This window comes from Anarhichas minor, unplaced genomic scaffold (genome assembly GCF_050575085.1).
Source record: "Anarhichas minor isolate MPS153535 unplaced genomic scaffold, ASM5057508v1 ptg000007l, whole genome shotgun sequence".
NCBI classification, from domain to species: Eukaryota; Metazoa; Chordata; class Actinopteri; order Perciformes; family Anarhichadidae; genus Anarhichas; species Anarhichas minor.
The window spans coordinates 8,890,948-8,960,256 of record NW_027466453.1 but is presented as its reverse complement, the minus strand read 5'-3'; the positions used below and the strand labels follow the sequence as shown (position 1 = coordinate 8,960,256).

Genomic DNA, 69,309 nt, shown 5'->3' with positions numbered 1-69,309 from the left:
AGAGGAGTTTCAAAAAGTGGAATATCTTGCTTTCACCTTTTGGATGTCAGACATGTCCGAACAGTGTGTTCAAAACCCTCCTCATCTAACAGCACTCTTTGGGCTCCCTTTTTATTTAAATTTAAATCATCACAAAGTCCAAAACACAGGATACAGGACGCATTACGCGTGCCACAGCGCGTCACCTTCTGCGCTTTTGCCCGGGATGGAATGCGGGATTGGAAATGTCCAATTAGCACGCTTCCCATTAACCCGAGAGCAAATCTAATATGATTACCAGCTTTACATAAGCGCATCAAGATAGTGTAGCACATTTCCAGCAGGCGCAGCAGCACGAGCAAAGTCAGCACGCGGATCAGCGTTTGGTCAATGACCGCTGGGAACAACAAACAACGCTCACCTGCCCAGTTCTCTGCCCACCAGCTCGTAATTGGCCGTGAACGGGTCCGCTCTTATCCTCGTGTGGATCTTTGTCACCATTCCGTTCTTGATCATCTTCGCTGAGTCTGGCATTGAAGTCGCAATTGAATTGAAATCGGTCTTTTTTTTTTTTTCTCCAACCAAATATAACACACAACAAAGACGGTTTTCTCAAGCAAACAGTTGCATGATAAAATAAAGTCGCTTATAGAGCCGACAGCAGCGGTGTCAAACCACCGGGAGATAATCCAGTATACGCGCGTTCCACCGAAAAACAAGAGGGTGATGCTCTGCGGGGACTGCGGCACAGTCGGTGCGGTAAATTAGTTTGAGTGCTACTACACATTCCTAACAATAAACTCCTCGTCGGCCCCCCCCGCCCCTGTGCTGACGCTCCGCAGTGGAAAGCCAATGAACGCGCTGTAGAGGCGGTGCAAGTCAGCTGGCAAGTGGTGCGTTCACTTGACAGGAGCTAATCGGTGCAGTTACACAAACACAAACAACGACTTTGTTTATGTTAAATCATTAGTTTCAGTTGAATAGTTCCCATGTTGACCGTAAGTAATACAACGATGGTAATTATTAAAAATGACACACACATTAATCATAAGAATGTCAACGTGAAGGAGGTCAAACTACTTCATCCCTTATCATTTACAGCAGTATAATAGTTATGATGTGTCACTTTAGAATTGTGAGCCATGAAGTTATTTTACTTAATAACGCAGGCAAATAGTTCAAACTTTATTGCAAGGTCTTATTAACAAGATGCTTAAATGGCAATTTAACTCATTGAATGTACTTGATTAATCCCTTTTCTGTCTTTACATCTAATCCCATGTTGTACACACTGACCACCCAAACGTACTCCTGAAAGAAACAAACACAGGAGCACACACATTTCAGGCGTGTTTGTCATCGTTGGCATGCGTTTTCGTGCCGCTTGTATCTGGGCTTGGCTGCGCTTCAGGTGAGGCTTTTTCTCACACTCGGTCAGTGTGAAGGAGTGGGAAACTGCCCTTGGGGTATGAGAGCTTTCTGCAAAAGTCTGTAGGAGGGTTGCTTATCAGCCCATTGAACCTGAAGAGAAGAATTCAAAAGATCTCATTAGACAGCTCATCAGCATGCGTGGCACATGGACGGTTTGGAAGGGAGATTACGGGAATTACCACAGGTGACTCAGGTTTTTTTTTCTTATTGTTTTATTACATTACATATTTCATTTGAATCCGAAATAGAAAAGTCCCATCACAAGTCACTCCAGGGCAGAGAACATAAAGACAAACCAGTGAGGCATAGGGATTGGTATTTATGGCCCGCGGAGTTGGCGGTGATCTGGCTTTCCATGAGAAATGTGTCACCTAAGCTCCAGAGGCTTGCTGATGCTGTAACTGTGAAGCTGTTAGAAAGAGGAGGCCCGGGCTGACCCTGAGCAAACAGAGCACCACACACACACACACACACACACACACACACACACACACACACACACACACACACACACACACACACACAGAGATGGTAAAGGAACTGCTGGTGGAAGCTGTGGGTTTCTGCCTCAGTTTGCGACTGGCGTAAAGGAGACCATATGTGTACCCCGTGGCAGTAGGCAAAGACTCACGCTGGACATCAGTCATTGCCATCTAGAGCTACAACTCTCAACTGTTTCCATTGCTGATTATGATTTAGATTAAAACACAATGAGATGACTTCCAATTGCTTGGTTTGTCTGACCAACTGCCTGAAACCTGAAGATCGGTCGTTTTCAAAGCTTTATAGAGGGTTGACTTATTGTTTCAGCACCGTGTCACATGGCCACATGATTTTCCTGAAGAAGGGTGAGACGCATACCAGCCTGTATTCTTCATGGTTCTAAACGAGGACATGAGTGTTTGTGCTGCCTCGAGGGAAGGGAAGGAGTGAAGAACAAGAAGGGATGTCAGGTCCCTCTGTACATGCTTTTCTGGCTCATGCGGATCACATTGCTAGTAGTTTGTCACATGCCCTACATAGCTGTTATCTAGCACACAGAGCAGGATTTGTCCAATCTTACCATACCAAAGCTAATTTTGTTGCCACAACCAGCGACTGATGTAAAAGAGACCTATTGAGAGGGGGCATTCCTCAGGCCCTATACCGGGTCATTAGCGTCCAGCGACAAGGTTACATAACCTGTTTCGCCTCCTCAAATTGTTACCTTAAGTCTAAGCGAGCCCACTTCGAGGCCTTGACCCCTCTTTCTCTGCCAGCCTTCCCATTAAAGCACGGGGTCAGAGTTCACAGGAGCCACGTTAGCGAGGGAGCTCTACCCGGCCCCAGGGACCTAATGAAAACACATACCAGCGAATTAGCCTGCCAGCCGGCAGTTAGGCTAACATAAATATGAGAAGTTCAGCCGTGACCTGGGGAACGCAAACACTCCGAGCCACTGGAACAAATAGGACTTGTCATGACTCGGCCAGAGGACGCAGCGTTCGTAAGCTCTCGGTGATAAAGAAGAGACCGGGGTGAATGTACACTATTAAGCTCTCTTACGACTCCCTTAGGTAAACGTGTGGGAGAGACAGACAGTCTTTTGTCCACATTTTCAAAGATGCCCTTTCTCTCCTCTCGTTCTTGTCGCCATTGGGGGTGTAAAGAGAGAGAGAGAGAGAGAGAGAGAGAGAAAGGGGGTGGGGGTCTCATTATGTAAGTGGTCTTTTTCCCTTGACTTTTTGCGACACTGTGCTGTTAAATGAGCTGCCGGTCCTTTATGAGTCCGCTTGGAGGCCCGTGCAGTTATGTTAAGATCTCATACTCTGATAACATCCCAGACTGTTCCTTTCTGCTTGAAGGAGCACAATGACCCGTTTGCAGCCCTCACTTAGAGCATGGAGGAGGTATGATTGAGCAGGCATGCCATCATCCGGCACCAGCGAACGCCTGACAAGATGAGCCGTGTGTCCTTCTTAAGTTAGGCGATGTTTTGAGGTGAAACAGCTCTCACTGGTGAAATGTTTTTGAGTCCCTTTGGTTGCCTCCTCTCCCAGGTTTCCCTCGTTTTGAGATCACCTGTTGACGGTAGCGTACGACAGACAGAGCAACATTTCGTGAGAATGAAAAAAAAAAAAGCCATCAACCTGTCTTAGGAAATTTGCCTTGTTAACAAGACTATACATCTGCTCCATTGCAAAATGCTGAAACCCTTACAGCGCGTGATTGCAAACCGTCTAAATTCTCTGTTTATGGTTCTTAGTTGTAAACGATTGTTTACGCAGAAAGAGGATTCCATGTAATGAGCGGGTTCAGACTCAAGAGGGCTACTTGGTAATCTCACCTCAGTTGATAAGTGTTCCCTGCCTTCTTCGGTTGGGCAATTTGTAATTAACAAGCAACTGATGCTCTGGCAAAAAAAACAAAAAAGCTCCATGTCTCTGCGCTGGCAGACCCTAAATTTGCTTGCGCAGATAGCGTGCATGTCACCACTTACAGGGTTAGGGAAGGCTAACAGTCAGCCGATGTAATACATGATGTCACGCTTTCATCAACGCCATAAATCATTCGCGCAGTGGCTTAACGGTGGCGGGCCTATAGGTCACACACTGGTGCGATCTTTAATCTGTTTGCGGTGACCTCAGTGTAAAGGAGTCTGAATGGAGCGCCAAAGGTCTGGCACCTCATAAAACTAAACAGCCCAATAGCTCCGGTCGATTTGAATGCTTAACCCTTTCTCTCGCCTCTATACTGCTGCTGGTGTTTCTGCCACATCGACTGCTGTGGTTGAGACAAAAAAAAAGAAGGACAAACATCTCCTCTGTGGCCTGACGGAGGAGGATCAGTGGGCTCCCAAACGCCGGGGCTGGAAGTCATTCACTTCGGGAGAGCAGGGTGACGTGCAGGGCTGACGCTCGAGCAGTATTTAAAGATAAGTTCCTAATCCTTTTGGCAACAGAGGGAAAAGAAACCCTGTAGGGAGGGATACAAATAAGACATCAGAATAGGCTGGAGATCTCGTTGCCTTGTTTGTAATCTAAAGACAACACTTGGCAAACAGGCCGAGGGGGGAAGCGATGTGTGGCCTTGTTGGGAATCCTCCATCTGGATTTCAGCTATCACAGTATTCTTTCATGTGAAGTTAGCTTTAGAGTCAGAGCTTCTGATAGAACAGCCCCCCCCGCCCACCCCATGATGTTTAGTCAATGGTTATTTATAGTGTTTGAATAAAGATAAGATCAAACAGGTGCTGTTAGTCTTTTTTCAATCCTAACGTCATCTTGAGTAACTCAACTGTGGGTAAACTTAAAAAAAAGAAGCTGAAGGAATGAGAAACCAGATGACAAGAAGGTAGCCAATCGGCAACAACGCAAACTGACCAAAGACTAAATACTCAAGGAAAGGAGAGTGATAGCGAGGGACAGGTGACAGCAGGGTCTGATGAGCAACAGGTGAGTCTCATCAGGACAATCACACAGGTGGGGAAACACACAGGGGCAGGAAGCAAAGTGGGATGAAATGGAAGAAGGATGAGTATTTTAAAATTGACAAAACAAAACAAAAACAAAGAACACACAACCTCATGACAAATTGAGCGATTTTGCTTTTCTCTCGATCTCATTTGTCTTCGAGCCTCATTTGTCAAACGTCTCCCTCCGGGCTAACACACACATGCTGTGTTACAAATCAGCTAAAAACAACAGCCACGTTTTACACCACGGGTGCAAAAATCTGCAGTTGGAGCGAGGTCAGCCAGCCCGGGTGTTAATCAAATTTGAGCAGCTGGTTTTGGTTCATTTCTCCTGACCAGAAAACCCAATGGGGGGAAAAAAAGTGACATGACGTGTCAAGATAAATGCGTGGGAAAGACAGGAGTTGGGCGATGGGAGGACTTGTGTTTGCAAACCAGCTGATTGCAGTGGAAATATTGAGTGTGAACTGCACATCTTTCTTTTGCCCACAACTATGAAATAGACTTTTTTTATTTTTGAAACAGATTTTTTTTTTTTTTCCTCTGGTTGTAGCAACTGATTTGTTTTCTTCAATCTCACACTGTGTGTGCCGTTGCAGAGCAGCGGCACAGGAAGAGAAGGATGAAAGCTGCAGCTCTCAGGTGGAGGTAGCAGAGGAGACGCGTTGCCACATCCTGCCTCGCTTTCTGGCAACGTGACCTCTCAGACCGGAGGAATTCACAACTGTAGCTGAGCACATGTCTGCTAGACACCGTGCATGTGAGGGCAGAGCGATTGTGGTAAAAAAGTGCTTATTTTTCTTCAGGCAAAAAACAAACAAACAACAGAACTAACATGTTCAACACAGCCGGATGATTTAGTAACACTTGTGCAAGCTATACTACAGCCATGCAGCACTGTGTGTTCACAAAGCATAAAAAGTGTTCGGTCATCTTTTCATCTTGTCTCAACACAGTAGAGAATAGAGGCAGCGAGTTGTTGAGCTCTGTCTCGATGACTCCGCATGCAAGAACTCTCCGAGTAGCTCATCAAAGCGTGTCTAGATTGGCCAAAATAGCTGCATGCAGATTTAGATACTGCACCACCCTAAATGCCATTGGGGTGTGGGCATTAACAGATGCAGCCAGGCTGAACCACAGACAGACAGACCAACTTTAGAAACTGAAAGGGCTTTCTCAGCTGTTGCCTCCGTCTCCGGTCTCCATCCCCCCCCCCCCCTCCCCTCACAGCCACATCATTGTCTCATTAATCCAACAACAGGCGACGCAAAGCCTTCCACAGCTCAATTTACTGTACGTGCTCCGTGCCTACACAATACCAGCACGATTCAGATGATATCAGACGGGATTAAACACAATTTTTGGGGGAATTTTAAAAGCTGCCACTTTCTCCTTGGACCAGATGAAATGCTATACTGGCCGACACAGTCCTGCACTCGTGGCCATCCATCAAAAGCTTATCTGTGTGGGTCGGTTGCCAAAACAAATCACTTGTCTCAGTTGCCGGTAAATGACATGGGAAAATACAGTTGTAAAAAAATAAATAGCAATTGCGGTCTGATGGTAATAAACATGATTTTCCAGTAATCCCAGATAAAAATTATGATGGGGGGCTTTTCACTCCTTTCTGAGATGGTCAGATAAACCTAAACTAGCACGGGATGGAAGAATATGCTGTTGATGGCACAAATGTGAAGGAGGGTAACGGGAGAAGACGTGCCAGTGGGTAGAAAAGGAGGATGAGAGAATGAAACGGAGGAAATGGGGAAGCAGAGAAATCCATTTGGAATGTCTGACTCAGGAGAGAAATGGAACAAAAAATAAAGTATTTTAATTGGCAGCTGAGCCTGGGAGGTAGCAGGAGGTGGAATGGTAAGCATTAAGAAACGGGGTATAGTGTTAGTCGAGCAGACAGATGCACCGGGGAGAAAAGAACGTGTCAAGAAACAAAGAGAAATTGAAAAGGGGAATGAAGACAACTGGAAAAACAAGCACACACAAGACGAATGCCTGGCTCTCAGGCACGGTATTTGTTGTGGCAGGCTCTTGCCAAGGGAATTTCCTGATTATCTTTTAGAAGTGGGTTTGTTTGATGCAAGAAAGTATTCACCCACACAGCTACTGGAGAAGGCAGACAGACACACGATACCTCTGAGGAACAACATGTTGATAGATTATAAGTAAGCTGTACTCCTGCTACTTGAAAAACAATGTTTTGCGCTTAGAACCTGCACCTTCTGTTAATGCGCAGTCTACAAACAGGCAGCTCAATGCATCTGCATCACACTGGGTAACACAGCCCAGTGACTCCAGCAACAGCAGGTAGACTCGACCATATCTCATCTGAGGCATGGCAGGGGTCAAGGGTCGGCTCGCTGCTAATGATTACCTGCTGAAGCGTGCAGCCTGTGTTTTGTGTTTGCGTAGCCGTGGTGACAGTGCAACAAGCTGCACTCGCACATCCCATCTGCATCCCCGTGCCAGTTTCATCGTCAACTGGCCATGAGCTCAGAAATAAGTACAATATTTAATATGAAACAAAATAAAATTCATGATCAAATAAAACACACAACTGGCGAAAGAGTTTTAGGGCTTCAATTCCTATGAAGATTTTTCTTTCCTTGAGAATAAATGCGTGTGTGTGGGATGAGGAGTTTGCTTTAGACCGTAGCCAAGAAGATCTTTAAAGAGGCTAGCCTCGGCCTTTTATCTGTCCCACCACAAGGCCATCGGGGAGAGCTTTGTGGTTTTGGGTTTATGGGAAGGTCTCAACTTAAAATGAGGTGAAAAAATCCGAACAAGCCTCATAAAGAAACACAGAAACGGTCAAGATTTTGTGAGGTAAACACCGCACAAGGTGCAGTCGGTCTCATGAGCTGAAAGGTCACGCAGGTTCGCATGAGATACCCCTCTGTGTATTAATCAATGCTCATTTTTACCAGCTCACTCTGGAGCCGGAGTTTTGTCTGTGAGAGTGCTTTTGCATATGTGTGTGATTTGTGTATGTTTGCGTTTTGTGCTTGTAATCAGCGGGCAGCTTGCTCTGTCACCGTTTGGCTCTTTGTGACTCGCATGAGGAATGAGATGAGGGGAGGTGTGGGTCAAAGGTCAGACAAAGGCGATAACCTTCTCTTTTTTGCTGCAACTGTCACACTTCACGACCACTCTTTTATTGAGCAGGTGCACCACGTAATGCTCTTTGTCTTTGTGCATCAAAGAATTGTTTTGACACTTTGGGAAGTATACGCTTATCCGTTGTCTGGCAGATAAGAAGATTGTGACGCTCTCACATCATGTCCACTACAGCCAGTAGCCGCTTAGCTTAGCTTAGCACAGATACCTGTCAACTGCTCAGAGCCAATATGTAGAGGAGATAAAACTGCTAATTGTCATTATTAGGTAGAAGGTGAATTTCTTAACCATTTGACATCCGGCTGTTTCCAGACTGCCAGATGCTGCTCTGGCTCAATAGCATTCCGTTTTTTTTAAAATATACAGTGCATCCGGAAAGTATTCACAGCGCTTCACTTTTTCCACATTTTGTTATGTTACAGCCTTATTCCAAAATGGATTAAATTCATTATTTTCCTCAACATTCTACACACAACAACCCATAATGACAAAGTGAAAACTGTTTTTTGTAAATTTTTGCAAATCTATTAAAAATAAAGAACGAAAACATAACATGTACATAAGTATTCACAGCCTTTGCCATGACACTCAAAATTTAGCTCAGGTGCATCCTGTTTCCACTGATCATCCTTGAGATGTTTCTACAACTTGATTGGAGTCCACTTGTGCTAAATTCATTTGATTGGACATGATTTAGAAAGGCACACACCTGTCTATATAAGGTACCACAGTAGACAGTGCATATCAGAGCATAAACCAAGCCATGAAGTCCAAGGAATTATCTGTAGACCTCCGAGACAGAATTGTATCGAGGCACAGATCTGGCGAAGGGTACAGAAACATTTCTGCAGCATTGAAAGTCCCAATGAGCACAGTGGCCTCCATCATCCGGAAATGGAAGAAGTTTGGAACCACCAGGACTCTTCCTAGAGTTGGCCGCCCAGCCAGACTGAGCGATCGGGGGAGAAGGGCCTTAGTCAGGGAGGTGACCAGGAACCCGATGGTCACTCTGACAGAGCTCCAGTGTTGTTCTATGAAGAGAGGAGAACCTTCCAGAAGGACAACCAACTCTGCAGCACTCCACAAATCAGGCCTGTTTGGTAGAGTGGCCAGACGGAAGCCACTCCTCAGTAAAAAGCACATGACAGCCCGCCTAGAGTTTGCAAAAAGGCACCTGAAGGACTCTCAGACCATGAGAAACAAAATTCTCTGGTCTGATGAAACAAAGATTGAACTCTTTGGCCTGAATGCCAAGCGTCATGTCTGGAGGAAACCAGGCACTGCTCATCACCTGGCCAATACCATCCCTACAGTGAAGCATGGTGGTGGCAGCATCATGCTATGGGGATGTTTTTCAGCGGGAGGAACTAGGAGACTAGTCAGGATTGAGGGAAAGATGAATGCAGCAATGTACAGAGACATCCTTGATGAAAACATGCTCCAGAGCGCTCTGGACCTCAGACTGGGGCGACGGTTCATCTTCCAACAGGACAACGACCCGAAGCACACAGCCAAGATAACAAAGGAGTGGCTTCGGGACAACTCTGTGAATGTCCTTGAGTGGCCCAGCCAGAGCCCTGACTTGAACCCGATTGAACATCTCTGGAGAGATCTGAAAATGGCTGTGCACCGACGCTCCCCATCCAACCTGATGGAACTTGAGAGGTTCTGCAAAGAAGAATGGGAGAAACTGCCCAGAAATAGGTGTGCCAAGCTTGTGGAATCATACCCAAGAAGACTTGAGGCTGTAATTGCTGCCAAAGGTGCTTCAACAAAGTATTGAGCAAAGGCTGTGAATACTTATGTACATGTTATGTTTTCGTTCTTTATTTTTAATAGATTTGCAAAAATTTGCAAAAAACAGTTTTCACTTTGTCATTGTGGGTTGTTGTGTGTAGAATGTTGAGGAAAATAATGAATTTAATCCATTTTGGAATAAGGCTGTAACATAACAAAATGTGGAAAAAGTGAAGCGCTGTGAATACTTTCCGGATGCACTGTATGTAAAAAGTGTTGCAACTGTCCCAAATTTGCATAGCTGTTTCTATGAATAGTTTTGATGTGAGTTATTCGCAGCCCAGTATTTTGCATTTTCGTGTCGTTTATTCTAGCCGCTGGTGTGTAAAGGCCTTTATTCAGAATCGTATATGTTTAGAGAGCCAAAGCTGGTAATGAGAAAAACTAATTGAGGAAAACTTAAAGGTGGTTTACCAAAATTAGATACAAGTACAACAAATAATGGCTGCAATATAAGATTGTACAATACAAGAGAGTTGGACTGAAAGAACAGCACACCAACAATGAATTTGTTGAGTACATTTCACAGCCCATTTAATAATGAAATCAATTGTGTTCCAGTAGTGAATTCTACTTCACGGTGGCATTAGAGGAAATGTGAGCTGGTCACCAAAATCACTGGGAATTACCCTCTGAACAAAGAATAAGTACAGCAAATGTCTTGAAAATCAAGGCCATAAAGTTTTGATGTACCTGGAGACTTGGACCAAAGTGTTTGTCAGGTGGTCCGGGGGTCCGCAAAACATAGGAATCATCCTCTGGGGACCATGCAGAGCCAAAAATGTCTTTGCCCAAAATATATCTGCCAAGAGTACAACCAACTTAAACACAGAAAGCACACAAAAAATATGGACTCGAGTTATACAAACAATAATAACTGCATTTCCTTTCGTGAACTGAAGCTGATCCACAGCTCAGAAATCTATTTTCTATTATTTATTTTCTACTTCCTTCAAAGCCTCAGAGAGGTGAAATAGTGATGAGGGGGATTTGGACCATCGTCTTTCTTTTCCACGGAGTCATTTACGAGCCCGCTACTGTTACCCTGTGTTTTGTTCCCATTCGCACAAACAAAATACTTCTTTGGCCTCAGTAAATCAAGAGGCCACCTTGAGCACCCCCCCTATGAACTTAAACGAGAATCCGGCAGCTCATTCGCTCCCATCATTCTAGTTCATTTGCTTTTGCCCTTACAAGACCTCCCACGGAGACACCTATAGACCTAAGTGTGCACTCATATGTGTGTGTTTCCACTGGATTGGCACTCGAGGACCCGACGGCTATGACTTACAGCTCACGTCGACAGCCGATTATTCATACGTCCCTCCAGGCCTCTCTGTTCAAACTGCCCTCTTTATCACAACCCTCAGCTTTTCAGCCGATAACATCACAAATCAGACAAGCTGCCAATGAATCAAACGTTACTTTACTCCGACAGTCTAATTTTCCACAGGAAGGAATCTGTTTAGCTGCCTTTAAACAGAAGTGAGAGCTCCTGTTTACTCTTGCAATGTTGAACTGGCGATAACAGAATGTGTCAAAGTACAATGAATTTATCTTTAAAGGATAAAGAGCTGGAGGGTGTCCAGCTTCCAGTGGTCTGCAGCTCTTTCCTCAGGCTGAATGGGAACATAAAACACCCTCCATAGCCGCCCTCCAGCCCAACGTCTGTGGCCACGCTGAGGGCGTGGCCCCCTGCTTTGATGGGACACCCGCCCTAGATGGGCCTTCCTCTAATTCGAAACCCTGAAACCCCACTAATAAAATCAAGGGTTAGCACCATCTGGTTTTAACTACTCCCTGATCAATTCCAACTGTTTGTCTGGGATACTGATTTTGGTGAGACGTGTTGGGTTTATGATCTTTGAATTTCCATGTATTGGGTCACAAAGCCTATACACATCTTTATCTTCATTCATAGTATTTATTGTAGACAGGGCTTCTTGTGTTAACAGACACTGAATAACTCCTTTGTCTCTCTTTCCTGGTCTATTGAGTCCGTAGAAGAGCGGACCATCGTCACTGTGGGACGGGGTTATGTGCTTCTCTGCTGCCATTCGCCTCTCTGGCCACGACCCTGAGCTCATGCGATCATGTTTCTCACACCCCTCACTCCAGCTGGGGCACAGGAAGCGGCTCTTGTCTGCGACTGCGACCGTCGAGCTGTTTGTGTCTCGTGAGCAAAGTGTAGGGACGACAAGAATGCAGCACCCAGTTGCTGGATCTCGAGGAATCCCCCTTGCTGACGCAAAGCCAGACCGGAGGAATCTGCTGCCACATCAATGCTAAACCAGAGACAAGACTCAGACTCCAGCGATGAAGACGGATGAATCATAATGAGACTACAGATCTCTTCATTGTTTAAATAAAGACCAGCCTCAGGGCCTTTTTTTTTTCCACATGAAGAAACTGTGGTGTGAACAGAAGCCTTACAGTCATGTGACATGCTCTCATTATTAAGAATTAGCTGTCTAAATAAGGTTCTTCTTCAAAGATCATCATTTTACTGAATTATTGGATACGATGGTCATTTTCTCAGCAATGGTATGGTCGTGTAAAGATGGTTTCATAATCACACAAAGGACACGAGAAAAACTCCCACGCTAAGGAGAATACCCCAAATCTAGTCTGACATCTCTCTCATGTTCGAGTTTTCCAGCACCTTTGATGTCATTTCACCTTTGTCTGGACGTTCAACGTTAATGAGGAGAGCAGCACATGTCCACTGCAGTGTGTGATCCAAGGCACTGATCAAAGAGCCCAGAGACGGACCAGTCATGTGATCTGGCTGAGTCGACTGTGAGACTCAGACAGCCAAGACAATTCGTGAATTAAAACAATTCAAAGCGCTCAATGATGAGGTCCAGAAGTGTGTTTCCTTTACTGCTATTATGCGCTTACATTTCCAGAAAAATACATTTACCACATGTATTCAAAATTAAGTATATCTCTTTGTCATCTTTAAAAGGATTTTCTGACAGAAAGAAACAGTGTTTGTCAGTGCAAGTGTAACATGAACGCTGTGATAATCTCTGAGCAACAGTGTTAAAGATTAAACCAGTGATTTCCAACCTTTTTGGCTTGCGACCCCTTACAAAAAATATCTGTCTTGTTGGGCTCTCTTGTTTTGTTTCAGATGTCTTTGAGTTTTTTGAGCAGTTCTGCCAGTTTTTCATCTTTCCTTTTCCATTAATCGTCACCTGACCTCAAATGTGTCTTGTGACCTGTTAGAGGGGCCAGACCCCTTCATGTTGGGAACCACTGGATTAAACGACTCAACTGTATAGAAAGTAGGTCAAACCATCTCCACCTGGAGCAGCTACTGCATTAAAAGTACTTAGGTACATTCAGCGGACAATACTTCTGTACTTTTACCGTAGTAAGATTTTGAATGCAGAACTTTTACTTGTAATTGAGTATTTTTACATCATCTGTCTTCTTCTTCCATCAGTGGAGGCTCTGCAGCACGTACCCAGAAGTTAAGTGGTCGAACTGTCGAGCCTTTGCGATGGATTACTCATCTAAAAAAAGCATTAAGATGATTTGTTAACGCTACTAAAGCCATTCGTTATAACTTATAATCACTGTGTACAGTATAGCCTCCCTTAAAGTGACAAATGACACTTACGAACCTCACAAGTCAAGAAACAAAAGTGTTATTTGACTGTCTCAGTTTACTGTAAGTGGAAGGGCGTGGAGGACGTGAACGCCTAATGTGTTCAGACACACTAATCCTGTTACCTTCCTGAAAATGAGCCGTAAACAAGGCAGGAATGTGACGGTGAGTTCACAACAGCTTGATGAGCAGAAACTAAAAGCAGCTGGAATGCTATTGAGAGTGAAACTGGCCCATCTGCTCAGTATGGTGTCCATAATAGGCCGTAACGCCATGGCATTCCCCTCATTGCCACACTTGTCACTCCCAGAAGTCAACTTGAGTTCTTGGTTATGAAAAGTCACGGAAAAAAACAACACATTTTACATAACCAGCAAGCTAATAATCGTGCGTTTGGGCTTCTCTCCTCCTCTAACGCTATCTGCTGCCACCACAGAAACGTCTGCTTGAACCCAAATTATAGGCCGAAAAAAAGTTCTTATATAATAATTACTAAGCTGCCGGAGGACTTCTACCCGGAGGATCATGCAGCACAGCACGTTTCCCAGAGCTTTCTATTGACCTTTGCTCTGTCGTCTCATAAATGCAGGACAGATTCAAGGGCTGTCTTAAAGGTGCCTGGGAAATTCACCAGCATGTCACCGTGACCCCTTCTATCTCTGTCGACAGATGATTGGGTACAAGAGGAGGAAGACGGATCTACATTAGCAATAAAATGAAGGGCCACTGACACGGCAAAACAGGGAGTGATGTGTGATTAGCACGTAGCACCGTTTTACAGTAAGCACAAGCACACTTTAAGGACTTGGCTCCTGGTCTCGGTCATTTTATGTGAAGGAAATGATGTTGAGAGGTGATAAGACCCAGATGGAATGTTGTCTATCTGCATCTGCGGCTCGTTTCGGGAGGTTGTGTAACAAAAATGCATTTTTACACAATCCACTGTTTATTTGGAATAAAAACTCCTGATAATAAATAACTCTCTCTGGTGAGAAGGGAGGCAAAAAGTGTTTTAGATTCCAAGAGGCATATTATTCTTCTCTTTAATTTGATATTTGTTATGAGAATTTATGGTATTTGACTCTAACGTGTGCTCACTCTTTCACGTGGCACAACATTATCAGCATGTTATTTCTGTTTCTGGAGCAAACACTAAATGGAAATTTGAGGCTGTATCAAAGTTACATAGCCAGGAGGTGACCTCAAAGAACCAGGTTCAAGTCAGGATGTCAACCATCCAGCTCCACACGAAAAAAGAAGAAAATATAGAATAACCTCCGATCAAGCATGATGTAGCACAAGTAGAGAGGAGGCACGAAGCCAGAGATCTGACCTATCGGCATGAGAATAAACTGAAATATTGTACACATTGAACTACGTAAACAATGTCATTTTTTGCCACATGAAGTTTCGCTACAAAAATGTCCTTTAGCCATGAAATGTCGTTTTCTTTCAATAGCAGTTCTAACCACAGACTAATTGAAATTGACAGGAATTACAGCAGAAATCAAGCAAACGTGTTACCCAGAGACTCTGAGCACTTATGTGATTTACGTGTAAGATTCGAGGTAGAGTTGTATCTCTGTTTTTATTGCAGTCCATGGCAATCTCCGTTTCACCGCAGCTTTTTCTAAATTCAGCATAAACAGAAACCATTGAGGAGTCAACCAATGAGAACGCCACAGTGTTGGAAAAAAACCAAAACAATGACAATCCGGGAACAGGTATGTGAGGAATGAAGACAGGTGACATTTCTTTCTATCCAGGCGTGTGAGAGAAGTGTTAACTGGGGAGAGAGACGGTGATAGGCGTTTAGCGGGTTTGCATACCGCAGGTGTAAAACGCTATGTGATTGTGTTCTTCGCTCCTGGGAACTGAAAGGCAAGGCAGCGTTAATGCAGCTAAAGCAGCTGTGGTATGGGCTATGTTCTGTTCTTGAGGTGACATCTATTTACAGGCTGCGTGCCAGAGTTTCACTGCAGCTTCCTTTTAAACCGCGAGCTTATGCAAGCTAATAAAATAGGTGTGGTATCCTCGAGCAGCAGGGAACAAAAGAAAACAGCAACATGCAGACGTTAGGAGAAATATCAAATATCAAATCAGGACTTTATTATTCAGGTCTGAGCAATGCATAACGCAACTACAGAGCACCTTAGTCTCCTTCTGTGTGTACTGAGCATGTGAGAGGCAGGGGAAGTGGGTTTGCTATGAGCACACAGAAAAGAGCTTCAGAAGAAGAGAGACAGTATGGACAGCAAAATGCAAAAACAAATGCTAATCTTTTTTTTAATTGTGTGATGTTTATGTTTGTGGGAAGGTCTTTTGAGGAAGTCTTGTCACTTACTGTCATGCATGCTCACACACAATGCCTCATGTTGTGTCTGCTCACTTAGTTACAGTGTGTCCAGAACCAGATGTAAACAGATGGTTTCCTGGTAACCAGGTGGTGGGCGGAGCGCGCCACTGATTTCAGTGTCTGTTAGAGGGCAAGATGGTGCACGGGAAAATATTATTTGGAAACAATTCAGGCAAACAAAGAGAGAGAGAGAGAGAGAGAGAGAGAGAGAGACACAGTGAAGACACAGAGAGAGGAGAAGGAGGCGTTTGGCGTGAGAACTGTGTGCGAGGGGTAGTGCGAAAACACGCCTGCATTGACTTCCAGAGAACCGTTTTGATGTGATAGCGGGTAAATACCAACATGACTGAGTCACTTGCCGTGCCCCAACACACCACCCATCACTTCATCCCACCCACCACATCACAGGTGAGGTACTGATGCATGGAGTGCCTGGCATTCTCCACCGGCTGCACCTGGAGCGACGAGACGGAGAGCCAAGAAAGAAGATATGAAAACAACTGGAATGTGTGTGATTGGACAATTTCACAGTGAAGAAATAATATATAATACAGCGACCTAATATTCATATTTGTTTTTAGATAGGATTCCCTGTCCATTCACATTCAACCATTGAGCCACTAAAGCTGCCCAGTGCAACCGTACTCGTCTGCCGTCTCCAACTCTATTTACTCAGCCGGAACGGGGATTTGATCCAGCAAATGCATGCACACTGGATCTGTCCCGCGCTGACCTCCGGCTGAAGCCGCGACTATACGACTTCAGCGCTCTGAGCTAAATACAGGTCAGGTCTAGTCTCTGGACAGAATCGAGCGCCCGGAGGGCCGAGAAAAGAGCAGGAACAGGATGTCCCAGAGGGAAAGAATGCCTCGAGCAGGTTGACTGAAGACGGAGGGGCCGTTTCCCATGACACAATCATCGCTACTTCCTGGAGCTCTGAGGCTTTTGTACACAAACTGGTGCTGTGGAATGCAAACCCGGCAGGTCAGGCGGTGGCCCTGAGGGTTACAGCTGACGTAAAGCTGCACGTCCAGCAGGCAACCATTAACCCTGCCTCCCATATATCAACAAACTCTGGGGAAATACACGTGTATAAAACATGACGGCCTAATCCTCTCTCAGGACACGACCTGAGTGACCTTTCACCTTGCTCTGGGGTGGAAGTTTGGCCAGACCCCTCCCTTTGGCCCACAGGAAGACTGTAATGTACTTGCACTTGAAATATTGATGACTAAACAGTATTTGTTTTTTCTCCGTCTTCGTGGAGCACTACCAATGATGGTCCTGCAGCTCTGTCATCAGTAACAGTTTCAGACAGATTGCATTTCTCTCTTTAAGAATATAACTTGCAAGTACAATTCTAAAAGGATCAGGAAGGAATAATAATAAAGTTCGAGCTTGTTCTATCAAAGTGGTTTTCAGGAAATTCTATTCTCTACATTGGACATTTAAAATGTGCTGATTCGGCCTCTGTGTCGGTGTGGTCATACTTTCCACACATCCTCTCCTGTTTCAGCCGTGATGATTTTACCGTCCCACTCCCTCTATGCTGCCTTGTGAAAAAACGCTCGGTGCATTTCTCAGGCTCTCTCTTTCCCCTTTATTGAAGTAAAGCTGCCATTCGCCGTCAGAAGGGTCGGAGCCACATCTCTCATCAGGCGGCGGTTTATAAGTACCTTAGGTTACAGCTCCTTGCTTTGCGTTTTTTATCATCCTGGATTAAATTGTCAGAGGAGGGAATTCTTCCGATCTCTCGCTCCAGTCCCGGCTATCCATATCCCTGCCATGCTACATCCAACTGCAACAGACACAAAGGAATATCTTCACTCAAACAGTTTACTTTGGACATTTGCCATACCAGTGAGCAAAGAGCTACATACATGCACACATACTAGAAGAAAGTCTAGAGACCCCAAAATAACATGTCTCCAGACAAAACGTTGGTAAAAAAAAAGCAAAAGAGTCGAGAGGCTGCAGAGTTTGATAAAATATTATAGCTAAAAAGATTAATATGAAATGTATCTATAGTGTGTGTTGAGAAGAGAGGCAAGAAGAGGTCACAGACAGTAACTCTACCTCATCAGATATATAATCATAAAATCCATCAAGTCCAGACCAAAGAACTCAAACGGAGGTTTTAACAAAGTGAAACAAAAGCCTCTCTGACAGATAGAGAGGAATACATTTGATCATGTGAACGCTGCGATATGAACTCAATGGCATGGAGACAACGCCAATCCAAACATTACATTTCTGTCACATTTCTGTCTTCTATGTCCTTATTTTAATATTTTAACTTTTAGACAACAATTTCAACCATTACTTTGAGCTATTTTCATCAATTTATCAATTGAATCTGCTGTTTATCTATTACTTTTAGCTAACTAGTTTAATTTGTTTGTACTTTTAGCTTACGGTTTCTATATGACTATTTTTCACACACTCCGTGAAAGTGCTCAGAATGCGGACATATTTGTTGAATCAATTTGTATTTTATCACACTTACCGCCTGGCAACTACAGAATTAAATCAGTGAGGTAGAGTTTACTGGAAATTGTGTCTCCTGTTTGTACTATCTTCAACAACACATGTGAAGTATATTACATGATGCCGTACCACACAGTAAATAGTTCTTGTTAAACATCGTGTTTTGCTCCAGAAACAATATAAAATATCTTATTCTAAAGTCAAAAGGAGGCTTTATTTTCTATTCAACGTCCTCATCAAAGATAGCCCTGTCTCCTCTCTCTTACCCGGCTGATGTAGATCCAACCTTGGCTGCTACTGTATTTGCTGATAACAAGAATGACTGACCTCTTTTTCAGTAAAGAACAAGTTTGATATTATCAGCTTCAAAAGGCCAATTAACTGTTTTATTTTGCACCTGAAAAGTGAGGCAGCATCTCTGAGAAAAGATTTGCATTAATTCAGCTTGGCCTTAAACGCTCTCAGTAAACAACGGCCTAATTTGACTTTGTTGCCAGGTATAGCGTGACATTTCAGCTTCGCCACAGCCACAGCCACCGCCACCGCCACACGTCTTCAACTGTTTCACTTCTGCTCGTCACTCTCACACGGGACATCCTGTCGAGCACATCTGCTTGGGCAGCCAGACCTCGTGTTGTGTCTGCACCGTGCACTCGTTACCTGCGTCTGTGCCTGGAATAGCACGGCCTAACGTGACCTGGTTCTGCACACCGGGGTGAGCACATGAACGAACTGACACTGGAGAGCTGTTATGAAGCAGTAGCAGATATCTTATTCGCTATTACAGTGCAGAATCCACAACTTCCAGCAAACACTTTACCTTTCTCCCAAAAATGACTCACAGCTGTGCATGTGTGGGATGTAAGGTCTTCAGAAGTCTGTTTACATTTGGGTCAATCTTGTCCAGCAGGTGTTTTAAAAGCCTCCCTTCGATCTTCTCTTGGTAATTACTGGGCCTCAGGGAGACGACGGCCCCATTTAGCAGCAAGCTCCCGATACTGCATTGACCATGTACCATAGACTGCAGCGTGCTGCCAGGATGGATACAGAGACAACTAATGGAGGAGGTGAAGCCCATACTTCTAAGTGTCTGCACGGTTGACAGAGAGGAAAGAGGATGAATTTCTTCTTTCGGGTACATGTTTCACGTTTTAGTGACAATAAACGAATGGCTGCACACAGGATACCATAAAACAGCTCAAACTCAGCAACGTCTGAGGTCAGGCGGTTCAATATTTTGAACGGTGCTTGGGAGTCGTAGATATTCGAGAGAGGTTCAAGGCCCTGCTGTTATCTGTCCCACAGACTCTGGGACAGCGGCCAAGCCGATGCCATCTCAAGAGAAGGAACGCAGCAAAATGGCAGGAAATTCCTACTTGGTTTGCCTCTCATCAGCGGGAGAAATTCTTTCAAATGAGGCTGCTGAAATGTTGCACGAATATGCGAGTTCTTTTGACCGGTCGGAAACACAGCTGTAGGAGTACGTGTGACGGAAAACCAGTTTAAATGCAGAAACATGGCAACGAGGCACAAAAGAGGAAGAAGATAGGAGAGGGACCGTGACAGAGAATAAAGTCAAATTTCACATTCATATTCTACACTCTATATTTTACATTTCCTGAGAATAAATCACACTTATTTTACCTAAGAATTCATCCAAACCCAGCACTATGTCCAGTGTTTCTTGACAGTTTGATCAGATGCAATGTTCTAGTCAGTCCATGGCTCTGCTAGACTTTACACAAGCTCTGATAGATGAACGGTCTGTACACGAGGATTTGGCGCCACCCAGCGAAAACTGCGTATAATGGCATCTTGTTGTCACAAACCTTATTTTCCAGTTACTGCGCAGAACTTGCATGATGGATTAATGTGGAATAACAGACACTTCTAGGAGCTTGGCGTTGGTCAGAATTTCTTGCTCTGAAATGGGCCAAGTTTCCTCTCAGCGCAACATTGAAAACACTGGAAAGCATCTTTAGTTGAGCACTAGGGTCTCCTGACGCAACACTGTCAGCTTTTGCAGTAAATTTACCACAGAATTACACAAAATGCCCAATAAACCTACCACAAACACATCTTGACAGGTAGTCACTGTAATTTGCATAGCATTGCCATTACATTATGATACTTCTTCTAGAATTCTAATCCTCCTAAAATGGGCAGAAAGACCAGTTTGCTTACCGACACTTGGCCCTGAGGTAACGTCAGTGGTAAGGTCTGCCTCACTACTACTTAAAGAATTAATAACTGTAAAATACGTCATGCTAGTTGCTACTAACCCCTTATCCTATTGCTCTAGATTAGATGAAATCTTGAAAGGGCAAGATGAACTTCAGACTAGCAAGTGCTGTGCCTATTGAAATAAAACGTCTAACAGTGACTGATTAGCAACACTCTAGGTCAACACCAGCATGGAAGTTATTTCCTAATCTTGGGAACCGTGTGTAAAAGGGAAATAATCTCAAATCAAAGCTCCATTTACTAGCTTTTTCAGAGCTTTCATCGTATGACGAAAACCACGCGATGTGGTCAAAATCTCAGAATGTGACTTTTGAATTGAAATCACTTCGTCACACATTTAAAGAAACGTCGGCAAACGACAACTCTCTGTGAGACATACCTAAAATAACAATTTACTCTCCCGAGCTTGGGAAAAAGGATGCAAGGTCTCCAAATCTGATTTAATGAGAACAGCGCTCGACGATTTCCCTCCTCGACCCCTTGAACTCAAACCCATTGTGCTCCTTGCTGGCTGTCCTCAGCTCATTGTTAGATGTGGTCAATGGAGCAGCCAGGAAAGAGGCCAGTGTGACCGATATCATGATGCTTTGCTGCCACCTGGTGCATATATGTCGTGCAATTTAAAGGAGTGCATGATCTGTAATTATTCCCAACAGCACCTCCAAAAATGGAATATACTCTTACACCACCGATCATTGATGTCAGTACACAAGCACCCCCACACAAGCACCCCCACAAAGCCACCAATGTTTCCCACGTGTCTCAATATAAAAACAAAATCAACTACACCAACAAGGACGTGTGAAAAGATGGGAGGACTCCAGGTGGCCGATAAGATGTTTAGGGTTGACTGGCCTTGTGATAGAGAAATGTGTGAAAACACTGAGAAGAAGAGCTTTCACATGCCTCCATCTTATCCTCTGCTGTCCAGCTGCTCTCTCCTGAAGCAGACAGTCGGCGGCTCCATGGACAAGAAGGTGGTGCTGATCACGGGCTGCTCCTCGGGAATCGGTCTCAGCCTGGCTGTCCGGTTAGCCTCCGACCCAAACAAGACATTCAAAGGTAACCAATGCTGTCTCTGTCTTTTATCGCATTCCTTGTGTCCGCACTGGGTCAGGAACTGTTGATATTGATCTGTATAAAAAGCAAAACATTTGAAAGGAATCTGTATCAAGACATGCCACTACATGCTTTCTGTTTAGTGTATGCCACGATGAGAAACCTGGCCAAGAAGGAGCGTCTTTTAGAGTGTGTGAAAAGCCTGCACAAGGACACCTTGGACATACTCCAAATGGACGTGACCGTCCGGCAGTCCATCCTGGGCGCGAGGGACAGGGTTGTGGAGAAGCGAGTGGACATTCTGGGTACGCTCCTGTGTCGTCGGCGTGTTCTCGTTAAGATTGTAATTTGTGTGTGTGTGTGCGTGCGTTGATGGGCTTACCCTCGCTACCCCGCAGTGTGTAATGCCGGAGTGGGTTTGACGGGGCCGCTGGAGGTGCAGTCCTTGGACTCGATGAGGCACATCCTGGAGGTCAACCTCTTCGGTACCATCCAGACCATCCAGGCTTTCCTGCCAGACATGAAGGCTCAGGGCCAAGGCCGCATTCTGGTCACCGGGAGCACGGGAGGGCTTCAAGGTGAGTGGAGCACATGGGTTGAGGAATCGCCGGACGTCAACAGTGTGTTCCGCACGTGCAGTTTTTCTAATGATTTTGGCAGTCGCTGCCGTGCATGAAATTGCCAAAACAAGCCATCTTCCTGCTTCATGCTCTCTTGCAGGTCTGCCCTTTAATGAGGTGTACTGTGCCAGTAAGTTCGCGATAGAGGGAGCATGTGAGAGCTTGGCTGTCCTCCTGCAACACTTCAATATCCAGTGAGTTTCAATGTTTGCTTATCTTCTTTCCCCTTACTTTAGAGGCTGTTAACTGTAAATGTTGATTGTGCTTTTCATCCCTGCAGCGTGAGTCTCATCGAGTGTGGTCCAGTCAACACTGACTTCCTGGTCAACCTGCAGAGGGCAGAGCTCGGGGACACGTCCCTCCAACAGGTGGACGCCCTCACCCTCAGCCTCTATGAAAAATACCTGCAGCACTGCGGCTCCGTTTTCCAAAACGCAGCGCAGGACACCGAGGACATCGTGAAGGTGCGTCAAAGATAAGGTCGAGCTCTATTTAGACAGAGGACACGTCTTTGTGCAGCAGTCGCGGTGCAAAGTAGGGAAAAGTGCAAATATAAAGAGTGCAAGATTCTATAAACAGATATCCAAGATGTACACATTCTTCCTTCATAGAGGATCAGAATACTGCGATAGTTTGAGTTTATCACAGCAAATTGACAAAAGTTAGTGTGCCAACGTCGGAGCGCTGCTACATTTAAGCCTGTGGTGTGTTTGTTTTTGTCTCCAAGGTGTTCCTGGAGGCCATCCAGTCCCACAGCCCTGCTTTCAGATACTACACCGGGGGAGGGGTGCCACCTCTCACCAAACTGAAGATCACAGCTCCAGATGGCTCGCAGTACATCAGGGCTTTGAGCAAAATCATGTTCTCGGCTGAGGAACAATAATTCTTTATGTGCGCAGGTCAACATTATTGCTCTTTCAATTTAGATTATCGGGAATAAAGTTGAGGCACTGTGTGACTCACTGGTTGCTCTAAGGGCTGTGAGTTCAGTTTTGTTAGTTCACATGACTTCATGCTTCTATTTTTGTATGTCACTTATCAAAAGTTGTATTCCTTATCACAAAGTAAAGTTATAAATATAAAATTAGATCATTTTTCTGGTTGGTGGAGAAACATTTGAAAAGGCTTGTGAGTGCATTCCTGTCTTTTGATTCTCGTCACACTGGTTGGCATATTTTCACAGGGATCAGCGAGCTTCTCGACAGGTTCTTGCCACCCTGTAAAATGTAAAACACTCTTTCATTTTTAAATTGGCTCGCCCCAAGCAACAAGAACAGCTTCCTCGCTCTAAAGCATGAAACGAAGAAATGTTTCATTTCTGTTCTTGTGTTCGCTGAATGGCATGTCTTAAAATGTCCCTCGAGGGGTAAACGAATAAAGCATTTGAACTGAACTGAAACGACGTTGTGCATTATGTGCCTTACTTACTTCATAATAGAGGTCAAGTGTCACAGGGAGTATGTTATAGGGAGCACAGGAAATACTGATCAAATTCTACATTCTTCCCCAGTAAATATGTATTCATGGCAATGTCCGATTGATAATCAGGAGATATGGTATTTTGTTGAAGTGGAAAAATCTCTTTTATTTTAAAAGAAAAAGAAAGAAGAAGAGTAGAAAAACACTGTTAACAGCTAGTTTAGTCTGGAAATATCCGTTCAGTATCTCTGTCCTCTTAACATATTGTCAGAATATAACAGATGGCGTCATATATTCTGTAGTTCACTTTCCTAATCATTGAAATCTAACAGGAAGGCTTTTTAGCGGAGAAGTTTGCACGCTTTAGACAAGCCGTCTTATATATTTTCTCCTGTGGGCGACATATAAGTAGACACACAGTTAAGTTCTTCGGCTGAAGGAATGACGGCCTGTCAATGATTGATACATGTGAACTGAAAATGCATGCGCAGTGATGTCTTTGTAAACCAGTGACATCACTGCAGCGACTCCTATGTAGTCGTGAGACAACAATCTGCATTAACAGAAGTTAGTTATTACTGAAAGTCCTCTATTACCTTTCTATTTCAGTACAAATGTAAAAGAGGGCACTTAAAAACAATGAAAAGTTAAGCAATGTCTTTCTGAGTTGTTGTAAGTGAATTGTAAAGAGGACGTTTAGCTGCCTCAGTTGGACTTTTGAATCACTGAACTGCATCAAACTGAAGGAGGGCCAGCTGGAACAGCAGCCACCACCTGTGTAGTCGTTGGAACAGCCTGTTAAGCCCACGAGTATGTTGTCTTATAACCTGAATGGTTGGCAATGGCATGTCTCTACGTCTACGCATGACATTTCTGGCCTTTGATGGCATGTCTGAGGTTCTTAAATCCCTCCCTGATCAAGTGAATTAATTCCAGTCTGAAGATCCTGAGATGGATCCTGCTGTACCTGTTCGGACTGTGTGTTAACACTGAATGCTGCATCACCCAGAGGTGCCAGCCTCTTAGAGCATACAGTATTATGCAGAATAAAGTCAGTTAAGAGCATGGTGCATTCAAATGAAATGTAGTTTCCTATCACACTGCTATCATAATGTAAACATTTTCATTTAGCCGAATGCTATATCTTCAGCGATTCAATCACAAATGTGTCATATGGAACAACTTTTCTTACAGTAAAAGGCAAGTTTATTAGTATAGCACATGTCAACAACAAGGCAATTCAAAGTGCTTCACATAAAACCATTAAAAGCATCAACACATAAGGCAAAACAACAACAAATGTGCATTTCCTTATGTACTTTTGGGTGACAAGAGTAAAAGTGTCAGTCTAAATTCAGTCTGTCTCAGAGTAAGAGATCCAACTAGTAGACTCATTGTGCATTCCGTAATAACAATACCACTTGTGACACCTTGTTTTATTAGAAATCATGGAAATAAGTTACAAAATATATGTGTCTATAAAAAAAAAAAAATGAAGTGATCAATTTATCGTTTAAACTGGATCCGGCTCTCTGATTGGCTAGAGCCTCCTGTTGCGTCACTCTTTTCTTGATCGGACAAGTGCAGCAGTCATCAGTCACTGAACGGCAGCCTGTGTGAGTCTCCAAACACACAAACTTCAGCATGACCAGAAGAACGAGCCCGCGTCTCCTCACGGCGCTGCGGGAGATGTCTGCAGCCCGCTCCGCTACAGCCGTGCGAGGAAACGGCAGAAGAGCAAATATCTTGTGAGTAATACAACGGGACCCCCCCCCCCCCGACGGAGACGAAAACGAAAGCCTAACGTTCGGTGAAATACTGAAGGCAGAAGTTTTGGTTGAATGTCACGCGCGTTTATCGAAATGTAGCGGTTGGTGTCATTTTAGACGTTAGACTGCCTTTTTTTTTTTCTTGAAATTTCCGGAGCTGGTTTGTCGTTACCGTATTCACGGGTACTGTGTGGGGGATGTGCGCGAGTGAACGGGTCAACTTACAGTCACGAGACTCGGTCCTCTCTCCCTCTTGTGGTAGTTATGCACCTAGGTTTCCTCACCGGAGAAGCACTGGAGGAGGAGATGGGGGGGGAGAGATGTTCATGAATGCTTAGCTCTCACTTGAATAGATGCTCATACGGCTCTATTGGGAATTTACAACCTAAAATACTGAGGGGTAAAGTCGGATGTCACAGGTCCCCCTCACTGTATTAACACACAAACTCATTAATGTCTCCCCCCCCCCCCCCCTTCAGAAGACACTCGTGGGGCTCCTGTGGGGCCCCGGCGGCGAGGAGGGCCGGCCTTCCTCTCTGCGTCCCCGCCAGCACACCCAGCCGCAGCTTCATCAACCTGGCTTTTCCCACCAGCACACGCAGGATAGAGTACACCGAGTGCCGGACATTAGGGTGAGTGCCCCGAAATGATGTGCAATGTGTTTAAGACCACTGAAATTAAATTAAATACGTGAAATGATGTTGAAGCGGTGACACGGTCTCATCGGATGTGCGTGTGTGTGTGTGTGTGTGTGTGTGTGTGTGTGTGTGTGTGTGTGTGTGTGTGTGTGTGTGTGTGTGTGTGTGTGTGTGTGTGTGCAGGTATTCTCCAGAGCAGATGTACAATGTGGTGGCCAGCGTGGACCAGTACCAGCACTTTGTTCCCTGGTGCAAGAAGTCTCGGGTCACCAAGGGACAGAGCGGTGACGTCCGGGCGGACCTCGAAATAGGTTTCCCCCCCATTGTGGAGCGCTACACCTCTGAGGTCACCGTCGTCCCAAACCACCAAGTCAGGGTAAGCCCCAGTCCTGGTAGCTCCAGAAAACAAACATTACAAATATTATTCTCTCAAAAACAATTCACCCAGCGTATTGCCTTAGTCAGTGATGATGAAGGAGTCCTTTCTTTTGTAACAGGCCGTGTGTACTGACGGATCCCTCTTCAGCCATCTTGAAACAATATGGAAGTTTGCCCCTGCAGACCAAGACCTACCAGCCTCCTGCAAAGTGGATTTCTATGTAAGTGTAAATCCGGTTTTTGCAGCAGCCACAGTCGTTGGAATTGGAAGTAGAACTCTGCAATGAAAATAGAATAATGTAAACAATTAAAATGAGTCAAATAGCAGCGACATTATTATTGTAAACAAACCCACTGATCAAAATACGGTAACTTTCCCATGGGACTTAAGGGATCGTCTTCGCTCCTGTACTGTTGTGAATGGATGACTGACTCAAAGGAAGTGTTGGGTAAAATCTCATTATGCTCTAAATTTGGTCTCCAGTAGCACGCTGGTGTCCCAGGAGGCCTGAAACAGCTCTCAGGGAACAGTGTAAAGGAGCTGCTGGGAGGCAGATTGACCAAAAATGCTGACTCAGATGACCTCAGGGTCAGCCAGGAAGCAGTTAGATTTCAGTAAAACATGTTGGATAAGATGGACATTTAAAGGAAGGGAAAGTCTGACAGTCAAAAGCGACTTTGAATTCAGCCAAAGACGTCTCTGGTTGTGATTTATACAATAAACTAACTTGTTTGTCCCCCTCCTGTGTCCTCTGTAGGTTTCGTTTGAATTCAAGTCTCTTTTGCACTCTCAGCTGGCCAGAATCTTCTTTGACGAAGTGGTTAAACAGATGGTCAATGCCTTCGATTCCCGAGCTGCGATGCTGTATAGCAGCCAGCAGGAGGCGCCATCGAGGAGGCGGTCGACATGAGGCCTCTGCTCTACCTCCTATCAACACTTGTCCTACACAGGAAGCTGGTTCTTCTTTTTGCACACGTCCGTATCTTACACTTGAGTTGACGATGCACATTAAACATACTTACTGTTTATTTATAGTCCACGAGCTAATTTATTGACTTCCTTGTACATATTTAGTCACTTTATAGGTCAGGAATACATACGTGGTTTCAAATGATGTTTCTTTGTACGATTGTGGGCTCAACACTAAAACATCTAAAAGGGTTACGAGCTATTTCTTGTTCATCATGTCTTTGTCTGTGGAATTAAAAAGCTTTTGTTTTAGTAAATCTATGTCGAAGCGTCATTTATTGCATTATTATTTTTTATGTGCTGCAAGCAAGGATTTCCAGTGTAGTGGATTGTATCAATATCTGTTTACTCGTTGTTGTGTTTGTGCCAGATTCATCATGTATGGACTCCTGGTGAGATTGGTTAAAAATGCTAAATGAAGGTAAAACAGGAGTCAAGTCCTGGTGTTGCAGAGACATACAGATGAGGTCATGTCACAGTGCACACACAGACAATAGAAGCTCAGAACTGTTCAAAGATACAATATGAGAAATAGATGACAGGCAACTTATGTGATGAGGAAAACATTTCTTTCAGGTCCAATTCTGTGTCTGGTTCAGATGAGATTCATTCCCTGTGCTGTGCTGTCACAGAGGTTTGTTTACTAATGTTGAACAGTTTCTGTCTGCACAGAGGTTACTGTTACAGACACAGCTGGCAGGAATACACACAGGCAGTATATAAGAATACAATTTGAAGATGTAACTTTTTCTACATTACAACATTATTTTTAGTAGCGTGGCATATGGTGTGTTTGAGGTGGAGCTACAGTAAGAATGATGGTTTTCATGTATCAAATCATTGAGTTCAAACGTAACATCTTTGAATAATACTCTCCTCCGGTAGTGAACATCCAGGGAATGGACATTGAGATTGTGAGATCTTATAGGTACCTGGGTGTTCACTTGAACAACAAACTGGACTGGACTGACCATACACACGCACTTTACAAAAAGTGTCAGAGCAGACTCTATCTGCTGAGGAGACTGAGGTCTTTTGGAGTGCAGGGAGCACTCCTGAGGACCTTCTTTGACACTTTGGTGGCATCAGCCATTTTTTATGGAGTGGTCTGCTGGGGCAGCAGCATCTCGACAGCCGACAGGAACAGACTCAACAAACGTACCAAGAAGGCCAGCAGTGTGCTGGGGTGTCCACTGGATACGGTGGAAGTGGTGGGAGACAGCTATCAAGCTATCATCCCTGATGGACAACACCTCCCACCCTATGCGGGACACCCTGGCAGCTCTGTGCAGCTCCTTCAGCCACCGGCTGATTCATCCCCGGTGTGTGAAGGAGAGGTACCGCAGGTCTTCCTTCCTGCCGCTGTCAGGCTGCACAACCAGCTGCTCCCAGTAGACCACACAACACTAAATCAGTGCAATATAAATACACGGTGCAATAAAAACATTATTCTGTCTGTATATATCATTTTTTTAGTTGTATTTAGTTATTGTGAATTTTTTACTTAGTTAATATTCTTTACTGTTTATTACTTATTTATAATACTTGTTTGGATCTTGTTTTTTACTGTCTCTTGTTTGCACTGTACTATATAGTGCTGTAATCCTGTAAATTTCCCCACTGCAGGACTAATAAAGGATTATCTTGTCTTAAACACAGCAGAAGAAGAATATTTGAATGACTGTTAATATTGATCAAGTTAGCCTTAAAAGCTTTGTTTCCTCTGTTTGTTTTCTGTAAATCTTTTAGTTTCCTGATAACCAGGGTGCAGTTTGACTTAAGAGGAAAGGCTAACAAATTGCACGCTGCCATGTTTGAACAGGTTCAATAAATCAATATCTTTTATAACCCCTCACATCTCTTTGAACTTGATACAAGCAATGTTTTATAACTTCATGTCTGTAAAGCACTTTGTAAACTTTACCTTACAGTAAATACTATAATTAAAAAAATTGTATCACTTGTTGGACTTTGGAGTTTCCCAGCTCTATCAATAAAGATGTTTAGTGATTTATAAATGGGTGTTTCTTGTTTTGCACAATGTCTTGTGAAGTATAAGAGGGAGACGTTTGACAGAGAAAGGCTGCACAGAGGCGCAGATCTCAAAACCACAAGGATGAAGAACATTGCAGTCCTGATTCTAGCGTTCGGCTGCTGCGTATGTCAAGTGGCAGCTGAGGAAAACAACGACACCTTATCCCTCACTTCCATAAGTCAAACCCTGGGAGTGGTGGGGGAGAAGGTTGCAAACATGGCCGAGAAGATAACACTACTGGAATCTAAGTTGCAAAACTCTGAGGGAGAAGTCCTGGAGCTGCAGAGTCTGACTGCAGGTATAGGCTAACAAAGACAGAACATGATTTTATGGGATGTAATATTCATGTGTTGTAATTCTTTCCTGCATAAATTCTTACTTTTGATGTGTTTGTGGTAACTTGGTGCTCTCAGGCAAACCTCAGGTGGCCTTTTCTGCAGCTCTCATGGATTCTGGCTCTGGAAACATTGGACCTTTCAACACTAATACTCCACTTAAGTATAAGAAGGTCTTCTCCAACACTGGCAATGGCTACAATCCTTCAACAGGTATGTGTGTGTTAGAGAGAGAGAGAGAGAGAGAGAGAGAGAGAGAGAGACACTATATGAGGGCTCGCAAAATTAAAACAAGTCTTTTTATTCTGGCAGGCATTTTCACAGCACTTGTCAGTGGGACGTACTTCTTTCGATTCTCAATGCACAACAGTCATGTTGCCAACTCTGTTGTGAGCCTCATGAAGAACACCGAGCGGCTGGTATCTGTCTGGGACACTTCAGGGAACGACAGCAATGACATGGGCAGCAACGCCGTAGTCATCGCCCTCCAGGTGGGAGACAGCGTGTTTGTGGAGCTCCAGGCAAACCGGGAGGTCTATGATGACATCATGCACTACAACACCTTCACTGGTTTTCTGCTCTTTGCTGCATAATCTGCACGGGTCTTCATGCTTTTTGCAGTAAAAGTAATATCTCACGTTATTCATACTGCTAACTGGTAGCTTGGGAAGTGTAATCTGTGCGAATGATTGACAGGACAATGTAATGATGTGCTGTGTCTGGAAACGTAACAGCAATTTGTTTGAGACGTTGTATCAATAATAAACATCAAGCTTTGTCGGCACAATGCCTGTGTCTCTATTTTCCTCTCATGATGTTTGGATTTCATCATTTGAAACAAGCTTACTTACAGTGTGGTTATTAGTTTTGAGGGTAAAAATGCTATAAAATATAAAATACAGAATAATGCCGTAGAGCCATCTTCAAACTCGGCAATTTGTTCCCCATTACACTCCTGTATATAGTTTCATGACAGCATCTTGCACAGTTGCGACGCTGTCGTGGTGATGAAATGTGTCCACAGACAGACATATAAATACAAACAGGCAAAGTGCTCCTGTGGTAGCTCCTGGTACAGGCGGGGTCTCCAGGATCACATTCTGTCACAATGACTCACACACAGACTCACAAGGTGAAGAAAAAAAAACAGCATCGCTGTCGCTGCTGCTAACAATAACACTGGTGCCATGAAGGTTATTGTTTGCCATGTATACAGATCAGACTAGTATTTACACCACTTTCTGTGTACACTACACACATGTACCTTTCAGGACACTGCAGCTATCCTGGTGTGAACGACTCCATATTAAACCATATAGTCTACATATAGCTATATGACCTTGTATACACTTGACATTACCCTTAGACAGAAGTTCCTGAATTCTTCCATTTGATAAAACCACAACACACACGTGGACATCCTGCACCGACTTTGGTTTTACGCCTGGCAATGCGACGATGAGCAAATACATTAATCACCTTGTCCTAGAATTGAGATAATTTTATTTTACATGTCAAATATCCACCACTTTGACAAAACACATGGTTAACTTTTTGAAAACACGACACGGCTATGACATGATGCTTGACCCTGAGGCCTGATTTCATTTTTTAACTTTAATTTTAAAGTCGAAACATCATGGTCAAAGTAAATGTCGTAAACGACATTCGTGTCTCATCAGAGGTGGAGTTCTCAATGTTAAACAGAGCATTCCCATGCACTTCTGTGCTTAAATGTTTCATGCTGTTCTCGTGTGTGTGAATAATTTAGCAATAGCTAACAGGTGTTTAACAAAACAAAATTTAAAGCTTTAACGGCACAATGTAACGTAAAGTTGTTTTTTGCATTCGTATGGATAACAGAATGGTTGATGACTGTAATTAACATATTTGTTTGCGAGGGAAGATTTATTCATCAATCAAAAACAAAAAATTAGGTTTCCCCCCCATTGTGGAGCGCTACACCTCTGAGGTCACCGTCGTCCCAAACCACCAAGTCAGGGTAAGCCCCAGTCCTGGTAGCTCCAGAAAACAAACATTACAAATATTATTCTCTCAAAAACAATTCACCCAGCGTATTGCCTTAGTCAGTGATGATGAAGGAGTCCTTTCTTTTGTAACAGGCCGTGTGTACTGACGGATCCCTCTTCAGCCATCTTGAAACAATATGGAAGTTTGCCCCTGCAGACCAAGACCTACCAGCCTCCTGCAAAGTGGATTTCTATGTAAGTCTTTTAATCTTGAACAGCTAGTCTCTGGTCCCACTCATGAACATGGTCATACATTGATTCTTGTTTTATCTTTTGGTATTTCTGCAAGCATCAGTGAAATTTGTGAAGCAACGTTCTCGGACCACAAGCCTGTCATCTTTGAAGCAGTTACTGCTGGCTCAGACACTCCCCCACCTGTCCCTGTTCGCTGCCCTCGTTTTATCACCTCCACACAAACCGCACAACGGTTTTTAAATGCTTTTAGAGAAACGCCACTGTTTTTAACTAATGATACTCCCCAATCGCACTTTCCTCCAAAGGATTTTTTAACAGAATTTAACTCCACCTGCACTGCAGTTCTTGACAGTGTCGCCCCCCTGAGGTCATACTGCCCCAAACTGAAGCCTCAACCCTGGTTAAATGAAGCCACTCGGGCGCTCAGGCAAAAGTGCAGGAGCTCTGAGAGAAAATGGAAGAAGGACAAGCTCCATGTGTCCTTTGACATCTTAAGGAACTCTCTCACTATCTACCAGAATGCAGTTAAGTCAGCTAGAAATAGCTACTTCTCTGACTTAATTGCAAATCACTGCCACGGGCCAAAAATTCTCTTCAACATATACCCCACCTCGCTCAAATTTGACAACCTGGGCCGACCGGTCCTTCTCTGTTGCTGCCCCTAATCTCTGGAACAACCTTCCCCTTCATATTAGGTTGTCATCCACCTTACCAATGTTTAAAAGCCGTTTAAAAACCTATTTATTTTCCCTGGCGTATCGCCTTTGATCGTATCATGGCACTTTTGTGTGATTTGTGTCGGTTTGTCTTGATTTTAATGTCCCTTACTGTTATTTGATTGTATCACTGCTTATGTACTGTACGTGCAGCACTTTGGGCAACCTTTGTTGTATTTTAAAATGTGCTATACAACTACATTTTGATTGATTGATTGATTAAGGTGTGACCTCTTACAGGTCTGGTCTGGGCTCTCTTCACACTACACCAGAAGGTTTCACTCACAAAGGTTTGTGAACTAATGTTAAACACTTTCTGTCTGCACAGAGGTTACTGTTACAGTCAGAACTGGCAGCAATACACACAGGCAATATAACATAATACAGTTCATATAATTTAAAGAGCGACAGTAAGAAGAGTGATAAGATAAGATAAGATAGACTTTATTGTCCCGAAGGAAATTTGTCTTGGAAACATACTTTGTCTGCTGTTAAAACAATACAAATAACATATTGCATACATACATTACATGCACAGACTGCCACCAGCCAACAAATACATTTCACACTGCCCATCGTACAACACACCTGTAGTGTAAAAATAAATAAAAATTGGTGTTACAGGTTTAGGCTCTGGCTAGCTTGCCATTTACCAGAATGCAGTTAAGTCAGCTAGAAATAGCTTCTTCTCTGACTTAATTGCAAATCACTGCCACAGTTCAACAATTCTCTTCAACACCATTAACTCTGTTATCAACCCCCCGATCCCGACGTGTTTAAGTATGTCTCCGACACAGTGCGACACCTTTCTTAGGTTCTTGCAGGACAAAATCTCAAATCTTGGGTCTGGTGTTATATCCCACTACATTGATCCAAGTAATTCTCTCACTTCTTCTGCTGTGTTGGACCATTTTAAGCCTGTTTCCCTCCCAGCTCTCACTAAAATTGTTGATCAACTAAAAACTACAATGTGCCACTCTGACATCATCCCCTCAGGTCTCTTTAAGCAGGTTTTTGTTGAAATTGGACCATATATACTGTCAATTATAAATCTGTTTTCTGGTTCAGTCCCAGTCTATTTCAAACATGCAACAGTAATTCCTCTCATCAAGAAACCTAATCTGGAACCCTCTGACCTATCAAATTACAGACCAATATCCACCTTGCCTTTTCTGTCAAACATCTTTGAGAAAGTTGTATTTCAACAGCTTCAATCTTTTATAACCTTGAATGGCATCTGTGATGTTTTTCAATCTGGTTTTAGAACATTTCACAGCACTGAATCTGCCCTTTTAAAAGTTTTTAACAACCTTTTACTCATTGCTGATGCTAGAGATCCCGCCATTTTGCTTTTACTTGAACACTCTGCTGCTTTTGACACTGTGGACCACGACATTTTAATCTCCCGCCTTGAGCACTCTGTCGGCATCCGAGGTACTGCCCTACAATGTGTGAAGTCCTACCCGACCGACAGATCATTCTCTGTCAACATGGGCAACTGCTCCTCTCAACCGGCACCCCTGACCTGTGGGGTACCCCAGGGGTCCATTTTGGGTCCACTCCTGTTCTCACTGTACATGCTGCCTCTTGGATCCATTTTCCAGAAACATAACATTTCTTATCACCTCTATGCCGACGATATTCAAATATACCTTCCCCTCAAACCCGGAACTGCCTCAATAAATTCTTTAATGTGCTGCCTAGCTGATGTCAAAAGCTGGCTCTCGCTAAATCTTCTATGCCTCAACGAAGGTAAAACAGAGATCATGCTTATCAATCCCTCTCGCATTTCAGCTGCTATACCGGACAGTCCCTCATTGTGTCTTGGCCCCATGGCAACCCACTACAAATGTATGTAAAAAATCTGGGTGTGATTTTGGACTCATCTTTTATATTGGACCTCCGAGTTGCGTCCGTGGTCAAAGTCAGCTTCTTTCAGCTAAGACTCTTGGCTAAGGTCAAATCCTTTCTCTCCTCGAAAGACCTGGAGAAAGTTATTCATGCTTTTATCACCTCTAGACTGGACTACTGTAATTCCTTGTGTGCTGGAATCGGCAAAAAACTTCTATCACGCCTTCAGTTGGTGCAGAACTCTGCAGCGAGACTTTTAACTGGTACACGCAGGCGTGAACACATTTCACCGATCTTAAAATCCCTTCATTGGCTACCAGTAGAGTACAGAATTACTTTAAGAATTTTGTTATTTGTTTTTAAGTGTTTAAATGGCACCGTCTCAGTCTATCTGTCTGACCTGCTGCAGGCATATACCCCACCTCGCTCAAAATTGACAACCCGGGCCGACCGGTCCTTCTCTGTTGCTGCCCCTAAGCTCTGGAACAACCTTCCCCTTCATATTAGGTTGTCATCCACCTCACCAATGTTTAAAAGCCGTTTAAAAACCTATTTCTTTTCCCTGGCGTATCGCCTTTGATCGTATCATGGCACTTTTGTGTGATTTGTGTCAGTTTGTCTTGATTTTAATGTCACTTACTGTTATTTGATTGTATCACTGCTTATGTACTGTACGTGCAGCACTTTGGGCAACCTTTGTTGTATTTTAAAATGTGCTATACAAATACATTTTGATTGATTGATTGATTAAGGTGTGACCTCTTACAGGTCTGGTCTGGGCTCTCTTCACACTACACCAGAAGGTTTCACTCACAGAGGTTTGTTAACCAATGTTAAACACTTTCTGTCTGCACAGAGGTTACTGTTACAGACAGAACTGGCAGGAATACACACAATTTAAAGAACTACAGTAAGAAGAGTGATAAGATAAGATAAGATAGACTTTATTGTCCCGAAGGAAATTTGTCTTGGAAACATACTTTGTCTGCTGTTAAAACATTACAAATAACATATTGCATACATACATTACATGCACAGACTGCCACCAGCCAACAAATACATTTCACACTGCCCATCGTACAACACACCTGTAGCGTATAGTTAAGATAATAAAAATAAATAAGAATCGGTGTTACAGGTTTAGGCTCTGGCTAGCTTGCCATTCAGGGCTTTGATGGACAAGGGGACAAAGGAGTTCTTAAAGTGGTTGAGCCTGCACTGTGGGACTCTGAAGGGTCTGCCTGAGGGAAGAAGCTGGTATTCAGGGTGGAGGACATGGGTGGGGTCTGAAATAATCTTCTGGGCCTGTCTGATGATAGTTTCATCAAAGATGGGTTTCATTTATCAAATCATTGAGTTCAGACGTAACGTCTTCGAATAATAAACACAGCAGAAGAATATTTGAATGACTGATAATATTGATCAAGTTAGCCTTAAAAACTTGTTTCCTATGTTTTTTTTTCTGTAAATCTTTTAGTGTCCTGATAACCAGGGTGGAGTTTGACTTAAGAGGAAAGGCTAACAAATTGCATGATGCCCCGTTTGAACAGGTTCAATAAATCAATATCTTTTATAACCCCTCACATCTCTTTGAACTTGATACAAGCAATGTTATATAACTTAATGTCCGTAAAGCACTTTGTAAACTTTACCTTACAGTAAATACTATAATTAGTTTTCTTCAGTCACTTGTTGGACTTCATTGATAGAGTTGAGAAGCTCCAAATTCCAAAGATGTTTAGTTTTTTATAAATGGGTGTTTCCTGAAACTGGTGTTTCTCGTTTTGCACAATGTCTTGTGAAGTATAAGAGGGGGACGTTTGACAGAGAAAGGCTGCACAGAGGCGCAGATTTCAAAACCACAAGGATGAAGAACATTGCAGTCCTGATTCTAGTGTTCGGCTGCTGCGTATGTCAAAGGCCACCTCATGGAAACGACGACACCTTATCCCTCACTTCCATAAATCAAAAGGTTGCAGACAATGCCGCGAAGATAACACTACTGGAGGCTAAGTTGCTAAACGCTGAGAGAGAAGTCCTGTAGCTGCGGAGTCTGACTGCAGGTATAGGCTAACAAAGACAGAACATGATTTTATGGGATGTAATATTCATGTGTTGTAATTCTTTCCTGCATAAATTCTTACTTTTGATGTGTTTGTGGTAACTTGGTGCTCTCAGGCAAACCTCAGGTGGCCTTTTCTGCAGCTCTCATGAAATCTGGCCGTGGAAACGTTGGACCTTTCAACACTGATACCGCACTTAAGTATAACAAGGTCTTCTCCAACACTGGCAATGGCTACAATCCTTCAACAGGTATGTGTGTGTGTGTGTGTGTGTGTGTGTGTGTGTGTTAGAGAGAGAGAGAGAGAGAGAGAGAGAGAGAGAGAGAGAGACACTATATGAGGGCTCGTGAAATTAAAACCAGTCTTTTTATTCTGGCAGGCATTTTCACAGCACATGTCAGTGGGACGTACTTCTTTCGATTCTCAATGTTCAACAACCTCAGTCCTACTCCCAACTCTGTTGTGAGCATCATGAAGAACAACGAGCGGCTGGTATCTGTCTGGGACACTTCAGGGACCGACAGCAATGACATGGGCAGCAACGCCGTAGTCATCCCCCTTGAGGAGGGAGACGGCGTGTATGTGCAACTCCTTGCAACCCGGGTGATCTATGATGATGAATGGAAGTACAACACCTTCACTGGTTTTCTGCTCTTTGCTGCATAATCTGCACGGGTCTTCATGCTTTTTGCAGTAAAAGTAATATCTCACGTTATTCATACTGCTAACTGGTAGCTATGGAAATGCAATCTGCAAAAATGATTGACAGGACAGTGTAATGATGTGCTGTGTCTGGAAACGTAACAGTAATTTGTTTGAGACGTTGTATCAATAATAAACATCAAGCTTTGTCGGCACAATGCCGGTGTCTCTATTTTCCTCTCATGATGTTTGGATTTCATCATTTGAAACAAGCTTACTTACAGTGTGGTTATTAGTTTTGAGGGTAAAAATGCTACAGAAAATAAAATACAGAATAATACCGTAGAGCCATCTTCAAACTCGGCAATTTGCTCCCCATTACACTCCTGTATATAGTTTCATGACAGCATCTTGCACAGCGGCGACGCTATCGTGGTGACGAAATGTGTCCACAGACAGACATATAAATACAAACAGGCAAAGTGCTCCTGTGGTAGCTCCTGGTACAGGCGGGGTCTCCAGGATCACATTGTGTCACAATGACTCACACACAGACTCACAAGGTGAAGAAAAAAAAACAGCATCGCTGTCGCTGCTGCTAACAATAACACTGGTGCCATGAAGGTTATTGTTTGCCATGTATAAAGATCAGACTAGTATTTACACCACTTTCTGTGTACACTACACTAGGGCTGCAACTAACGATTATTTGAAAAATCGATTAATCTGGCGATTATTTTTTCGATTAATCGATGAATTGGATATTAATGGGCCAAAAAAGGCGGGTGAATAAAAACGTGTCTTTAGTCTTGCAAACTATACCACCCCTACTTTACTACTGTTATTAACGAGCTAACGCTAACTTGTCATGCTTGTCAAGCTGTCTGTGTTCACCCAGAGCTCTACGATACCTCATATCAATAGAGACCGGACCAAACTATGTGTATAAATGTGTGTGTAAACCATATGGTACAAACAATGAATAGACGCTGCCGTATTTACGTCGAGATGATGTTATTCTGAGTGTTGGTGGAGCTGCTACAATGTTAGCATAGCCTAGCACCGATCCATCAGAGCTCCATTGAGAAGACAAGTAGCCTACAAATCGGCATCATTACGTAGTTATTTCGGAGTCCCTTTTTGTCGGTTTATTGCCGTTAAATCACAGCCAAATCAGTTTATTTAGTGTTCATACAGCGACGTGTGGCTTGCTAGACACAGTGAATACACTTCGATAAAATCCACAGAGTTCCTCTGGACAATGTTATGAACCAGACATGACGGCGTTTAGTTTCCCGGGATATCTGTGACTTCCACAACACGTACTAAGCAGAAATAGGTTATTTTTTCCATGGTTAATGGCGGACAGTTGAACGGCTTTTAGGGCGATAAGCCACGCCCCCTCTCCGGCACGTCCAGCGCGAATGAACACAAATAGTCCCGGCGAGACCGGCGGCGCGAATGGCTCTCAACTCAAATTTTATTTTTATACTCAAACACCTCCGCGACTTATTGAGTGGCGTAATAATCGCGCGACACAACGAATCAATAATGAAATTCGTTGCCAACTCTTTTAATAAACGATTTTTATCGATTTTATCGATTCGTTGTTGCAGCCCTACATTACACACATGTACCTTTCAGGACACTGCAGCTATCCTGGTGTGAACGACTCCATATTAAACCATATAGTCTACATATAGCTATATGACCATGTACACTTGACATTCCCCTTAGACAGACGTTCTTGAATTCTTCCATTTGATAAAACCACAACACACACGTGGACATCCTGCACCGACTTTGGTTTTACGCCTGGCAATGCGACGATGAGCAAATACATTAATCACCTTGTCCTAGAATTGAGATCATTTTATTTTACATGTCAAATATCCACCACTTTGACAAAACACATGGTTAACTTTTTGAATACACGACACGGCTATAACACCATGCTTGACCCTGAGGCCTGATTTCATCCAACTGGCTTTCACGCTTGCACAGTAGAGCAGCAGACGGACAATTGAGTGTTTTGCTTGTAGCAACTTTTAAGATTTCATTTGTTATTTATTTTTTTATTTCGAAACATCATGGTCAAAGTAAATGTCGTAAACGACATTCGTGTCTCATCAGAGGTGGAGTTCTCAATGTTAAACAGAGCATTCCCATGCACTTCTGTGCTTAATTGTTTCATGCTGTTCTCGTGTGTGTGAATAATTTAGCAATAGCTAACAGGTGTTTAACAAAACAAAATTCAAAGCTTTAACGGCACAATGTAACGTAAAGTTGTTTTTTGCGTTCGTATGGATAACAGAACGGTTGATGAGTGTAATTAACATATTTGTTTGCGAGGGAAGATTTATTCATCAATCAAAAAATAGGTTTCCCCCCATTGTGGAGCGCTACACCTCTGAGGTCACCGTCGTCCCAAACCACCAAGTTAGGGTAAGCCCCAGTCCTGGTAAATCCAGAAAACAAACATTTCAAATATTATTCTCTCAAAAACAATTCACCCAGCGTATTGCCTTAGTCAGTGATGATGAAGGAGTCCTTTCTTTTGTAACAGGCCGTGTGTACTGACGGATCCCTCTTCAGCCATCTTGAAACAATATGGAAGTTTGCCCCTGCAGACCAAGACCGACCAGCCTCCTGCAAAGTGGATTTCTATGTAAGTCTTTTAATCTTGAGCAGCTAGTCTCTGGTCCCACTCATGAACATGGTCATACATTGATTCTTGTTTTATCTTTTGGTATTTCTGCAAGCATCAGTGAAATTTGTGAAGCAACGTTCTCGGACCACAAGCCTGTCATCTTTGAAGCAGTTACTGCTGGCTCAGACACTCCCCCACCTGTCCCTGTTCGCTGCCCTCGTTTTATCACCTCCAGCACCGCACAACGGTTTTTAAATGCTTTTAGAGAAACGCCACTGTTTTTAACTAATGATACTCCCCAATCGCACTTTCCTCCAAAGGATTTTTTAACAGAATTTAACTCCACCTGCACTGCAGTTCTTGACAGTGTCGCCCCCCTGAGGTCATACTGCCCCAAACTGAAGCCTCAACCCTGGTTAAATGAAGCCACTCGGGCGCTCAGGCAAAAGTGCAGGAGCTCTGAGAGAAAATGGAAGAAGGACAAGCTCCATGTGTCCTTTGACATCTTAAGGAACTCTCTCACTATCTACCAGAATGCAGTTAAGTCAGCTAGAAATAGCTACTTCTCTGACTTAATTGCAAATCACTGCCACGGGCCAAAAATTCTCTTCAACATATACCCCACCTCGCTCAAAATTGACAACCCGGGCCGACCGGTCCTTCTCTGTTGCTGCCCCTAAGCTCTGGAACAACCTTCCCCTTCATATTAGGTTGTCATCCACCTCACCAATGTTTAAAAGCCGTTTAAAAACCTATTTCTTTTCCCTGGCGTATCGCCTTTGATCGTATCATGGCACTTTTGTGTGATTTGTGTCAGTTTGTCTTGATTTTAATGTCACTTACTGTTATTTGATTGTATCACTGCTTATGTACTGTACGTGCAGCACTTTGGGCAACCTTTGTTGTATTTTAAAATGTGCTATACAAATACATTTTGATTGATTGATTGATTAAGGTGTGACCTCTTACAGGTCTGGTCTGGGCTCTCTTCACACTACACCAGAAGGTTTCACTCACAGAGGTTTGTTAACCAATGTTAAACACTTTCTGTCTGCACAGAGCTTACTGTTACAGACAGAACTGGCAGGAATACACACAATTTAAAGAACTACAGTAAGAAGAGTGATAAGATAAGATAAGATAGACTTTATTGTCCCGAAGGAAATTTGTCTTGGAAACATACTTTGTCTGCTGTTAAAACAATACAGATAACATATTGCATACATACATTGTAGTGTATAGTTAAGATAATAAAAATAAATAAGAATCGGTGTTACAGGTTTAGGCTCTGGCTAGCTTGCCATTCAGGGCTTTGATGGACAAGGGGACAAAGGAGTTCTTAAAGTGGTTGAGCCTGCACTGTGGGACTCTGAAGGGTCTGCCTGAGGGAAGAAGCTGGTATTCAGGGTGGAGGACATGGGTGGGGTCTGAAATAATCTTCTGGGCCTGTCTGATGATAGTTTCATCAAAGATGGGTTTCATTTATCAAATCATTGAGTTCAGACGTAACGTCTTCGAATAATAAACACAGCAGAAGAATATTTGAATGACTGATAATATTGATCAAGTTAGCCTTAAAAACTTGTTTCCTATGTTTTTTTTCCTGTAAATCTTTTAGTGTCCTGATAACCAGGGTGGAGTTTGACTTAAGAGGAAAGGCTAACAAATTGCATGATGCCCCGTTTGAACAGGTTCAATAAATCAATATCTTTTATAACCCCTCACATCTCTTTGAACTTGATACAAGCAATGTTATATAACTTAATGTCCGTAAAGCACTTTGTAAACTTTACCTTACAGTAAATACTATAATTAGTTTTCTTCAGTCACTTGTTGGACTTCATTGATAGAGTTGAGAAGCTCCAAATTCCAAAGATGTTTAGTTTTTTATAAATGGGTGTTTCCTGAAACTGGTGTTTCTCGTTTTGCACAATGTCTTGTGAAGTATAAGAGGGGGACGTTTGACAGAGAAAGGCTGCACAGAGGCGCAGATTTCAAAACCACAAGGATGAAGAACATTGCAGTCCTGATTCTAGTGTTCGGCTGCTGCGTATGTCAAAGGCCACCTCATGGAAACGACGACACCTTATCCCTCACTTCCATAAATCAAAAGGTTGCAGACAATGCCGCGAAGATAACACTACTGGAGGCTAAGTTGCTAAACGCTGAGAGAGAAGTCCTGGAGCTGCGGAGTCTGACTGCAGGTATAGGCTAACAAAGACAGAACATGATTTTATGGGATGTAATATTCATGTGTTGTAATTCTTTCCTGCATAAATTCTTACTTTTGATGTGTTTGTGGTAACTTGGTGCTCTCAGGCAAACCTCAGGTGGCCTTTTCTGCAGCTCTCATGAAATCTGGCCGTGGAAACGTTGGACCTTTCAACACTGATACCGCACTTAAGTATAACAAGGTCTTCTCCAACACTGGCAATGGCTACAATCCTTCAACAGGTATGTGTGTGTGTGTGTGTGTGTGTGTGTGTTAGAGAGAGAGAGAGAGAGAGAGACACTATATGAGGGCTCGTGAAATTAAAACCAGTCTTTTTATTCTGGCAGGCATTTTCACAGCACATGTCAGTGGGACGTACTTCTTTCGATTCTCAATGTTCAACAACCTCAGTCCTACTCCCAACTCTGTTGTGAGCATCATGAAGAACAACGAGCGGCTGGTATCTGTCTGGGACACTTCAGGGACCGACAGCAATGACATGGGCAGCAACGCCGTAGTCATCCCCCTTGAGGAGGGAGACGGCGTGTATGTGCAACTCCTTGCAACCCGGGTGATCTATGATGATGAATGGAAGTACAACACCTTCACTGGTTTTCTGCTCTTTGCTGCATAATCTGCACGGGTCTTCATGCTTTTTGCAGTAAAAGTAATATCTCACGTTATTCATACTGCTAACTGGTAGCTATGGAAATGCAATCTGCAAAAATGATTGACAGGACAGTGTAATGATGTGCTGTGTCTGGAAACGTAACAGTAATTTGTTTGAGACGTTGTATCAATAATAAACATCAAGCTTTGTCGGCACAATGCCGGTGTCTCTATTTTCCTCTCATGATGTTTGGATTTCATCATTTGAAACAAGCTTACTTACAGTGTGGTTATTAGTTTTGAGGGTAAAAATGCTACAGAAAATAAAATACAGAATAATACCGTAGAGCCATCTTCAAACTCGGCAATTTGCTCCCCATTACACTCCTGTATATAGTTTCATGACAGCATCTTGCACAGCGGCGACGCTATCGTGGTGACGAAATGTGTCCACAGACAGACATATAAATACAAACAGGCAAAGTGCTCCTGTGGTAGCTCCTGGTACAGGCGGGGTCTCCAGGATCACATTCTGTCGTTGTTATTCCTGTATCTTCTTACGTTAAGTTACTGTCGTGTTATAACGTGTTATTGCGCAAGCATCGCGGACCACGGAGTCCCGTTATATTGTGTATTTCCTGCTATAACTGTTTGCATTAGATCCGTCGCTGCTAGTGGATGTGGAGGTTGTGATTTCATCACTTCAAAGACCAAAACCACGGTGGCGGAGCCTCGTCTCGCCGACCGAGTTTCGGGGTGATAAGAGAGCAATACTCGCATCTCACCGCAGTGATAAAGATGTGTTTTGTTTGGGGATTATTTTATTTTGTTTGGTTTCATTCTCTCTTCTTTAAATCGGATCTGTGAGTGAGATCTAGAACCGCAACTATCACCGTACAAGCGTGACCGGTCGGTTCAGAATCCGACCGCAGAGTTTGCGAGTGATCAGCTGTTCCTCACACTCTCACTGCAGCGCCGAGCACCGCGCTCAGAGATCTTCCTCTCTCGCTCTCTCGCTCTCTCTCTCTCTCCCTACTAACCCGCAGACACATAGTTAGATTCACTGATTTTTGTTGAACCTCTCAGACTCGTGGTTGCGTAATCTATTGTCCCAACCCACATGGTGCGCCGCCCCACGTGGTTACATGTGGCCCCCTCTCAGCCATTTTGTCGGAGGTCTCTAGACTCCGCCATCTTTGCTTGTAGGCTCACACGCCCCCTTTTTAGATTACCCACCATCACTGTTTGAGTAAGCCCCCCCCTCCTCCTTTCCACACACACACACATATACATGTACATATATCTATATACATATCCTTACCCCACTTTATTCATTTGACTTTAGGTATTAGACATATAATTATATGATAGTGTTTGTTGGTTTTGATAGTACTTGATTTGATCATTTATTATTTTGATTTAATAAACTGTTATATTTTAAAGAGCAGTCGTCTGTGATTGTAAATGTTGTAAACGACATTCGTGTCTCATCAGAGGTGGAGTTCTCAATGTTAAACAGGGCATTCCCATGCACTTCTGTGCTTAAATGTTTCATGCTGTTCTCGTGTGTGTGAACAAATTAGCAATAGCTAACAGGTGTTTATCAAAACAAAATTCAAAGCTTTAACGGCACAATGTAACGTAAAGTTGTTTTTTGCATTCGTATGGATAACAGAATGGTTGATGAGTGTAATTAACATATTTGTTTGTGAGGGAAGATGTCATTCATAAATTAAGAACAAAAAAAAAATCCCAATTTCATATTTAAAAAAAATTATTTTCCTTGAAAATGGGTATATATTCCAAACAAATCTTTGTTAAGGAGAAGGAAACATTTTGATACAATTAAATGAAAAAAAAGGCTTGAAATTGTAACTGCAAAATCTATTGCTGTTTCACAGATTCACCCGTCAACCGGGGGCCAGTTTGAAATACAGTCCCCAAATCTCAGCAAGACATCGTTTCATTGCCTCCTATGTCCCAAGTTTCTGCCAACTAGTAGAAGGAAGATCCAGAGACACTTGGATGCCCATTTCGCCAATGCATTGCATGTTCAAATTAACGCCATAGCTGTACAAATGTAGGTGTACCGTTCTTTAGTTCACCCAATAAAAGCTACATCAGAAATCACAAGTCAGATCTTCACGATGTGATTCAAACAGCGTCATCTCAGGCCCATTTACTCCTCATAAGAGATATCTAAGTCCATTCATATTGCCAGCTAGAATATTTGTAGGGAAGCTTTAAAATCATTCACCCACAAGCCAAAGTAAGAGATACATTTGTGGATTTTTCTGCAACGCGTTGTTTAAGACAACCATACCTTTGTCCCATATAGAAATATCAACTTTTATACATGCTAGTACTAGCTCTGTAACAATATTCATCTGTTCATACATTTTGTACAATAATACATGTATTATATATTTCTAGCCACAGTAAAGCATGCATTAATCCCCATTTTTATTAAAACAACAATGTACAATACAACTATTTAAGGCACTCAAGAACTCTATGTTTATCAATTGTATCTCTGCACACGAAGATCTAATGGATCTACACTTGAACCATGAGTTTGGCTGAGCAGAAAGCCTCCCCGTGGTCATTGTTGGCTCTACATGTGTAAACGTTGGCGTCCTCTGGGTCAACTTTGGCTAAGACCAAAGCACAGCAGCCATCTTCCTCGTACTCTATCTGCACAGTGGGGGACTCCACCACGGGCTCTTCACCACACAGCCAAACAACCTCTGGGTCAGGGTATCCTGCCAAGATAGATGGAGGGGTGAGGGGGCAGGTTTAATAAAGCAGAACCTCTTAAAATGAACGAAGAGCAAAGCGGTTTTGGGGGAAGTTCACGTCGGGAGGCCAAATGAAAGTCTTTCTGGCCTGATTGCTTAACAGTAAAATGACAGTATTGTAACATTCGGAGTGAAGTCGTGTGTACCTGTGAGGTGACACGAGAGGCGAGCACTGGATCCCTGATTCACTGTCTGGTCCTCCAGGCTCTGGGTAAAGTTGGGCGGCCCGTGCATCTTGCGCTCCAAAGACAGCAGGGCATGCTCTGCCTCCGGGCTCAGGGGTGAGTCTGGGACAGGGAGGAAGGAGGCAGGAGATGAAAGAGGGGGAATAAACCCTATACAGCAACATTAAACCAGAAAACTAAGAAAGGTCCTGATAGGAAAATGATAGAAGAAAGTTGGCTTCTTACCTTCTCCAGGGCTGGTCGGAGATCCAGAGGGAGAACTGTCACTTTTCGACAGCAGAGCCATTCTCTTCAGGGCTAACAAGGCCTTACCCGCTTTCTATGTGACAAAAAAAAAGAAAAAAAGTATCAAAGCACAAAACACCTCAAACTCAAAGACAAACATAAAAGTTTGAGGTGTTACCTTCCACTTCTGCCTGGCTAAGAACCTCTTCATCTTCTCCTTGGACAGAGTCCTGGTGGCGGCGCGATCTCCAGACTCCAATGCCATCCAAGAGTGGGCAAGTCCCTCCTCACAGGACATCCTCCGTCTGGGGAACACAGAGCGTTATAGTTGGTCCTGAGTAGAGATGGTGTCTTGGAGCCAAAGTGCATTTATGAAATTACCTGGTGTCTTTGTTGAGCAGGGAGCTGATGAAATGTTTGGCCTCATCAGTAATCTCATCAAAGCTCTCCTCATCAAACTCCCACTGGGCAGCTGTGACCAGGGCGAGGGTCTCCGCGTCGTTGTTACCCTGGAATGGAGACTCGCCACTCAGTCTGAAGACCAGAGAACGAGAGACGGAAGTGTCATTATATTAACCGTTTCAAGCTACAACCACTAGGTGGTATTAAAAGTCAACATTCAAACAGGCGGACTATTACCACCAGCACAGTCCTATCAGTCTGTTATAGGGACACTAGTTATATTTCAGATCATCTCTATGACAGATATCTCAAAAACTAAAACAATCCAGACTGATAAGAAGCACAACAGGAATAAACATGTATTTGTATATGAACGGCCCCCTTTAAGTCTCTCGGAGTAGTTATCGGGAGTTATTCCAATTTAGATGGAAAACAAATACACTGGATGTGCTTGACACACACAAATAAAAATCTTTAACTGAATAGTGCTACATTTTGGGAGATATACTTATTCATTTTTTTTTTTGCTAAGAGTTAGATGAGAACCAATCTTATGTCTGTGCGATAAATTATATATGAATGAAACCACTAACACCAGCAGCAGGCTAGTTTAGCTTAGCACGAAGACTGGAAACAGCTAACTTGTTTCAGTCCAAAGGAATCTAAATCCACCTTTAACGTAGAAAGAGCTGTGGGTGCGACAGTGAGACTCACAATATGTAGCAGATGACTCCTATGCTCCACATGTCAGTGGTCAAAAACACAGGCTCATAGTTGATCACTTCAGGCGCCACAAACTCTGGAGTCCCATGCATCACCTTGAGAGGCGTGTTGCCATCTGTTAAACAGAAAATCGCCTAATTTACTCCTGGAACATTGGCTAAAAATGACAAGTAAATATTAAGCGAGTGTCACGTCACATACCAAGCCTGCTGGCTAATCCGAAGTCAATGATCTTTACGGAGGTGCCAGTGGTGTCAACGCACACAATGTTTTCAGGTTTGAGGTCCAGATGGACAATGTTCTGCTGATGCATGTAGGCGATCCCCTCCAGGATCTGATGCATGTAGCTCACGCAGGCCGTCTCGGTGTGCTCAAAGCTGTCGTCCACGATACGCTCAAACAGTTCCCCGCCTGCGATACTGCAGACAGATAAGCCGCAGCGACCTCAAATGGTTATCACATTCATTTGCATGCAACCAGAAACTGCAGGATCACAAACACGTCCACACGAGGATACTCACAACTCCATGACCATGACCATCTCAGGGCTGTGATCGTACGCTGCAAGACACTGAACCAGTTTGGGGTGGTGGAGGTAGTTCATCAACTCTATCTCTTTACGAGCAGCCTCCCGCTCCTTGGCACGTCGACCTTTGTAGAACTTCCCTGCATGAACGCACCCCGTCTCTTTGTGGATGAGCTTGAACACCAGGCCGAACTTTCCCCTAATGAAGAAACAAGCTTTGTTTTTTTTGGTTTTTTTATCTCTGAGACTTCAAGAAAGAAATGTAAAACAATTTTTCATCCGAGACCTGTGATTCTAATCCTTCATCTGTCAAAGTAACAGATGAAGTACATTTTTTTGTTGTTGCCATTATTAACTGAAGTCGCTGGCATTGTCAAACCTGCGTTGGTGTACATCTGTTGTTTATTGAGCAGAACTGTGTCTCTACTTGCATGAATTTCAATCCTCCCTCTTTTACACTTGGCAGACTGCCCGTCTTACATGCAGCCCACACCTATGGGAGGAAGATTTTCTCTCGGTTTCTTCAGTATTTCTGAAGAAACCGCTTTTTGAAGCTTCTTGGAACAACATGCTTGTTCCTGACAGATACTCACATTCCCAGTTTCTCCTGCAAACTGTAGTGATCTGTGACTTTTTGTGAAGAGTCAATAGTGACACAGGAATACACCTGCGGGGCCTCTTCTTTGGGTTTTTCTACACCTACAAAAAAAATGAAATAAAGGCTCATTATATTTGTCTCTGATTTTGTGGTTTTAAAAAACCCATGTTGCCTCACCTTTCTCCTCCATCCTGACCACTGGCGACACTGGTCCTGGCTCACTTGCTCCTACTACGTTGTAGGCCCTCACTCTGAAACAGTATTCCCGAGGAGGCTGCAGCCCGGAGCGCACTCTGTATGAGGTGCTCTTACACTGGTCAGTGAGCTCGCTCCAATCCCCAGACCCAACACGTCCTTGGTTCTTTACCTCGACCACGTAACCCAGGACGGCGCTGCCGCCGTCGTAACAGGGGCCGGACCAGGACAGCACGAGGCTGTTGGCGGATACGAGGGAGAACACGGGACAGGAGGCCGGAGGCTGAGGCCTCTCTGGGTAGGATGATAATGAATGACGAACTCAAGTAACTGCAAACTTGCTTCATGGTCCAGATGCTGCAGAGTGTGTGTTGTTGCTGCCTTACCTATGACAGAGATGGTGAGCGTGTGCTCTGCTGAGCTCCTGCGGTCTTTCACTACGACAGCGTAGCGGCCCGCGTGCTGTGGTTTAGCCTCTGCTATGACCAGTGTGCTGCTCCTATCAGTGCTTTCTGCCCACAGCTCTGGACCATCCACTATCTGCAGAGAGAGAGAGAGAGAGAGAGACATACAGACAGGTTAATACGGAGAGAAATAAAGATGAGATTGCAGAAAGTGCATACTTTGTAAATTAGGCTTAAAATGACACCTGTTCTTTGTGTCTGATCCAACACGACACTACAGGAGGAATGCCGGTGAAACAACACGTCACTCGTGCAGTTTGTCCCACCTTCACCTCGAGGTGCTGTGGAGGGTTTTCGAAATGTAATGCTGCACCTGCAAATTCAATTTAAAAAAAGAATTGAGTGTTTTGACTCTCGGTCCGGTTTAAGGCCTGAAACCTTTAGACTGGAAAAGAAACTGTCCAGTGTGTGAGTGTGAGATAAAGACAGAATTAGTGCTGTGGGATTACATAATCGGAGGTTAGTGCTGTATGCCAAGAATGGAAGTGTATCACTTCCCCCGAGGCCCTTATTATTGTAGCGTACAGAAGACCAAGTGTCTCAACTGTAAACACAAGTAAACATAGATGACCTACTTCAAACAAGTCCATCCAGTTCTTGTGTATTCAAGTGTGTTAAACAATGTTAATCGAGTTCACCTGTTGCATTTCAGTTCAAAAGGTTTCACACTCAGATATATTTACTTAGACAAATGTCCTTAAAAAAAAAGGAACAAACACACATTTGTACTGTATTCTTGTGATATATAACGTTACCATACATTTACATTAGTATGGAAAATTCCATATGAGAGCTGCAGTCAATATCAACCCTCAAGCTATCAGTACTCAAATACTGTGGCATCAGGATGGGGAATTTGACTAGAGACAATCTGATAAAGTTGACTTTTTAAAAAGGCTTTACTGTTCACCTTCTTAAAAGGCGTTCTAAATGATTGCCTCTCAAGCTCTAGACATCACTTATATCTAATTCACAAAACCATAAAAAGCATGTATTACATATCCTGTGCACTCATAGCAGAAGTTCAGACATTAAGCTGTTCATGCTTTTATTGTTGCAGCCTACACCCAAAGGTATAAAGTTCCCCAGTATAGTGGAGCACAATAGCTTAGAGCCAGACGACATTATATCAAGAACAAAGGCCAAAAAAAAAGGTGTAGCTCCTCCAGGTCAAACCACAGCAGCACCAGATGCAGCTCAAACACACAAAAACTGACTCTAATGAATAAATAGCATTCAAATGAACAAGCAGAAGTCGGACAATATAGCAGTGAATGATGACAAAACAGAAAGACAGGTGCATTGCTTTGACATTTGTCAGAGAGGAGAAAAGTTGTTCTCACCTGTCCCCGCGTTGGCTCTCTTCTTTGGGATGACTTCTGCGGAGACAGGTGAAGCGCAGGTAGGTTTTAGTGGGATAGAGGCGGGGCTCTGCTCTTCTGTTCTACGGCTATCAGTTTACAGAGTTTTACTGTACTGTGCACCGTGCACTTCCCTACATGGTGTTCACTTGGGACCGAGAACCTCTAGTGGGTGTATCACTGTTATGGAAGTCCTGCACGATCCCTGATTGGTTCACATGTTGCCCGACAACCAATCAGACACAGACGGGAAAAGGTGCGTTAACTATTTATGTATAAATACAACATATTTCCTGGTGTATAGGGAAGTAAGGAAGCTGCTCTGTATTGTGTTGTTACATCGACTCCTAAAATATCAAGAATGATGAAATCCTTTGTATCGATATGAGATATGAGTATCTGATTACCTCTTGGAGTCGAGACTGGGCTAAGCTTAGAGCCTGCTGGGGAAGTACAAACAGATTCTTTGAACTTCTGCAGCTCGCCTTTGGGAGACTGTGGTGACCTTCCATTCCCCACAATGCTCTTGGAAGCAGAAGTTGGGACATTCGAGATGTGATGCTGCACGCCGCAGATAGTTTCAAAGTCTGGATCGGTCGTCAGAAAGAGGAAGAGGAGAAGAGACGCATCCAAAATGAAACTCCTGTTGCATTACAACTTGCAAGAGGCAGAGTTTGAAACCAGCAGCAGACTCTGTTGTAATCAAACTTATGACGAGTGTGTCCCAGTGTCTCCCTCACCTCTGACGAACACAGCGGCGCAGCAGGACGTCTTTCCTGCGCTGTTCTCCGCCAAACAGGTGTAGGCGCCAGCGTCTTCTGGCAAGCACTCACTCACCACAAAACTGGTCTCCCTGCCATTGAAGGAAGGAATCCCAAAATGGGCCACTTCACCTGCCCATAGGAGCAAACAAACAAACTAGAAACTCTCTCTCTCTCTCTCCCGCCGGTGTCATGTGCAAGAAAGAGCAGCCAGGGGAGAGAGGAAGGGCTGACAGAAGAAGCCAGATACCTCTCGAACCCTGTCGGTACAAATGCTCGTAGTCTGGCCGGGCATTGGTCAAACCCACACTTGTGTTTTTGATAATAAAAAATATCCCAAAGTCTCCAGAAATACCAAATAGTCAGGCTGAGTTAGGAAGAAATGTGTAGACAATTAAGCAAAAGACAACTAGAAAGTTGCCATTTGATGTATAAGTGACTTGACCATACAGTAGGAATATACGAGTCATTGGGTCGGGGCAAGCACAAACAGAACAGTCATGAGAAATGTCCCCAGGAGTTGATTTAGTTTGCAAAATGTACAGAAGGCAAAATGTAAGAGTTCAAGAGGGTTAATCGGTGAGATAAGGACCCGTTTCAAAACCAAATGCGAGTTCTTGCTGCTTTTGTTTATCTAATGTTCTGTATGGGTGTAAATTGTCCCATCTTACCATTGTGCAACCACGACACTTTCATGGGCTGACTTCCGGCGAGAACCCCCCGCAGTGCAATATCGTTTCCTTCGTCCACGCAGCCATCTTGCAGTGGCTCTACGAAGACGGGGGGATCCACACGTTTACGAGCGGAGAGGTCAACAGACCCTGGAAAGAGGTGAGAAGTCGGTCAGGGTTTAGACATATAATGGTAGCAGGGGATGGACCCAAATGCAGAAGGATGTTTGACTATGATTTTAATAAACTAACAAAAAATGTGCAAAACAAAAACTTGCAGAGCAGGGGAGTCCAAAAAATGTGTAACAATAAGAATCCAAGGGAAACGAGGAAAACGAGGAAAACGAGGAAAACGAGGAAAACGAGGAACGGGCAAAACAGGATGATTAGAAAACAAACACGAGGGATACATACATGATAGGCGGTCACAGGGGCGGGAGGTGAAGTGAGCACGGGACACAGGCAGGGAAGTTCCAAATAAAAAAGGAAACCGACTAAACAAAATCCAAGACCCAAGAAGTCAGATGTACGAAACAAGGGCAACACATTTATATCAAGGGTTTATAGACTTATCATGACTGCAAAACCCCCTGTTTATTTCTGTCCTCAGTATATATTTACAATGCAAAGTTTGACCAATTAATTCACGAACTAAACTTCTGTATCCTCACACTGACGTCTTCGGCCTTATCTTAAATGAGAAGCAACACCTGCCAGAAGTGCTAAATGAAATGGTACGCGAGTGCGTTCCATCCTCTCGGCTACCCTAACAGCTCACACCACTTCCTCTTTTTGTTTTCTCTTAAATGTCACATGAATTCAGGTCATCATTGCCCAGAAAACCACATCGATGACATCAATCCTCCATAATATAAAACACATAATTCATGGTAAGAGGGCCGTGTTTTTTTATTTGTTCCTTTGTTTTCTGTCTTGTTTTTAAATGCATTATTGATATGAGAGCTGGGTGCTGGCTTGAAGCCCGGCGCTGGATATTCCCTGGAACTTCACGCCCTCTGATCCAGTAAAGCTTGAATAAATCAAAAACACATTATCAACACTGCAGGCTGCCTGTAAGGGGCCGAGGGGCAGGGCAATTAGAGGCACCTACATTCCAGCCAAAGAGACACACCTGGAGCTGAACTCCTTATCAGGGAGGTGATCAAAAGACAATCAGGGAAGCTGATCTTGTGAGATGCTGAGAGAGGAGCGGAGTCTCCCCAAGATCTCCAGTGTTTTGGATACAGTTGGAACCGATAAGTCGGCTACAGCGGCCCGGGCGGAGATAGTTTAGATGTTTCTAGTTTGGTAATGGGGCTCTTGACTGAGCTAGATTGTCTGCGTGACTTTGAGTTTGTGTAATTGATGACCTTGGCAACAGCTGCTCTGACTCTTGTCTTTGATTGCTGTGCTGCCACCACTTTCCTTGTCCTCCGTGCAATCCTAATGCAGACATTATCACCGGTACTATTGCTATTAGGCCTGTCGAGTGTAGTACAGTGCCTTAACTCCACATTGTGTGGAAGTGGAGCAGACCTGACTGTGTGTAATAAAGCCATTTACAGATCACTATAGTTTAACTAAATGGCTGTTTTTACCATCAACCTTTAGCCAGCATTTACAATCTTCAAGTATTCACTGTGACGCCAGATGTTTACTACTTTGAGCTGCACGCACTGAGAGGTGGATTATCACACCCTTCACACACTCAACAGTTTTTTTTTTTTGGTTTTTTTTAAGCAGACCTCAAAGCTTTTAATAGCAAGTCAGTGAAAACTGAGCTGAACCAAAAGCTTACAGGTTGCTGTAAGAACCTTGTACTGCGGCTCAACATGAGACTTTGAAATCACTATAGCACCGTGGCCAAGTAGACAGTTTTTATCTGTTCCTGATGTTTTGACTACTGCACAAGATGGTCATCTGATCGACAGATATGTGTGTGTGTGTGATGTCTGCCGGGTCACAATTTACATTGAAACAATTTCTATTAAGCAGACATTAAATGACATGCAGCTATCCGAAAGATTAAACCTGCAGTGTGTAACCCTGTCAAACTAACCCTTTCAGTTTCACGGCAAAAGCCACCAAAAGGTTTTCTATTTGTTCAAACTGGAAAGGATGAGAAAGAAAGGCCGGGCGGTATGCTGCTAAGCTTTTAGAGCTAGAGTGATGTTCAGTGTGATGGGAAAATAAAGGGGCCCAAATACAATAAACAATCAGATCAAACATAACACCGGGTATCAACTCTAAAAGCAACAAACTTAGTGTTTGGTCTCAGTTTCTTTGAAAAAAAAAAAAAAAAGTTTTCAAACCAGCAACATTTTTTTCTGATGCAGTGAATTTAAATGTTATCAGGAAGGATCACCATGTTCAGGCTTGCCTACTCGAGCACTAACATTAAAACCATGATGACTGCTATACCAGCGGAGCTCCTGACAACATCAACGCACACCCTTGGGTCTCACGCAGCGCTTATTAACCGTACCTGTGTAAGTACATCTGCCTCTGGTGTCAACAGCCCCCGGTGCAGACGATGCTCGGGGCGGCTTGATGTGCATCCTGAAGGTCGACACATAACGCTGTTCGCTGCCCTCGCCGTTCATTTCTGTGCACGGACGCAGGAAAGGCCTCTGAACGGAACAACAAATAATTCACGCAGTCATTTCCCAAGCATGGTTATCACACTTCCTTCCTCTGTCACAGCTGTGTGTCTCTGTCTCTGTTAAAACCAGCACACTCACTGCAAAGTCAGTGCAGCTCTGCCCTCGCTCACACTTCTCTGCACATGTTGAAACTCAGTTTTTCTCCCCCTCCCCCTGATCTACTCTAACTCCACCTACATCACAATTCTTTCTCTTTTACTTTGGCCTCCTCGGGCAGGGCAGCCACCTCCTTATCTCTCCAAAAGTCACTCTGATGCCTGACCCCCCCCCCCCCCCAAACCACATTGCTCACACGGCGGTCTTTATTCCCGAGGCTAACAGACACACATAAACAAGGAAAGACAGAAAGAGGGAGAGTGGGAGGAAGGTGGGGGAGGAAGGACTTATCTACCCGCCCAGCCAAAGGTCGCATTGTGTGTTGTTTGTCGAATGCTCTGCCGTTTATCGATTTCCCTGTTTGCCCTCTCACTTATCAATGCTGCAATTGAACTTTGTGATGCCAGTGACACAACAGTTCACTTCACGCCTGCAGTGGATTGAGGGGGGAGAAAAAGCACTGATTGTGAACGACAGGCTCGTAAATCCTATGCAGCTTTAAGTCTGGGCCCCTGGTACAGTATATCCCAGCACACACACACACACACACACACACACACACAAGGCGGTCGTTTCCAAGGGTAGCAGCATCACTTCAACAGATCCACCTGCTGCTATGGTAACCAGGGGATTTCTCGGGAGAGGCCTGCTGTTGTTCTCATGATGAACATGTGTTGTGTAGACCCAACAGATCACACAACCTGCGTTTTAATATGATGGGATATGCACTCATGAGGGGAGAAATATCAGCCTCGCTGAACACAACAGAGGCCCAGTGAGGTGATTATAACATCTCTTCCCGCTCCGCTCCCATGCCTGATCCCTGGATTCCACATCAGTGATCGCACAGAAAAGCACTGTGAGGGGCTTGTTTTTAGTTTCTGTGAGGGAAGAATTCCCAAATCAAACATTTACCAAAAAGGCCGCGCACACAGACACACCACTGTGAGGGCATTTTGATGAAGTGGATGATGTATACAGTCCATATTACCGGCTGTTACGTGCTGTGTTGCGTTTGTGTGTGTGTGCTCTCCCTCTGTTTTCCCTCAGGCTTCTCGGGTTCCACCCTCTGTCCCGGATGCCAGCTGCAGCGGCTGATTGGACGCGGCAGCGTTCAATCGCGATTAGCTGTGGCTGGTGGCTAAAAGGAGAGGATCTCCTGAAGGACGATCTCTCTTGGGGCAGACCACAGTAGTGTGTGTGTGTGTGTGTGTGTGTGTGTGTGTGTGTGTGTGTGTGTGTGTGTGTGTGTGTGTGTGTGTGTGTGTGTGTCACACACCTTTGTACGACCTTTGTTCCAGCCGTGTGGGCTGTTGTATGTCTAGTGTCGCTTTCTTTTTATAAGAAAGTAGTTTTCTTTTGCTGCCGTGCAAGCAGCTAGCCCTTTTATAATAAATACCCTTTTTGTTAACCGTCATCGTTGCTCAGTCTCTCTTTCCCCGGGAAAATAACACCGTTACTCCCCGCATCCCTTAGATGCCTAAAAGGGGAAGGTAACACTGGCCAAACGTGTACAAAGCTGTTGCCGTTGTAAAATGACAGAAGTTGTTGAGCATGTTTTTGGTGACTGCTGCCGTGAAAGCAGTCCCAGCCCTGTCACTGCCAAATATCACGTCACCTGTCCTGAGATGACAATGAAAGCAGGGAAGGGTTGAAACCACTGGGATTCACTAGAACCTCACTGTTAAAATGGAAAACCATCATACCATTTACTCAACAGAATACCAAGCACACGTAACAAACTGCGGATGAGACAGTTCATACCCTTTTCTTTTCTCATTTTTCTGGAGACGGACATCCTCCATGCCTTGTTTGGGATCACCACGCAGCCACAGGCTCCAAAAATGAATCAAAAATAATCACGCCACCTTACACCGCTCGCACTGTAGAAGGGATTTCATCAAGGGCTGCAAATGGGCCCTCCAAATGAAGCAAATAAATGTCGTGATATTTAGAGAGTCTCGCAGTAGCCCATAAAACCGAATCACAGTATTACACTACATGTGCTGCACATCATAAGATCATAAGAGACACATTAGGTCTGACTCAAAGCTTATAATAAGATGTGACATCTTCGTGGGAGAAAGCAAACACACCTAGAGAAAGTTGGCAGAGACCGTAAGCATCGAGCCTTGGCCCGTAGGAGCATAATTAATGAAATGTAGGCACGGGGCCACTTACTACACACAAGGAAGTCTAGGGGGTATGCATTACCAGTCTGTGGTATGCATGTGGGTAGCTTAGTCTGCTCTCTCTGTCCTTGATAAAACCAAAGGATTCGGTCCGGGGATAGGAATTTTTGTAGAGCTTCGAAAGGGAAACCGGTGCAACGTGAGTGGACATGAAACAGTTACGTTGAAAAACAAAACAAAAGGTAATGATGATTCATTTGGCATCATTAGACGAAGACCGGTAAAAAAAATTATCTCAAACTGTCATATGCCAAGCATGTATGTCACATGTTGCTTCAGTACACGTGACAAACTGCAGGGTGCCGTCAATACAATTTGAGGAAGTTGTTGCAGATACAAAACTTTTGCCATATTGGTACACAATTCTTTGAATAAAAAAAAAAAAAGTGGAAGCGGACGCAAAAGAACGTATCAAATAATAAATAAGTATAAATAGAGTAGATAAAAGGGGAATTTAACAATACATTGTGTGTTATTTGTATCACATCATTTGGTTATAAAAAATAATAAAGCTATGCTGATCCTTTAGCCATCTCCTCATTTTACATGACATGCTTCTATCTGATTATTGCAACATCATAGATCCTCCTCTAATACTAATGGGGAACTAAAAGGAAGAGAAATAAGTCATTTAACAAGTTTACGATGGAATGATGGTAATATTTATGACATTATCAATATTAAATGGCAGAGCAAAACAGCAGCTGCTAATATCAAGACATATCTAAAAGTACAGAGAGTAAAATGTGGTCAACCGTTTAGCGAATAAAGCAGTCAAAGGGTCAAACAAGAAACCAATTGAGATTATTGATCTCTGCGTGTTCAGCTGATTACACCTCTTCAGTGGAGCTGCTGGCAGCAGTCAGTCCTTCACATTAAGAATGAAGACACTGGCTCCACCTGGAGGACAACTGTGTACATGCAACTACTGGCGTCTGCAATGCAAAACATAAAGACATGCAGCCAAACTGGAAGGACTCGTCACATTTCTCATATGTACTTATTAGACTCTGCAATGTAAAAGTGTTCCAATAATTGTCGAAGCTTTTGCTTGAAAGCGACATGTTCAGTGACCTGCAGCAGTAAAGGAACGAGTTGGTGCTTCATAACGAACAAATATATATACATATATGTATATATATATATATATATATATATATATACATATATATATATATATATATATATATATATATATATAAGTCAAAATTTGTATGCATGACTTTTACTTGGCTACCGTTGCTTCAGTAACCAATGCTTCTTCCGCCCCTGCACCACATATACATCTTCTACTCACGCCTTCACAACTAGCAGAGTTGTGGCTTAAGCTTGCTGACATTCTGTGCAGACTTTATACGGCAAAACACACTCACACCCACGCAGCTCTCTGGTGTGAATGTTATGGAGCTTCCGAGGCGCTGTGAAAAATGTAACACTTAAGCTGACCAGTGACCCCTGACTTGTCCCACAGCAGCTCCCAGGCTGACGGGACAAGAAAGTCATACATTGCCACGGGCTGTAGTGCTGAGAGGCCTGCTGGCCATATACCAACACTCACTAAAGAGGATGTGTTTCTGCAAAGGGCCTTGTTTTGGGATGTAGTAGACTGTCAAACTAAAACTCACAAGGTCACAACCAACACAAAAATAACTTTATATTTCAAAGCAGAGGGACCATGTCTTCATGTTTCTTCCATGCGTAACTGTGTGTGTATTGTAGAAGTAAATGAGCCGAAACAGCAGGGGGCGTTGTTCACCATAACAATATTAACATCATCCATAACTGTAATCAGATCTTTGAATGAAATGTTTGATTTCCGAGCTCAGTCTCAGTTCAGATCACGTTACACAGTCTGTGTATTTACCTTTTGCGACATGTACATGACTTCCTTTACATACAATCCTTTCTATCAGGATTCCTGGTAGCTTTTTTTTTTTTTTAAGAGTCTCTCCTCCCGGCCGCTGGAAAGAGCAAATGAGCTCCGTAGAGGTGTCTTTAAATGCTGACCCTGTTGTGCAAAATGGGCTGTCGTTTTCTGCTCGGTTGGTTTCACACATTGACCGTGACCCTCTGAGCCAGCAGTCCTCGGGGCATCCCAGGCCGAAAGCTCGACGTGTGTGGAGGGAGCCAAAAAAACACAGGATGCAGAGGAAAACCACCAAACTCCTGAATATCTCTAAAGGAAATCACTAATGACCGCTGGCCTTCCTGCTATTTCACTTAGGGATTGGAATATTAAGATTTTATCTTGTTTGCATGCAGGACTGAGACATTTGTGGTTCGACATGCCGATGGAAAAACAGTAGGCCTATAGTAGTTTCCCATTCCGACTCTGAAAACCCTTACAAAACTTAAACAGAATTAAAGTAACACCCAGTCACATATTGTTTCCAAAAACCTCCCCAAATAATCTTCTGGCCCTCTGTTCCTTTAGTGAACAGGCTTGGCAGTCCTTTTTTCCATGAGCGAGTGCATTTGTGAGTCAATGTGTTCAACTCCCACCTTTGCGATGAGGCCCCCTCCACCGCTCTGCTGTCGGTGAGGGCCCACATGGAAGCGATTAGGCCGCGCAGAGAGTGAAATTACAGAGGGGAACCTACCCAACTGGAGCCCTCCTATAACCACTCGCTCGTTCGCTCGGTTTTTAAACACACATGAACGCAAGCTCCGAAAGCACATAGAGCCGAGTGAACACACACAAGATACGGAGAGACAGATGGGCACACACACACACACACATACACACACACACACACGTGCCCTCACACGGGAGCTCTGCAGCCACCTTGCCTGAGGCTGTGTGTTTCCACTGCTGGCTCTGTTGGGACAAGGCCACAGTGTGCTTCCCTCCCTCTCCTGGACGGGAGTGGGGCTGTAAATTCCTCAGAAAGTGCTGGTAAGAGCGCCTCCATTAAAACGGGGTGGGAGGGGGGGGGTAGGCACTCGCCAGAGAGGAGCCGACTCAATAAGTCATCGCCGAAAAGCCTGGAGGCCTCGCTGGGGCCCACGGGAGAGTCACTACACAGCCACAGACTGCGCCTCCCTGTTCAACACACCTCGTTCACCTGGAGATACAGGTGTTGAGAGCGCCGCATGCATCACATCAAAGCATTATTTTACTGCCTGTGGTGTATCTGTAGGGGGTTGATTGACTCGTCAATTAAAAGCTCTGTGATTACTCGCACAGCTGTTGAATTGGGAGGCTCTTTTTTTTTGACTCAGTTTTTAGCCTCTGCTGCACAGGAACAAAACTCCCTTTGGCCGAAATAATAATCTCTTACTCCCGCCTACTGATCAAAGTCTTTTTTAATAAGAAGTATTATACAGCAACACTCTTCAGGAGGTGAGGAGATCAGGTCAGGTTTCAGGTCCAAGAGTTTCAAAATAAAAGTCCACAAAGGTGCCATTGTATCTGCTGATATGGCCAATGCATAAAAGTCATACTAAACTTACTGTAGAGTCATTAGAAGACATGGATGAAACACGACACATTAAACAGAACGCTTTGGGCCGTCAGTGTATTCACACTCTGAAAGCTGATCCATCTCTGTAGCTCCGTGTCTGAGAACCACAGACATTGTTATACCAAACTCTTGTGTGGGATAATATACCCTGGTAATATTATTCCAACAGGTAAAAAGCTTGTCCAGTTTCGATGGCTGCTCAGCTCAAGTTTTGCAACTTAATAATAAACCATCCTCAGGCTTTTTAATAATTGTAAAAAGTTAAATAAAAACAAGGACATGACCCAGGAGCTTTAGAACACCCCTAACACCCCTAACACCTCATCCCTCCTCGTGTTGTCATTTGCTACTTGCGCCATCAACCCCCGAAAGTTTATGAGAGTGGCACGGTTGTGTACACGCTGCGGTGTCTGGATGCACGTTAACCATTCCCTCCCCTCCACCCAATCAAGCCCATTATTATCCCAGGCGTGCTGCAAGCTCCCAAAATATCTGTCACGCAGCTGTCGGCACCTCTCTGCTCAGCAGCTGGAGAGGCTCCGGGGCACTCCCTCACTTTTTTTTCCTACCCTGGTGCCGTGCACCCTCGTCCTGAAGGACAATGGGGCAAATGAACCCTCCTCTAACATCGCAGAGTTTTAGGCCCCACCAGTGTTTGTTTACTCTTCAAAGCAACTCCTGAGTGGTCCTGTGCACTTATGAGCAATAACAAAAATCCCAGACAAATGGTGTGAAAATGAGCCACAGAGAATGTGAAGTTAGGAAGCTTGTTGGGCTGAACTCCTCTCCACAATCCCTACTATATTTGCTCTTCGCTGCAAGGCCCACATGTTGGCCTGATTTGTTCGGCAATGAGGTAGGAAAGGCTGTGTTTAGTGATTTAAGAGCAGCTGGACATCTTGTAAAGGCATGATGCAAGCCTTAAAGAGACCAGGAGGACGATATTAAAACAAAAATAAAATCCTTCAGATTTAGTGTTTCTTTTGTGAAAAAATATGGCTCTGAATTCAACAAGTTCAAAAAAAAAAGAAAAGGGGATTTTAGTGGACGCATGATACATGGAGGAAAGCAGGACACCTCCTCATTGGTGACTGTGAGGACCAGCATTTGTGGCTGGAGGCCCCCCCCCGAATCAAAGTCAGAGACTGAAATGCACATTTAAACCTTCGGCCTCCTGCCAACTTGTTACGCTCCATCCCACTCGCAGCGGCCGCCTCTCAGGGCAATAGGAGGAGAAAGAACATATTGCACTTCCTGTTGAGATTTCGAGGGGGAGCGATAGAGTACGTTCTCTGGAAAATCTCAGCTGCTCTCCTATGGTTAGGATAATGTATGACTGCAACTAATCCAGTGTTAGCCTTCAGAGTTCGTCTTGAGTCCGTGCCAAGATTTGATTCGAACCAGACTTACTTTATGTCTGGCTAGCTTTTTCTTTCCTTTTTTCCTTATTTCTTTACCTCATTCCTGATTTCCTTTGTCCGTTTGCGAGCCCCTTCATAGGCCTGATGTAATTCTTATCCAGAAGAAAAAGAAGTTCATGGTACCTTCACACAAACCTAAAACAATAGTTTCACAGCAGCAGGGAGAACACTGGCGCTTGTGACTTAACAACATGATCCTCTTCTGACATGCCAAGGCCTTCCTCCCTGCAGGAGCGACATCATAATATCAACTCCAGGAGCATTCTTCCTGTCTTACCCCCCCCCCTGATCTTCGGCTTGTCCCTTCTTGCCTTCGAGCATTCAGGAAACGGCTGCATGCAAGATTTAAGATGTGAGATCAACAACAGGGGAGACGGCTGCCACTGAAAAACTGGGCACCGACATTAAAGAGGGGAAAGGATTTACTCTAGACAGGCACCACCTCGCTGCACAGTTAACAGTTTCATACTGTTTTTTCATCTCTGCATGTAATAGAAAAGGCCACCAGGTAAAGTCTGTAAAAAAAAAAAAAAAACTTTTCCACAACACACGTCAAGATTTTCTGTGAGAAAATGACTTTGTGAAAAGCTCTGTTTTTCCTGGCAAGAGTTGAATGCAGAGCATCTGATTCCACTTAGTTTCAAAGGTCTGAGTCCAAGGTTTCAACGAAATATTCACAGAAATCACACACACACACACACACACACACACACACACACACACACACACACACACACACATCTCCTCATTTGGATTCTCCTTCTCTTTTCTTTCTTTGTTGTTTCCCTCCCTTGGAGAAAGACAAAAGCAACCGAATAAAACCAAATTTTCCATCACGCTCTCCAACCCCCCCCATAAAAAACCCCACCTAAAAACCATCTCCCTCTCTCTACCGCCCCCCACCCCCCCTCCCCAAGCCGCTTGTCTTCATCCTCTCGCTCTTCACTCGTCTCTCCGCTCCGGTGCAAAGCCAAACAAGCCAGCCATTAAGCTGAGTTAAGCGCAGGAAGTGGGCCTTCGGGCCAGGCGGCACTGTTTACAAGGAGCTAGTCAGGTTTCGGCGGCGCTTTGAAGTGAGCAGCACACAGGAGACTGTCTGTCACCAGGCGAAGGCCCAGCGCCGCTCCGCTGACTCACTCGCATCCCCCCCCCCAATCATCTGAGCAGAGAGAGAGAGAGAGGGGAGGAGGGTGGAGGCAGAGGGGGTGTAAGAGGGAAGATTTATGTTGTTTTTTTTTCTCTCCCTACCCTCTTCTCAGAGTATCAGCTTCCACCTCTTACCTGTCTGTTATTACATTCCTTCATTCAACCCCAGATAGGCTACAATAAAGACAAACAGCAACTTGTCCAAGAGGCCACGAGCTGCGCTGACAGTACGGCTAGCTGCCACGTGTTCATGTCAGTAATTACTAGTAACCTAGAGAGATGCAGCCTAATATAGTGATTATGCCCCCCCCCCCAGTAACAATAGGAATGCACAGCACTGTGCTGTATGTGCGTGCAATCCTCTCCAGCCCCGAAGCCTTCGCTCCGAGGCAAGGGGATCAAATTTCTCCAACACACCCATCTGCTTCATGACATCACCGCAGATAAAGGTTCAGTTTCAGCCATGCGTGTTCCTCGGGGGGGGGGGCACTCCAACAACTTGGCAGCACTGCACTGACCGAAAACAACAGAACACCCGGGTTTTTCCCTTCGCCAAAGACATTTTTCACAATTATGCAACAGCGCGGACCTCCTCGGCGACAGACGACTCCTGTTGGTTTAACCGAGGCCCTCTCCAACAACAGGCTCATAAAAAGGGGCTCTTGTTTTGTTTGGCACTCGGAGGCGATGTTGGTGGACATGTGTGAGGAAGCATTCTTACAGGTTGCCACCAGCTTCTTCCAGTCACAAGACACTTGGACGTGAAATATTTCAGAATGTATTGGAACACATAACGGGAGAGATGTGTGCAATTGTCTCGGTATGAAACTCGGGCCTCGTATTTCGGAGAGGGTTACAGTCTGATTCCATTAGGAATGACAATGATTTATTTTACTGCCAGTCTGAGGCAACAGATGTCCAGGTGCGACAAGACCCCCCAACCCCCCCAGAGAAAACAGCATGGTTGTTCTGTTATCAAAGAAAGTAACACGATATTATTTAATCAGTAAAGAATACTCAACATAAGGAAGGGAAAAAGTAAAGAAATACACAGTTTCTCCCATTGAACAAGGACATTAAAATCAAAGCATTTGAGTAGTTGATTATATGTCTCAGCACATGTTGTTTTTATAGTGGGCTAAAACGAAAAAGCTTCTGAAAAAGACTGAAATCTTCTTTTAATCCATAAAAACAACGTAATTCAAAACCAGAAATTATATATTTCTTTAAAAAGGGGCATGTCTAGATCTACAGTATGTGGCATTCTTACAGTGCAAAAGTAAAGTACACTGGCAGACAAGGAGAAGTGTGTACTTTCTATAAATACAAAATATATAATTTCACGTTTTTACAAATTTACAATTTCATTGAAGTAGATATGAAACGTTTACAGGGGAGAATAAACCGCCGCTCTTGCACCGCTCGTTTCTCTTGAGTTTTCCTCGGCTGCTGGATCATCACTCAACCTGAGCTCGAGGTGGCTTTATTAAGAGAAGGGGGGGGGGGGGGGGGGGGAACAGCATTTCAGCACATGGCATCCATAGCAATGCTTGTTATTTGTTCAGACAGTCCGGCTCAGTCCTTGTTTATCCAGCTTGCCCTTTTGTCAAACCCTGACCCCACAGTTCGGCATGCATGCGTGGCAACGCTGGGAGAACCTGTGGCGACTCGCCGTGCTTCCTATCACATGACAAAAACAGGTACTAAGTCCCAGCAACATTCGGATGTCCCTTCATTCTACACGGTGGTCTCTCCTTGTTTCCCATTTGTCAGCCTCGTGTAAAACTTATGCCAGGACTGTAGAGTCTTTCCAGACCAGATCCAGAACCCAGAGGTGATACCCACTATCAGTGTCATGAGGTACTTTATCATGTAGACGGTGAAGTCTGGGGTCATGCGGGGCCCCGTCTGCACGGGGCATGGGATGGCCAGGCCCCTGCAGTTGTGGCTGACCCAGCTGCGCTCCCAGTGGGGGCGGAAGGCCTGCTCGTAGAAGACGCAGGCGATGACGATGGTGGCGGGCACGGTGTAGAGCACGCTGAACACCCCGATCCGCACCATCAGCCGCTCCAGCTTCTCCGTCTTGGTGCCGTCGTGCTTCATGATGGTGCGGATTCGGAACAGCGACACGAAGCCGGCCAGCAGGAAGGAGGTGCCGATGAAGAGGTAGATGAAGAGAGGGGCCAACACGAAGCCCCGCAGGGGGTCCAGGCTGCTCAGGCTGACGAAGCAGACGCCGCTGAGCACGTCGCCCTCGATCTGCCCGATGGCAAGGATGCTGATGGTCTTGGCGGCCGGCACCGCCCAGGCCGCCAGGTGGAAGTACTGCGAGTGCGCCTCGATGGCCTCGTGGCCCCACTTCATGCCTGCCGCCAGGAACCAGGTGAGGGACAGGATGACCCACCAGATGGAGCTGGCCATGCTGAAGAAGTAGAGCATCATGAAGAGGATGGTGCAGCCCTCCTTCTTGGTGCCCTGGACGATGGTCTTGTAGCGGTCGGGGCTGAAGCTGTCGTTGCACACCACTTTGTCCCCCAGGAAGTAGCCGGCTATGTAGGCTACAGAGACCATGGTGTAGCAGCCGGACAGGAAGATGATAGGTCGCTCAGGGTATCTGAAGCGCTGCATGTCAACCAAATAGGTGGTCACCGTGAACAAGGTGGATGCGCAGCAGAGCACGGACCAGACCAGGATCCATATGCGGGAGAAGCGGATCTCCTCGTCGCTGAAGAACATGTATCCACCGCTCCTTGACGGCTCACACGGAGCCGCACAGTCCTTCACCTCCAGGAACTTGTAATTCAAATACGGGGGCACTTTGAGCACGGGCGGGCAACGGAAAGGCCTCTCGTGCGCGGGGACGTCGGTGAGGTCGTGGGTGCCCCGGACCGGGATGATGGGCGGGACGGTAGCGGCGTTGGAATCGTTTTGGCCCACACAGATCTGTCCGTCCCCGAGCACCGGGAAGTTCTCGCAGCGCAGGCGGTCCGGCCACTGGAAGCCGAACTTGTTCATGAGAGCCTCGCAGCCCTGCTTGGCTCGCTCGCAGATCGACCTGCAGGGAGGGATGGCCTTCTCCAGGACCGTGCACACGGGCGCGTACATGGAGCACAGGAAGAATTTCAACTCCGGCGAGCACTGCACCTTCACGAGAGGGTAGAACTGGTGCACCTCGAGCCCCGCGTCCTCCTGGTTGTAATGGCCCACCAGATTGGGCATGATGGTCTGGTTGTAGGCTATGTCCGTGCACAGAGGTATGGAAATCGGCTGACAGAACCCGTGCTCCGGGACCACTATTCCGTTGTCCCCTTGATACTGGGCTGATAGCAGCAGAGGCAGCAGGAGGGCAACAGACCAAGAAATCATCTTCCCCAAGTTTAACACAGCAACTTCTTCAGTCCGATCTAACTTGCTGTAAACACTTGCTCAGTGTGTATCATCAGTTCTGCAAGTAGTTCTTAAGAGAGAGTAACTTACTACGGTGGAAAAACCGGAGGTGAAGACCGGACCGCTGCTCCCTGGTCTCCGCAAAGGACTGCTGGCTGACTTTTTTTCTTTTCTACAACTCCGAGTTCCACAACACATCAAGGCGGCAACAATAAGAAACACAACTTCCGGTTATGGCTTTCAAAATAAAACCCTATATGACGAATTTGACATGTTTGTGGATTGTTTTTGACAAGAAAAAGGAATAATATGTATTTATTTCGTCATCAAGATAAACTTATGTATGTAAGTTACTACTACTACTACTACTAATAATAATAATGGTCTAGTCATATGATATCAAATGCATTCATCAACAAAGTACATGTTTTATTGTAATACAGGACAAATTATACAGATCATCATAATCATATGTATTGGTGGACAGCATCGATATTATGACATTTTAAAGGCAATTGTATTAAGTTTAATACATATAACACTTTAGCAGAGCGCTTTCTTTTATTTTGAAGGTAATGTCGCTCATATTTTTGGTAACATTTTCTAACTTTGCTCCACAGCTGGATTGCGTATAAAGTCTATGGGGCCCAGCTAGACGTCCCAAATGCAGAAGGTAGACTTCCCCACCTAGCGTACTTCAACGTCCATGTCATGTTCATATCCCGTTTAAAAATGTAACAATCCAGTAATCAATTAATCGTATGTATGTAATAATTTAGTACTAGTAATTAGTGAAAATGTATTTAGTAAAAATACATTTAATTTGCGCTGAATCTGCTTCAGTTGAACTGAAGTGGAAAAAAACAATATAGAATTGAATTGAACAAAGTATACGTCAAATACTGCAAATAGTGCATTTATTACCATTGCATTGTAATTTTAAAAAATGCAATATATGTATATATATATATATATATAGATATATATATATATATACATATATAGTTCTTATTATACTTTCTTCTGCCTAAAATGCATAGGCGACAGGTGGTGTTTATATATATATATATTTATATAAGACCACCTGTGCCACTGGCCCATGGGGGGAGGGTGGTGACACCGCACGTTGCTATGCGCTTTTATCTCCTACTTGCTGTTAATTGGGTGACAAATAGAATTGGTCGCGCTCAGCCAATGTGGACTCAGGTCGCGAGGTCTCTGGTTGAGAGCTGAGGGACGCACGAGAGCCCTTGACGATAATGTACGGACTGTAAAGAACCCTGTTGAACTCCAGAAGTTGACGTTACTTAACTACTCAGGTAGGTTAATCCGGTATTCTAACTCCGCTAACTCGGTTTCTTTAGACCGAGTTAACCACATTTGACTAGCAGGGAAGCGGTTGTGATTGCTGGCGAAATTTTAGTCAGAATTAGCCGTGTGACCGAGAGCTTGCTAGCTAACTAGCGTTAGCTGCCAGTGCTAACTGTTAGGTTGAGTTAACGTTAGCTAAGCTAATGGCGAAGTTGACGTCCTTTCTGTCAGATAGCCGTTAGCTAACACTTTCTATGTTATCCCAAGCCTTTGTCGCATATAATCACACCAGATTTTAACAGTGAGTTTCTTGTGCTTTGCCAGACCAGTGACGTTAATAGAGTAAAGAATCGGTCCAAGTTCAAGGGAGTTCAGGATGGCTTTTGACGGCCATCAGAGCACATTTGCTAATTCACTGTTTCCCTCATACCAACGCCAGGTAAGATGTCATTTTAGCTTCATAAAGCTATGGGATTTATTTTTGTGTCACGTCATATTTGCTATAGCCATACACATGTGTTAGCGGTTTATTATGAGGTTATTAATTACTAGACTACTGATAAATCATACATTATATCCTGGGACAGAAGATCAGGCCCTTGATCTGTTATTATAATTTTTTGTTTGAAATATTTTGTCTTAGTTCATAGCAGAAACACAAAGTTACGTAGTGTTACATTGTTTATGATTATTGTCTCTGAAGCTGGAACAAACAATTATCTGCACTAAGGATTATTTTCTAGATTAATCGCACGGCCTGTGAAATATTGAAAAGTATGGAAAATTTCCCAACTTCCCATGTGATACCTTGAACGTTGCTTGTTATGTCTGAGCAAATCTGCCATTTATTAATCTATTAATTTCAGCGTTAACTGTCTCGTTTTTGTTGGTTTATCGAGTCTCAGCAGCATTGTAAATCATTTTAAAGCTTCTTTAAATTTCCATTAATCTGCTCTGTGTGAGTGAGAGAAATACAGTAGTCAGGTTATTTTCCTTCTCTTTTTCAGGTGAGCTTCAGATCGATTAACCGTCGCTTCTCTCTCTTTCAGACCAGTGTAAACAATGGCAGCGTTGCGTTGCCCTTCGTTGCCGTCCCCAGTGTCTCGCTGCAGGAGCAGAACGCAGCGCCCTACCTGCCCTGGTCTCACACAGCTCACGATGATCCCTACGGCCTTATCAACTGTGCCCAGAGCAACATTATAATCAGGTACTCAGTCCTAACTATGTCCGAGTTAACTGACCATTCATCTCTGCGATCACACTGCTATTCCTCCTAATCGCAACAGGTTTTGGGATTTTATTCTGTTGTTCAGAGGTAGTTAAATGTTAAATACTGGGTGGGTGTGTTATTATGGAAGAAGAACACATTCTCAGCCATAAAGAAAAGATGGAGTGCAATTTCTCGAGACATGTTGTGTTTTCCTTGCAGGAAACCCGCTGAGAGTGCTGACTGTGAAGGGGAGACGGATCTACAGGGTCTAGTGTCCAATATTTTGGATGAAGCAGATTCACAGGACAGCTACTACAGTGAAGGGTATGTCATGGTGTAAGGTCTTCACATTGTAGGGTTGGGCTTTTAATTAAAACAAATATCTATATATTTAATAAATGCTGTAGACGTTTTATAAACTCTGACATTAAAGGGAGTCCTTTACACTACTTTTAGGAACCTACCGACATGCAACCCCGTCTGGTCTCCGAAGACATTGAGAGAAGAGCTGCTCCAGTATTTTCAATCAGAGGCTAAAACGCAGCATCACCCGACCTTCCCTCCAAACTACGTGTCCCGTGAGACATTAAGTAAAGCACAGGGACAGCCAGACGTCAAAGAGTTTCACCAGCAGTCCAACGGCCTTTCCACCAATCAACCGTGGCTTTTGAATTTGCCCAACGGAGACCAGGACGGCTACGCCCTCCGTCCTCAGAAGCCGCCACCGGGTCTGTCGATGCCTAACACGGGAAACACCTATTCGCCACAGGCGCCGCGACGCAGGTACGACAACATGCCAGCAGAGAGAGACAGGGGGAGCAGT

General features: G+C 44.2%; 8 protein-coding genes and 1 pseudogene across 10 annotated transcripts in view; 6 read left to right on the top strand and 3 right to left on the bottom strand.

Annotated features, from left to right (window-relative positions):
* stk17al (serine/threonine kinase 17a like) overlaps window positions 1–758 on the bottom strand; it is an 11,213-nt gene extending 10,455 nt beyond the window's left edge. The window contains exon 1 of the mRNA XM_076085429.1: window positions 401–758. Within this exon, the coding sequence (XP_075941544.1) occupies window positions 401–513 (113 nt within the window). The 5' untranslated portion in view covers window positions 514–758. The remainder of the gene's footprint in view (window positions 1–400) is intronic.
* A 20,703-nt stretch (window positions 759–21,461) lies between these two features.
* hsd17b1 (hydroxysteroid (17-beta) dehydrogenase 1) lies at window positions 21,462–23,058 on the top strand. The gene is made up of 6 exons (XM_076080090.1): window positions 21,462–21,558; window positions 21,699–21,860; window positions 21,954–22,133; window positions 22,276–22,369; window positions 22,456–22,639; window positions 22,903–23,058. Exons 1-6 carry the CDS (start codon window positions 21,462–21,464, stop codon window positions 23,056–23,058), a joined length of 873 nt encoding a protein of 290 aa, XP_075936205.1.
* A 2,105-nt stretch (window positions 23,059–25,163) lies between these two features.
* Window positions 25,164–27,300, top strand: LOC142936742 (coenzyme Q-binding protein COQ10 homolog, mitochondrial). Of its 2 annotated transcripts, none has more exons than XM_076080089.1 (5): window positions 25,164–25,342; window positions 25,846–25,995; window positions 26,185–26,377; window positions 26,499–26,600; window positions 27,138–27,300. In XM_076080089.1, exons 1-5 carry the CDS (start codon window positions 25,239–25,241, stop codon window positions 27,288–27,290), a joined length of 702 nt encoding a protein of 233 aa, XP_075936204.1. In that variant the 5' UTR covers window positions 25,164–25,238; the 3' UTR covers window positions 27,291–27,300. The 2 variants fall into 2 exon arrangements, with proteins under 2 accessions (XP_075936204.1, XP_075936203.1); XM_076080088.1 differs by having other exon boundaries at window positions 25,843–25,995.
* Window positions 27,301–29,465: 2,165 nt separating this feature from the next.
* On the top strand, window positions 29,466–30,312 carry LOC142945277 (complement C1q-like protein 2). The gene is made up of 3 exons (XM_076086696.1): window positions 29,466–29,682; window positions 29,798–29,932; window positions 30,032–30,312. The coding sequence occupies exons 1-3, from the start codon at window positions 29,466–29,468 to the stop codon at window positions 30,310–30,312; spliced, it is 633 nt and encodes a 210-aa protein (XP_075942811.1).
* Window positions 30,313–36,378: 6,066 nt separating this feature from the next.
* Window positions 36,379–37,240, top strand: LOC142945276 (complement C1q-like protein 3; annotated as a pseudogene).
* Window positions 37,241–41,874: 4,634 nt separating this feature from the next.
* LOC142945275 (complement C1q-like protein 3) lies at window positions 41,875–42,712 on the top strand. The gene is made up of 3 exons (XM_076086695.1): window positions 41,875–42,070; window positions 42,186–42,320; window positions 42,426–42,712. Exons 1-3 carry the CDS (start codon window positions 41,875–41,877, stop codon window positions 42,710–42,712), a joined length of 618 nt encoding a protein of 205 aa, XP_075942810.1.
* A 1,771-nt stretch (window positions 42,713–44,483) lies between these two features.
* On the bottom strand, window positions 44,484–54,323 carry mylk5 (myosin, light chain kinase 5). Of its 2 annotated transcripts, XM_076085420.1 has the most exons (17): window positions 54,082–54,323; window positions 51,597–51,746; window positions 50,905–51,057; window positions 50,572–50,751; window positions 50,147–50,182; window positions 48,989–49,116; window positions 48,726–48,879; window positions 48,322–48,633; window positions 48,140–48,245; window positions 47,542–47,745; window positions 47,222–47,439; window positions 47,012–47,135; window positions 46,277–46,429; window positions 46,074–46,200; window positions 45,896–45,989; window positions 45,632–45,772; window positions 44,484–45,449 (listed from the first exon to the last, which is right to left on the bottom strand). In XM_076085420.1, exons 1-17 carry the CDS (start codon window positions 54,197–54,199, stop codon window positions 45,244–45,246), a joined length of 2,604 nt encoding a protein of 867 aa, XP_075941535.1. In that variant the 5' UTR covers window positions 54,200–54,323; the 3' UTR covers window positions 44,484–45,243. The 2 variants fall into 2 exon arrangements, with proteins under 2 accessions (XP_075941535.1, XP_075941542.1); XM_076085427.1 differs by lacking the exon at window positions 54,082–54,323 and having other exon boundaries at window positions 50,905–51,062; window positions 51,598–51,723.
* Window positions 54,324–64,315: 9,992 nt separating this feature from the next.
* On the bottom strand, window positions 64,316–65,944 carry fzd2 (frizzled class receptor 2). Its single transcript, XM_076080087.1, has one exon. The coding sequence runs from the start codon at window positions 65,942–65,944 to the stop codon at window positions 64,316–64,318; it is 1,629 nt and encodes a 542-aa protein (XP_075936202.1).
* A 1,708-nt stretch (window positions 65,945–67,652) lies between these two features.
* Window positions 67,653–69,309, top strand: part of moto (minamoto) — a 3,656-nt gene continuing 1,999 nt past the window's right edge. The window contains exons 1-4 of the mRNA XM_076086694.1: window positions 67,653–67,715; window positions 68,326–68,483; window positions 68,706–68,810; window positions 68,943–69,309. The exon at window positions 68,943–69,309 is cut by the window's right edge and continues 1,074 nt beyond it. Of these exons, the coding sequence (XP_075942809.1) occupies window positions 67,653–67,715; window positions 68,326–68,483; window positions 68,706–68,810; window positions 68,943–69,309 (693 nt within the window). The remainder of the gene's footprint in view (window positions 67,716–68,325; window positions 68,484–68,705; window positions 68,811–68,942) is intronic.

What these genes read in the sequence shown, in the direction of transcription:
- hsd17b1 (XM_076080090.1), top strand. Translation starts at nt 21,462, where the DNA reads ATGGACAAGAAGGTGGTGCTGATCACGGGCTGCTCCTCGGGAATCGGT. An exon ending in CCCAAACAAGACATTCAAAG is followed by an intron (nt 21,559 to 21,698) that starts GTAACCAATGCT and finishes CTTTCTGTTTAG; the next exon opens with TGTATGCCACGATGAGAAAC. An exon ending in ACACCGAGGACATCGTGAAG is followed by an intron (nt 22,640 to 22,902) that starts GTGCGTCAAAGA and finishes TTTGTCTCCAAG; the next exon opens with GTGTTCCTGGAGGCCATCCA.
- LOC142936742 (XM_076080088.1), top strand. Translation starts at nt 25,239, where the DNA reads ATGACCAGAAGAACGAGCCCGCGTCTCCTCACGGCGCTGCGGGAGATG. An exon ending in ACCGAGTGCCGGACATTAGG is followed by an intron (nt 25,996 to 26,184) that starts GTGAGTGCCCCG and finishes GTGTGTGTGCAG; the next exon opens with GTATTCTCCAGAGCAGATGT. An exon ending in TCCCAAACCACCAAGTCAGG is followed by an intron (nt 26,378 to 26,498) that starts GTAAGCCCCAGT and finishes CTTTTGTAACAG; the next exon opens with GCCGTGTGTACTGACGGATC.
- LOC142945277 (XM_076086696.1), top strand. Translation starts at nt 29,466, where the DNA reads ATGAAGAACATTGCAGTCCTGATTCTAGCGTTCGGCTGCTGCGTATGT. An exon ending in GCTGCAGAGTCTGACTGCAG is followed by an intron (nt 29,683 to 29,797) that starts GTATAGGCTAAC and finishes TGGTGCTCTCAG; the next exon opens with GCAAACCTCAGGTGGCCTTT. An exon ending in TGGCTACAATCCTTCAACAG is followed by an intron (nt 29,933 to 30,031) that starts GTATGTGTGTGT and finishes TTATTCTGGCAG; the next exon opens with GCATTTTCACAGCACTTGTC.
- LOC142945275 (XM_076086695.1), top strand. Translation starts at nt 41,875, where the DNA reads ATGAAGAACATTGCAGTCCTGATTCTAGTGTTCGGCTGCTGCGTATGT. An exon ending in GCTGCGGAGTCTGACTGCAG is followed by an intron (nt 42,071 to 42,185) that starts GTATAGGCTAAC and finishes TGGTGCTCTCAG; the next exon opens with GCAAACCTCAGGTGGCCTTT. An exon ending in TGGCTACAATCCTTCAACAG is followed by an intron (nt 42,321 to 42,425) that starts GTATGTGTGTGT and finishes TTATTCTGGCAG; the next exon opens with GCATTTTCACAGCACATGTC.
- mylk5 (XM_076085420.1), bottom strand. Translation starts at nt 54,199, where the DNA reads ATGAACGGCGAGGGCAGCGAACAGCGTTATGTGTCGACCTTCAGGATG. An exon ending in GGATCAGACACAAAGAACAG is followed by an intron (nt 48,880 to 48,988) that starts GTGTCATTTTAA and finishes CTCTCTCTGCAG; the next exon opens with ATAGTGGATGGTCCAGAGCT. An exon ending in GGTCAGGATGGAGGAGAAAG is followed by an intron (nt 48,246 to 48,321) that starts GTGAGGCAACAT and finishes TTTTTTTTGTAG; the next exon opens with GTGTAGAAAAACCCAAAGAA.
- fzd2 (XM_076080087.1), bottom strand. Translation starts at nt 65,944, where the DNA reads ATGATTTCTTGGTCTGTTGCCCTCCTGCTGCCTCTGCTGCTATCAGCC.